The following is a 72,089-nucleotide window of genomic DNA, read 5'->3' on the forward strand; positions in this document are numbered from 1 at the left end:
ATTGTAGAGAGAGAGAGAGAGAGAGAGAGAGAGAGAGAGAGAGAGAGAGAGAGAGAGAGAGAGATTGAGAGAGAGAGAGATTGAGAGAGAGAGAGAGAGAGAGAGAGAGAGAGAGAGAGAGAGAGAGAGAGAGAGATTGAGAGAGAGAGAGAGAGAGAGAGATTGAGAGAGAGAGATTGATATATATATATATATATATATATATATATATATATATATATAATATATATATATATATATATATATATATATATATATATATATATATATATATATATATATATATATATATATATATATATATATATATATATATATATATATATATATATATATATATATATATATATATATATATATATATATATATATATATATATATATATATATATATATATATATATATATATATATATATATATATATATATATATATATATATATATATATATATATATATATATATATATATATATATATATATATATATATATATATATATATATATATATATATATATATATGAGTGTGACAGTTTGTTTGTTGGGGAAAATTCCTGTGTTTATGGCCTTAGTGTAATGTTAATCACGTTTTGGCCTAATATGATAGTTTTCAGTAAAACTTAATTTCTTTTACGTGGAATGATGCCAAATGAAAATCTTACTCGTGCGCTGAAAATCACGTTCTGGCAGAATGTTATAGTTTTCAATAAAGTAACTGTGTACTGAGTAACTGCGAATAAGCTTGGAAGAGCTACTCTGCATATTATCCTCCTCGGTCACAGTCTGCAGAAGTTCCCCATCTCGTGGAAGACTTCCTGTGTGGTTCCAGTTTTTGTCCAACTTTACAACGTCCGCGGTAGCTCCGTCCACTCTTGTTCGTTTTGTCTTTTTGCCGCTTTTATGTTTTAATGATTTGATGATTCCATTTACTTTGATTTGCTTTGTACTTGGTGCTTCTGCTTTGCTGTTCTGTGGGGTTCCAGTTTTTGTCCAACTTTACAACGTCTTTACAACGTCCGATTCAGTTACCATAACCAAAATGGCGCTGTTCAAGCGGCAGCCGGCGGCCGCGGTAGCTCCGTCCACTCTTGTTCGTTTTGTCTTTTTGCCGCTTTTATGTTTTAATGATTTGATGATTCCATTACTTTGATTTGCTTTGTACTTTGGGCTTTTTGCTTTGCAGTTCTGTCTAATCATCCTCTTGCTACTGTCACACACTATACAAAGTAAATTTGTGTCTCTGACATTTCGCTTGTTTTCAGGTGACAATTTCAGTTATTATGGCCTCAAAGTTCTTCTCATGCGCTCAAAAGCACGTTTTGGCTGAGTTTCATAGTTCTATATTAAAACCTAACTTCTATCACTTGGAATGATGCCAAATGAATAACTTATTTGAATTGGACGATTTTACACTATATACATAGTATATTTGTGTCTCTGACAGTTCGTTTGTTTGCCAGGGACAATTTGAATTTTTATTGCCTTAATGTGCTTTTCATGCACTGAAAATCACGTTTGGCCGAGTATGATAGTGTTCATTAAAACTTAATTTTTATCACTTAGAATGATGCCAAATGAATAACTCACTCAAATCTGACGATTTTACTCTATATACGCAGTATAGTTTTTTTTTTTTTGCAGAGGACAATTTCAGTTTATGATAGTTTTCTTTAAAACTTAATTTCTATCACTTGGAATGATGCCAAATGAATAACTGACTCGAATTGGACGATTTTACACAACATACATTGTAGATTTGTGTCTCTGATAGAACATTTAAGTTTTTATGTTGACCTTAATGTGTTTTTCATGTGCTGAACATCGGGTTTTGGGTGAGTATGATAACTTTCATTGAAACTTAATTTCTATCACTTGGAATGATGCCAAATAAAAAGGAGAAAGTTTCCGTTTTATGACCTTTTCTAGGAATTTTGACCATTTTCGTCACTTTTCCAATGATCGTTCGTTTTAAACACTTTTAGACAGCTTTTGGAACACTTTTCTGGGATTTTTGACCATTTTTACAGATTTTCGATAAACGTCTGTATTACGTCTAGACACTGTTCGCGCCCGAGAGTGCCTGGTGGAGGGAAGCTGATACTACCCGCCAGACAACAAAATTAAGCAAGGTTTTTTCGCCTAAGTGCGCACTTGACCTTGGTTGACCTGGATAGTTATAGTTACTCCTGCAGTTGACCAGATTTCTTTATTTTCTTCATTTTGACGCATTTTTGACTTTTTCCAACGATCAATCGTTTTAAACACTTTTACCAAGCTTTAAGAATACTTTTCTGGGCATTTTGACAATTTTTACCCATTCTCCAAAAACGTATGTATATATTGGGGTAGACCTGCTAACTGGCTTAATAATTAGTTGTTCATGTCGAACCAATGTGTCCGAACTGGTTTTACAATTGTTTGTTAGGACAGTGGAATGTAGGATAAGCCTACTAGCTGGCCTTGCAATTGTTTGTTCGCACTAGGAATTGTAAGATAGCTAACTAGCTGGCTTTGCAATTGTTTCCTTGTATTGTGGAATATGGCCAACTCGCTTTAGAACTGTTTGTTCGAAACGCGCAATATAAGATAGGCTGCGGCAGTTTGTGTGAGCTATAAAAATATCGTGTTTGCATACAACTTAAACCTGCTAATGTTTAACTATATTAGCCCGACGTTTTGTTTACATGAACATTGTCCGACATCATTGTCTTAGAAATAATAACCTGAGTTCCTATATAAAGACTAACCTAGTGTACAGTCAGAGAGAATTGCGAGGAAGACAGGCTGTGAGAGGTTCAGAGCTGTCGGAGCATTCTCCAACCATCCTGCAGTCCGGTAATAAACCTATTTCCTATTTAAATTGATCTCACTCTTTCTTAACCTGCTCCTGAAGTTGTATTTTCAGACCTATCATACTTTGGTGCCGAAAGCCAGAGACCCAACAGCCAACAATTGCTGGAGCGACGACGGAGCACGACAGCATCCTCCATCTAAAGGATCAACCCGACAGTTTTTCTCTCGCCGCTCCGGTGATCTGGTGACGGGTCCCTCGAACTGGAGCAGGTTCGGAACGAGAAAGATTGTGAGTTCACCCTTTGATTTCTGTCTCCGTGAAGTGTGATAATTTGTATGAGTATTATCACTGCGGTAGGATTAACAGTTTGCAGGTCAGGGACCAGCTTATGATCTTATGATGAACATAATGTTTTTTGGTCCGGGACCAGCGTGCGTCGAACATAATAGTTTTTTTGGTCCGGGACCAGCGTGCGTCGAACATTATAGTTTTTGGGTAGAACCAACATAATTACACAAGATTGAGTCGGGGACTTATAGTCTTGGTCTGTTAATAGAGTACGGGACTCTCCCAAGACAAAAGTCAGGGACTTTTTGGTTTTGGTGTATTCAGAAATATTGGGTGAATCACAAAGTAGAGATCAATTTCTGCAAATTTAAAATAGAATTGTTGTTTAAATTATTAAGTAAGTGATTAATCCGGAAAGTGACAAGGTAAGTGGGTTTATTATCAGACTGCAGAGTGGACATCGGGGGGGTTGCTACATGTGGGGTATGTGCGGATGCGTAGTGTGGGAAGTTGCCTGTCTGCCGCGGTGGGTGGATAGGAATGGTTTCAGTACCAATTTGAAGGATATGTGAAAGGTTTGATGAGCATAGAAAGGGAATTGTTGAAGAAAAGAGTTTTGTAAGTGAATAGAAAAGAAAGTGTAGCAAAAGCAGCTGAAGGTGTGCAGAGAGTTGACTTGAGGAGAGTAGAGTGAAGTTAATAAATTTTGTGTGCTGTGTTCCTGCAGAAAAAGGCTCTTATCTTAAGTAAACATCGTCTCCTTGGTGGGGGTGAGATGAGTCAATAGGATGTCAGCCAGTAAAAGGTTAGCAATATAGGGGTAATTTGAAAATTAGACCTTAAGTATTAAGAATTATTTGGTTGTTAATGATATACGGATTGCATAAGGATCAGTTGATGTCAATCAAATGATGTCGACCTATTTCCTTTGAGAAATGATTATTGCTGATAGGACCGCAAAAGGTGATTAGCTGCCAAGAAGCACAGACTTGGGATGGCGCTCTTCATCAGTGATGAAAATTTTCAGACCACTGATGTCTGATTATGAGTGTGAGCATGAATGTTTGTCTGTCTTTTTGTGTTTTTGATTGGCTGGCCACCGAGATATAATCAATCAGGTAAGATATCAAGGTGGAAAAGGATTTAGAAATTTGAAATCGAATTCTGTAATCGCCAATAAGCCCCTTTTAAGGGATGGCGGCAAAGGATTTGGAAATTTGCAAATGTATTTCTGAAATTGCCAATAAGCCCTTTTTCAGGGATGACAGCGACAAATTATGGAAAAAAAATCCTGAAGGAAATGCATTGAATTTGGGTTGGCAGATTGTGCTTCTCAACAGGAAACGGACCAACGGTGGTGCCAGGTGATGCCTTAAAGTGGGAACGTCTATACCAAGCATTGCTGACCAACCAACCGACGTGAAAATAGCCAAGAGGGGGATGCGGATCCACCTCTTACACTGTAAGAAGGTTCTCTCAGTTGAAACGTTTGAGGAGACAGGTGAGATAAACTTTCTGACGTAATAAAACAAAACGCCAACCACTCCAGTATAGATTGGAAAGATTATTGCTCAGCAAGCAATGCAATAAAACCATTGGAAACTATTTTTATTGGTCTTATTGTCTCCATATGCAAAAAAGGTGAAAGCATTTCAATTGAGACTAAGCCTTCTTACAAAGGGTTAAAATAAACAACCAGAAAAAGAGAAGCTGCAGTGGGAGGTGGAAGGAGCCACTCAACGCGAGAATGGCCTCTATGCAAACAAACCATGCATCCCACAATCATTGTTTGAAGTAATTGAAAAATTGAGCCATTGGAGGAGCCATGGCTCAACAGGGGGGGAATGATCAGTATAGTACAGGGGTGGCCAACCCGCGGCTCCCGAGCCGCATGCGGCTCTTTGCCCGGTTTCATGCGGCTCTTACGTCCATATCAAAGTTTGTATTTGTGTTTTATTTTTATTTGCGTGTGCGCTTCGCTTGAGTTCAATACGGTATTTTCGTTCAATGCGCATGTGCTTGGGATGAAAATACCTCAAAGTTTCCCATTAGGAGCAAGGTCATTTGAGTAAACGTTTTTAACAGAGTGGGAGAGCTCCCGTGAACCAGAAGCGACAATGAACGGCGTCGCGCACACAAAAAGTATCCCAAAGATCCAGCGTCGGCTGAAAAAGCCACACCCCCTGCGAGGCAGACCAATGGCGAGAGTGCTCAGCCGGGAGCAGCCAATAGGAGAGTGAGGCGTACACCACGTGGTGGGCGCCCTAATTAAAAGCCATTCATAATAAATGACAGCTCACAAGGAGCGAATCTTGCGCAAAAATAGGCTCTGATTTTATGCCAGAAGTCCCACTAAGTAACATGCATAGTAAAAGAAAAACGCTATTGTAAATTATTATATTTTTGTTTGTGGACTTGGTTGAACTGAGAGTTTGTCTGTGTGAGACAGTGCACACAATGTTCATTGTTGATAATGACTGGCCTGTGCTGTTAGTACTGTAGGAGTCAATTTATGTCGTTACTATGCTGGTGTGTGACATTTACAATAAATCTGGCTGAGCAAAGGTATGTGTGTGATGTGGCTCTTTGCGGTAACACAGTAAAAAATGCGGCTCTTGGTCTCTGACTGGTTGGCCACCCCTGGTATAGTACAACAAACAATGCATGTTCCCAGAAGTCACCAAACCTACTTTTAAAAAAACATTTGCAGAAACGGTCTCACCTGCTGTAGACACAACTCTCAAGGCAATGAACGACACAAGCGAGGAACAAGGCAGACATGGACATATCCCTTCAAGGTTCTGAACGTGGATTTCATCAAGCTGAACCAAAGTGGCATAAACAGGTACTGTCTGGTGGTCATTGACCAAGTGGGTTGAGATATATCCAACCAAGAAAACGGACGCCACAGCAGTCGCAAAAGCCATATGCAAAAGGATAATTCCAAACCATGGAATACCACGAGTCATTTGAAGTGATGGTGGTGCTCGCTTCGTGACGGCATCGTGGAATCGACCTGAGATATCATTGTGCCTGCCGCCCCCAAAGTGTTGGACTCATTGAAAGAACAAATGGAACAGTAAGACTCAGAGTGGTGGTGGAGGAGAATGGAGAAACAGATTCTAACACTCAGTGGTTAACTGTTCCAAGAAAGAACAGTGATGAATGAAAATAATTTGCCGACATCTTCTCGGTCTCTCACACAGGAGAACCTGTCCCCAGGCGACCTGGTACTCGTCAAGGTGATAAAAAGAACGTGCTGGTTATCTCCACTGGGGACGGACCTCACCGTGTGATTTTGACCGCAAACTTCCCCAAGTTGGCCACCACCGTCAACGCAGATGAACTAGTGTCGGAGCTCATGACCGGGATCCAGTGTGGGGCTCGGATGTGCCCTTCAAACACTAACACTGGTCAGTCTCCTCCAAAAAAACCCCTAATGGGTCTGTTCCCCTGGGTGCGTGTGGCAAGGAACGCCCCGCGTCTGGAGACTGCATTGACTGCAGGTTCCGGGCCTGTGACGGCGCATCAGTCTGGCTGCGGCAAGGCCAGGCCCAGGTAGCCGCCACGGCCCAGGTGATTTTCCAGGGCCACCCTGCTCTTGACGGAGTGGCCACCCAGCGGGGAGGTGTGTGTGTGCCATTATGGGACACTCGTGATGCGCTTTCATCCCTGCCGGCGCATCCTACTGAGTTTATGATGCCCTACAAACTATGAAGAACATACAGGACGCTATAACCTAAGATCCGATTCCACAACAACGATGGCTTGACTGGTTCTTCTTGGGCGCATGGACACGACTACCGCTCGTGACTGTCATTGATCTTATGCTTGTGATCCTAACCTGTTGTTTGCCCTGCTTCTCAGCTTCTCAACATACCATGATTGTTGAAACTCAGCTAATGCTAACTCGTATTCACATGCAACAATCCATATCCCAATCCGACCCTGATGTTGTGCTACTGTCTGACACTGATTAATATGTCTTTCCTATTCTGAGACACCAGGTACCCCTCCTGGTCGGTCTAAACTCTAGTTTGAAGTAATTTGTGAAGAATTTCGTTCAAAAGTAGCGTCTCTAACAAACTAGTTTCCGATGTGTTTATACTCACAAACAGGAGGGATATGTAAGATAAGAAAAAGTCTCTTTGCAATTACTTGTTGATAGTGTATTAGTTTTTGTGAGTATAACAGCATCGTAGTCATCCTTATGGCTGACACAAACATCCAACTGTCTGACTGAATAATCAATTCTAGTCTTGAGATTGGGTTGACATGTCAGCACAAATACTCAATTGTCCGACACTGATCAATACCTTTTGCCCTGCAAATGACTGAAACGTATCTGTCCAAAGTCCTAGTGACAACTGTCAGTTTTGCCTGCATTTAGGACACACTCACCAGCCACACCGGATCCAAATACGGTGTTACTTCGCTTATCGCGGTTAATGGGGACCGGGACCACCCGCGATAAGTGCATTTCCGCGAAGTAGGGATTCCCCTTCAAAAATGCTTAATGTTAATTTAATTCCAAATGTTTTATTATTTTTTTTATTTTTTTACCCCCCTGTATACAGTACACCATATAGAATACTGGTAGAGAGAGTGAAATTCATGTTATAACAAAAAAAAAACGTGTAAAATATGTTGTTTCAATGTAATATTTGTATTTTTTTTTTCCCCAAAAAAATCTGCAAACTCTGAGTCCGCGATAGCCGAACCGCGAAGTAGCGCGGGAACACTGTACACGATCCACATGCCGAAAATTGGGTCTCTAGGATTTTTCAAAGGGGTGATTTCCCTGGTTAAATACCGCTCACGGCCACACCACCATGAAAACGCCCGACCTCGGAAGCTAGGCGTGGTTCGGGCCTGGTTAGTACCTGGATGGGAGACCGCTTGGGAACACCAGGTGCTGTGAGCATCATGTCAAGGTCTTTTTCGACATTTCATGGGTGTCCATCTCCTTTCGACCTTCTAAAGCCTGAAAGACTTCCCTCCTCTACACATCTGGCGACATTTTATTGAAGCGATCCTTCTGACAAACTACATTCACCTAGTTGTAGAAGGAATTAAAGCAAAAGAATAACGAGTGGCAACCAAGTAAGTAAACAGTAAGACCCAGAGTGGTGGTGGAGAAGACTGGAGAAACAGATTCTCACACTCCGTGGTTAAATGTTCCAAGAAAGAACTGTGATGAATGCAAATAATCTGCCGACATCTCTTCGGTCTCCCACACAGGAGGGCCTGTCCACAGGCGACCTGGTACTCATCAAGGTGATAAAAAGAAAGTGCTGGTTATATCCACTAGGGACGGACCTCACCGTGTGATTTTGACCGCTAACTTCACCAAGTTGGCCACCACCGTCAACGCTGATGAATTAGTGTCGGAGTTCACGACCAGGATCCAGTGTGGGGCTCGGATGTGCCCCTCAAACACTGGTCAGTTTCTTCCAAAAACCTAATGGGTCTGTTCCCCTGGGTGCGTGTGGCAAGGAATGTAAATGTAAATAAGGACAAAAAAATGTTGGATTAATTATTATAACATCAGCCAACCTTAATATTACAGGCGACAAAGTTTTAAATGAGAAGATTTTCAGATAATGGTGTGTCTTGAGTTTTTTTGATGCAAAAGGTGTGCAGTAGTTAAAAAAGGGTTGGGAAACATTGTTTTAAGGCACCGGGATCCTTAGATGTCGGATCTTCAAAGTAACACATTTGTACTCCCGATTAAAACCATGAACCGTGTGACGAGTCAGAATACGAAATTGTTTCCCATGTTCTGTTGAAATTGGCAACACATCATCTGGCACTTGGCGAATGTGGTCTTAAGGAAGATGTTTTGATCAAAACGATAGAACTTCCCGACTGATTCATTTTCAACGCTTTGTCGGACAGAAATAAATCGAAGTTTGTATTGGCAGAGTTTATGCTGGCAAATAATATTGATTTTTTTTGGGTGGTAATGAAATGTATGCTTTTATTCCAGACAAAATATTTCGTACCTTTAATATTTATTTGTTTGTCCCCAAAACTTGCCGTCTTTGCTGTACTAAGAATGAAGATGTATATTACGTTTCTAACTGTTGTCTTCGCATCAGAGGAATGAAGCTGTGGGGCAAGATCCTGTGGGTGAACTGGGCCAAGCCCAATGACAGAAAAGAGGCTGAAATTCCACAAGCCAACGTTGGCCAAGTAAGTCAAATCTTGCTGAATTGGAAAGATTTATTCAGAAAGAATGAAGAACGTGTGTAAATTCCATAATTATCAGTGTCCAAAAGTTGTTGTCAACATGAGAAACATTGTGCTAAAAGTAGCAGATGCAGCAAAATTCTTTGATCGTGAAAGTCGAGTGGGCTTTTCAGGCACTTTACAACCCGTCGCCAAGCTCAACAGCGGAAACGCTGCAGCGGGAGGAGATGGAGCCCGTCGGAGCAGGTGCGGTGGGGGGCAACTATGGCACTACCATTGGCGGGCACATCGTAGAAGGTGTGGATTCCACCAATCCACCTTCTTTCCAGTGGACCTTTCGTCCTATTTCAGGACCAGGTGAACAATCCGACAAAGTATCTCTTCAGTACTTTTGGTTTCAGCGTAGTTCTATTTCTGTAAAGCATACGGCAACCTGCCTGTGACATCGGTACTTCCGGTCATGACCAAGTCCTACACCTGGCTGGCGCAACTCCAGCCTGATCAGATCACCTCTGCTGTCAGCCTGCTGGAGTTGTACTGTGGTCTGCACAGCTTACCACCCCCACAATACAACTTTTACTCTTTGCCGGATCAGGGCGGGAAGTTGTGGCTGGTCTACGCGGTAACCACTTTAAGTTATTATTCATTCGTTAATTTTCGAAGTCTCTGTAATCCTGGGTTCAAATCTCGGTCGGTCCACCTGTGTGGAGTTTGCATGTTCTCCCCCGGCCTGTGTGGGTTTCCACCGGGTACTTCGGTTTCCTCCCACATTTCAAAAACATGCACGGTAGGCTGATTAGAACCTCTAAATTGCCCCTCGCCATGAGTAAGTCAAGGTATTACTCTATTCGGTTTTTTTTTCTTTTAATGTAGTGATTACTGTAATTGACTTTTGTGTGTCTGTTTGTTTGTGTTTGCGAGCAGGTGGTGATGTCACTAACACACAGCAGCTTTTTGCCTCGCTGCTTATGTGCAAGGCTGGATGATGCCAAAAAGATGGCTGCGCTCAACGCATTGTGGAATCGAGGTAAACGCCTCGGCACACGCATATCAGTGCGGTCACTCCAATTAGTGTTTGTGCTTCCCCATCACCGGACTCAGTCTTCGCGCGTGAATGGGCCCACATCACGTCTCTTGGTTGACTGTTCGATTCCTGAGATGATCTGGCCTAGCCCGCTCTCGGCCTCCCTGTGCTTATTGGCTACTTTTATTTAGTAGCTCGTTTTGTGGCCTGTTTAAGTCAAGAAGTAATATGAAGTTCAATGGTAAATATGTCCTACAGTTCATGTTGTCTAGGTTCATATGTTTCATCTCCTAGTATTTTGTTGAATAAAAGTCAAATCTGTCAAAATCATGTTTGCATATACCATCATATAGATAGATACAATAATCCATTGAATATCGTGGATAATGTAGACCAGACATGGCCGCGATCATGGAAAAATCACGGAGCAGGTTCACCCCTATTATTACTACCATACGACATGTTTTGGCGCCTATTCAGAAATACAAGTACTACACAAGTCCAATTATCAATGATCCACCAGCCTCTTGGAGGTCTAGCACGACATCAGTCGTCACCGCGAGAAGGAGAACCATCAATCATGTTGCATGTTTTGGGACCTTCACCGTTCAACTGATAGCCGGCCGCTTTTTAGGTTGGTGCGTCAATTTTTACCTCTGGCGATCAATATGTCTGCCAGAGCACTCGACAGCGGCAACAAGGACGACTTCAGCTGGTCTCTCCAATTCCTCACTTTACCTCTGAATCAACACAGCATGCGATAAAGGCGGGGAAATTCACTTTATATTTGTGTATTTATAAACTTCACTGCACCATGTGCTTATGGACATTTAAAAAAGTATCTTGCCGGCTGGACTTTACAATTCATTTTTGTGTCTGTAAGTGTTAACCATGTTGGCTTCATCCCCATCAGGAGACATCTCTTCCTCCAACATCTTCTGCTCCTCCTGAAGGTGCAGAAGTTCTTGATATTGAGTTCAACACGGTGTGAGGTCCAAAACAAACAAATTAACAAACAAACAAAAAACGTCTGCCCGCTGGGACCGCTTCTGACAGCAGACTACAAAATTCACGTTTTAATGAGACCTACTCTACTATTTCACAAATAGTATTTATTAGTGTAAAAGAAGCGCTATGTAAGAAGCCACGTTTGATGACTGCGTGTCTTTCGGACTGATCGGGCATCCACGAACCACGTGATCAGCCGAACACTCTTTCCTCGCTCGCTCTCTTTCTCACTTTCCTTTTCCTGAGCCGATCGGTAAGTCACGTCGTCCGCGGCAACTGCAAAAAACGTACTAAAAAAAGTTGTTATACGGCGTACCATGCATGTTTTTGGAATGTGCGAGGAAACCTGAGTACCCGGGGAAAACCCATGAGAACATGCAAACTCCTCGATTTGAACCCAGGATCCCAGAGCTGTGAGGCAGACGTGCTAACCAATCGCAATTGAGGCCACTAAGGTAATGTCTTGAATATAATACAAATTTAACTAGGATGGAAAAAAGGCACATATTAGGCTGTCTGGCATCAAGTTGTAGTCAGTGCCTTAATGGTTGTCATTTTGTGATTTTGAACAACTAACCATATATGCTTCATTGCTGTCGTCTTCAGACCCAGAAGACTGGCGACGCTTGCCCAAAATATGCCGCGCCCGCAGGGCCGCCCTTCTCCTGTGTTTCCAACGGTCCGTTTGCCATCAACAGTACTAAGGATTGCCTAATGACACTAGAGGAGATCTACGAGTGGTTCCAGAACCACTTTGACTTCTTCAGGGATGGAAATAAGCGCAGATGGCAGGTGGTTACCGTGTGTGTCGATGAGGGGTCATGAGGTTAAATAATGAGCAAATTATTGTGGAAATAAGACTAATGGCCGTTTTTTGTTACCGCTTAAAATCCGGATTGGTCCACCTGTGTGGAATTTTGCATGTTCTCCCTGGGCCTGCGTGGGTTTTTTCCTGGATACTCCGGGTTCCTTTCCTCCCACATTCCAAAGACATGCCTGATAGGCTGGTTGAACTCTCTTAATTGCCCCTCGCTACGGTTGGTTTGCTGGTCGTTTGTCGGTTCTGGTTGGTGGTTTTAATCGGGGGTTTTTACCTCATGTAGGTGAATGTGTTTCAATCATTCTGTGTAAAAATAAAGATCCAGGGCCGTTCTGGGGCTATTTGCCATTATAAAATGTGTCCAAAATATGCTTATTTGCGATAAAAATAAAGGTTGCATTATAACCGGTCCATTTCGGTTCTGGATGGTGTATTGCCCCAATAATGGTGTCCAATGATAAAGTAGATGTGTTTTCCGATATAATTTAAAGTTATCATCCGGGCATGTTCTGGGGCTTTGTTATACCATAATCAATGACCTCCAACTTTGTACTTTATTTTGCACGTTTCTTGTATTAGAACCGAGCCCACTCGGTTCTGGTTGTTGCTGTTAACCAGGATTTTTTATATTGTGTAGATAGATGTATTTTAATCATTCTCTGCAAAAATAAACCTCCAGAGACGTTCTGGGGCTATTTATCACCACAAATAGTGTCAAAAAGTGTATATTTGCGATAAAAATGGTGCCTGTATTAGAACCGGTCCATTTCGGTTCTGGTGGGTGTATTCAATTAATCATGGTGTCCAATGATGACATGGATCTATTTCTGAAGATTTTTTATAAAAATTATTATCCAGTGATGTTCTGGGGCTTTGTTATACCATAAAAAATGACCTCCAATTGAGCACTTTATTTTGCCATTTTCTTGTATTAGAACCGAGCCCACTCGGTTCTGATTGGTGTTTTTACTCCGTGTAGGTGAATGTATTTTTCTTATTCTGTGCAAAAATAAAGATCCTGAATGCTTCTGGGGCCATTTGCCATCAATAATAGTGTCAAAAAAAGTATATTTGCGATAAAAATAGTGCCTGTATTAGAACCAGTCCATTTCGGTTCTGGTTAGTGTATTTACTCAAACCTTTTTTTCCAATGATGATGGGAATGTATTATTGACTATTCATGTATAAAAATTATCATCCAGGCATGTTCTGAAGCTTTGTTATACTATAATGAATGACCTCTATTTGAGCACTATATTTTGCCTTTTTCTTGTATTAGAACTGGTCCATGTCGGTTCTTGATGGTGCTATTGACCAGAAATTGTGTCTATTATGTTTGTGGAGGTATTTACGTTTTTTTTGTGTAAAAATAATCATCCTGGCTGGTTCTGGGACAATTTCCCACCATAAATAGTGTCAAAAAGATATCTATTTGCAATAAAAAATAGTGCCTGTATTTGAACCAAGCTCATTTGGTTCTGATGGGTGTATTTAGTTATAAATGGTGTCCAATGATGATAAGGATGTATTTTTTATTTTTCTGTATAAAAATTATCTTCCAGGCATGTTCTGGGGTTGTGTTATACCATAATGAATGACCTCCATATGACATGCTGGCATGCTGGTTATATTTGAACTGGTCCATATAAGTTCTGGATGGTCATCTTAACAAAGAATGTGGTCAAATCAGTGCATATTGCCTATATTAAAATCGGTCCAGTTCGGTTCTGGAGGGTTATTTTTTCATTATTATGTATTCTGAATGAATTGTGGATGTATTTATGACTAAATAGTTTAAAAATATTCATCCATCTACATTCTGGGGCTATTTTATAGCATAAATAGTGTGTCAAATGGTGTTATTATTAGTAGTGAGAATACAACCATAAATAGCAGTCCTATTTTTTTCCTGAATGCCCTATAGACCCCAAATTTGTTTCTAAAATAAGAAGACATTAATTAGAATTGATTGAGTCCAAAAGAAGCGAATGGCTAGGTCCAGTGGTTGCTTAAAACGTCCATACGGCGCGCTTTAGGGTGTAATGACAAAAAGTGTCCGCCAGAGAGAAGAATTTCTCCCTTTTCCAAACAGCGTGCAATGCGTACGGTAGTGTATAAATGCCGGCCCAGACGGTTCTGGTGGGTCAATTTACACGGGGTAAAGTGTTTAAAATATGGTCGAGTCATTGGGGAACATTTTAATATAAAAAGAACCGGTTCTGGGTTGATATATACATGGTAAAAACGTCTAGAATTAGGGGAGATTGATTAAATATGAGTGAAAGAGTGTAGTAAAACCGGTCCATGTCGGTTCTGGAGGGTCATATTAGCCAAATATGATGTCCTATCTATGGGTGGATGTAGTTATGACTATTTAGTGAAAAAAAATAAAGATCCAGGATGATTCTGGGGCTATTTCCATCCATAAATAGTGTTCAAAACATGCCTCTATGCAATAAACACATTGACAGTATTAAAATCGACCCATTTCGGTTCTGGAGGGTTAATAGATCCATGAATATGGTCTGAATGAATTTTGGATGTATTTATGACTAAATGATGTAAAAATTATCATCCAGTCATGTTCTGGGGCTATTTTATACAAGAAATAGTGTCTAAAACGGGGTTATTATTAGTAGTGAAGAATACAACCATAAATAGTAGTCCTATTTTTTCCTGAATGTCCTATACACCCCAAATTTGTTTCTAAAATAAGAGTACATTTATTAGAATAGATTGAGTCCAAAAGAAGCGAATCGCTAGGTCCAGCGGTTGCTTAAAACGTCCAAAAGTTCGATACCTTACGGCGGGCTTTAGGGAGTAATGACAAAAGGTGTCCGCCAGAGGAAGAGTTTCTCCCTTTTCCAAACAGCGTCCATTTTTTTACGGTAGTGTATAAAAACGGGTCCAGGCGGTTCTGTTGGGTCAATTTACACGGGGAAAAGTATTTAAAATACGGGTGGGTCATTGGGGGACATTTTGATATATAAAGAACCGGTTCTGGGTTAAATTTTACCTGTAAAAATTGTCTCAAAAGAGGAGAGATTGATTAAATAAGAGTGAAAGAGTGTATTAAAACCGGCCCAATTCGGTTCTGGAGGGTCATTTCAACTAAGAATGTGGTCAAATCACTTGGTGGATGTATTTCTTACTAATTTGTATAAAAATAATCATCCAGGGATATACTGGGGCTATTTCCATCCATCAATAGTGTACAAAACATGCATATTGTTTGTATTAAAATCGGTCCAATTCGGTTCTTGAGGATCATTTCAACTAGGAATGTGTTCAAATCACTTGGTGGATGTATTTATTACTAATATGTGTAAAAATAATCATCCAGGGATATTCTGGGGCTATTTCTATCCATAAATAGTGTACAAAACATGTATAATGCCTGTATTAAAATCGGTCCAATTCGGTTCTGGAGGGTCATTTTAACTAAGAATGTGGTCAAATCACTTGGTGGGTGTATTTTTTACTAATTTGTATAAAAATAATCATCCAGGGATATTCTGGGGCGATTTCCATCCATAAATAGTGTCAAATACAGGTATATTTGTGAATAAAACAGTGGCTGTATTATAACAGGTCGGGTTCGGTTCTGGAAGGTTATTTTACCTTTGGAGGTGGTCAGATATCTGGGTGGATCTATTTTTGATCATTTTGTGTAAAAATTATCATCCTGGCTGGTTCTGGGCCTATGTCCGACCACTAACGGTGTTCAAATTAGTCCTTTTGTCATTCAAATAGTGGGTGCATTATAACAGGTCCATTTCGGTTCTGGAGGGTTATTTTACCCATGGATGTGGTCATATCACTTGATGGATGTATTTTCCACAATTCTGTGTAAAAACTATGCTTCCATGCCGGTCCTGGGGCTATTTCCATCCATAAATAGTGTCCAAAACAGACATATTCAATAATAGAAAGCCCTTAAAACCAATAAAATGGAATAAATTCCCGACTAAAACGTAAATAAATAATGAAATACAATTACTAGAGTTTAAATAACTATACTCTGCATTTTTATACACTTTAACTAAGCCCAGGGAACGTAATTTAGCCATAAAAAGGTTATTTTAACTAGTTGTAATGACAAAAATTGTCCGCCAAACAGCAGAGTTTCTCCTGTTTTCAAACAGCGTCCAGCGTCCATTTCTTACGGTAGTGTATAAAAACGGGTCCAAAAGGGTTCTGGTGGGTCAATTTACACGGGGTAAAGTGCCTGAATATTTCCTAGGTCGATATTACATCGTTTTATATCAAAAGAATCAGTGCTGGGTGGATATTCAAAAATGGATGACTGAATTGTAGGTGCCTTTATTAAAAACGGTCAATTTCGGTTCTGGAGGGGTATTTTCATTCGGGACTTTTTCTTACATATATTTGGATGTATTATTGACTGATTGGTGAAAGAATTAACTTCCAGCAACATTCTGGTGATTTTTTACAACCATAATTAGTAGCATAAATCATGCCTATTTGCGATAAAATGATGATTGCATTATAACAAGGTCCAGTCGGTTCTGGTTGTTTCTATTAAACAGAAATTGTTTTCATTGCGTAAAGGAATGTGTTTTACTTATTCTGTGTAAAAATAAAGATCCAAGAATATTCTGGGACTATTTTATACCTTAAATAGTGTCATAAACATGGGCACTTGGTATAGTATAGTACCTGTATTAGAAACGGTCCATTTCGGTTCTCGAGGGTCATTTTGATGCAGAACTTTGTCTTATATCTGGGTGGATGTATTAATGACTGATTTGTGAAGAAATAAACTTTCAGGGACGTTCTGGGACTATTTCTTACCATAAATAGTGTCAAAAACATGCTTATTTCCGATAAAATGTTGCCTGTATTTGAACCAAGTCCAGTTGGTTCTGGTTGGTGGTTTGACCCAGAAATGGTTTCCAATGATGATAAGAATGTCTTATTGACTAATTTGTGTAAAAACTATCATCCAGGGATGTTCTGTTGCTTTATAATTCCATAATCAATTACCTCCATTCTGGTACTGTATTTTTGCAATGGTGGTTGCATTATAACCGGTCCATTTCGGTTCTGGAGGGTTGTTTTAAACCAGGATTTTTTCCATTGTGTTTGGTGATGTATTTTGCTTATTCTGTGTAAAAATAAAGATCCAAGATGGTTCTGGGGCTAGTTGGCATCATAAATAATTTCCAAAACATGCTTACTTGCAATAAAAATAGTGCCTGCATTATAACCGGTCCATATCGGTTCAGGCGGGTTTATTTGCCTGGATCTTGTGTCCAATGATGATGTGGATCTATTTTCTTATATTTTGATTAAAATTAATCATCCAGGCATGTTCTGGGGCTTTGTGATACCATAATCAACAACCTCTAATTTTGTACTTTATTTTTCACGTTTCTTGTATTAGAACCGGGCCCAATCGGTTCTGGTTGGTGCTGTTAACCCAGGTTTTTTTCCCAGTGTAGGTGAATGTATTACGATCATTCTGTGTAAAGATAAAGATCCAGGATAGTTCTGGGGCTATTTGCCACTAAAAAATGTGTCCAAAACGGTTCGGTTCGGGTTATGGTTTGGGTCAAAGGTCAAAGGTCAGGGGTTAGGGTTGTGTTATGGTTTGGGTTGGGGTTGGGGTTGTGGTTGTGGTTGTGGTTGTGGTTATGGTTTGGGTTAGGGTTGGGGTTGGGGTTGTGGTTATGGTTTGTGTTATTGGTTAGGGTTGGGTTATGGTTTGGGGGTTAGGGTTGGGGTTATGTTTGGGGTTATGGTTTTTGTTGGGATTATTGTTAGGGGTTGGGGTTATGGTTATCGTTAGGGTTGGGGTTGTTATTATGGTTTGGGTTAGGGTTGGGGTTGTTATATGGTTTGGGTTAGGGTTGGGGTTGTGGTTATGGTTTTGATAGGTCTGAAAATACAACTTCAAGTGCAGGTTAAGAAACGAGTGAGATCAATTTAAATAGGAAATAGGTTTATGACTGGACTGCAGGATGGTTGGAGAATGCTCCGACAGCTGTGAACCTCTCACAGCCTGCCTTCCTCGCAATTCTCTCTGAATGAACAGAGCTCAGTCTTTTTATAGGAACTAAAGGGTAATATGTCTAAGACAGTGATGTAGGACAGAGCTTATGTAAACAAAACTTTGGGCTAATATGGTTAGACATTAGCAGGTTTAAGTTGTATGCAAACACGATATTTTTATAGCAAACACAAACTGCCGCAGCCTATCTTATATTGCGCGTCGAACAAACAGTTCCAAAGTGAGTTGGCCATATTCCACAATACAAGGAAACAATTGCAAGGCCAGCTAGTTAGCTATCTTACAATTCGTAGTGCGAACAAACAATTACAAGGCCAGCTAGTTGGCTCATCCTACATTCCACTGTCCTAACAAACCATTGTAAAACCAGTTTGGACACATTGGCTCGACATGAATAAACAATTATTAAACCAGTTGGCAGGTCTACCCCAATATTCCCCTCCTTTGTGACTATAACAACATCAAAACTTCATTCATCACGACGCTACTTTTAAATGAAATTTTTCACAAATCACTTCAATCATGGTTGTTCGACAATGGCATTAATGGTACGTTTGTTCAAAGCTGAGAAGCAGGGTAAATAACAGGTTAGAATGATAAGCACGCGGTCAATAACAGTTTCAAATAGTATTAGGGATTTCAAAAGTGTGTGTTCATGAGCCTGAGAAGAACCAGTCAAACCACCCCCCTTATGGAAGTGGATCTCCGGTCACAGCGCTCCGCATGTTCCCTATAGCCTGCAGGGCATCATGGACTGAGCAGGACACGTCGACAGGGATGAAGGCGCAGCACGATTGTCCCACAATGGCACACACACGCCTCCCCAATGGGTGGCGACTGCGTCAAGAGCAGGGCGGCCCTGGAAAATCACCAGGGCCATGGCGGCTACCTGGGCCTCTCGGCCTTGCCGCAGCCAGACTGATGCGCTCACACAGGCCCGGAACCTGCAGTCAGTGATCTCCAGACGCAAGGCGTTCCTTGTCACATGCACCCAGGGGAACAGAGTCATTAGAATTTTGGAGGAGACTGACCAGTGTTTGTGTTTGAGGGGCACATCCAAGCCCCACACTGGATCCTGGTCATGAGCTCCGACACTCGTTCATCAGCTTTGACGGTGGTGGCCAACTTGGTTGATTGCAAGATGCCGTCCCATAGCTTGGATCACGCGGCTCACAAAGCGAGCACCACCATCACTCCAAATGACTTGTGGTATTCCATGGCTTGGAATGATCCTTTTGCATATGGCTTACACGACTGCCATGGCGTCTGCATTCTTGGATGGACATATCTCAACCCACTTGATTAATGAACACCAGACAGTACCTGTATATGCCACTTTGGTTCAGCTCGATGAAATCCATATTCAGAACCTCGAAAGGATATGTCCATGTCTGCCTTGTTCCTCGCTTGTGTTGTTTATTGCCTTGAGAGTTGTGTCTAGAGCAGGTGACAGTTTCTGCAAATGTTTTTTAAAAGTAGGTTTGGTGACCTCTGGGAACATGCATTGTTTGTTGTACTATACTGATCCCCCCCCCCCCTGTTGAGACATGGCTCCTCCCATGGCTCAATTTTGCAATTACTTCAGGCAATGATTGTGGGATGCATGGTTTGTTTGGATAGAGGCCGCTCTCGCGTTGAGTGGCTCCTTCCACCTCCCACTGCAGCTTCTCTTTTTCTGGTCGTTTATTTTAACCCTTTGTAAGAAGGTTTAGTCTCAATTGAAACGCTTTCACCTTTTTTGCATATGGAGACAATAAGACCAATAAAAATAGTTTCCAATGGTTGCATGGTATTGCTTGCTGAGCAATAATCTTTCCAATCTATGCTGGAGTGGTTGGCGTTTCATTTTATTACGTCAGAAAGTTATTCTCACCTGTCTCCACAAACGTTTCAACTGAGAGAACCTTCTTACAGTGTAAAAGGTGGCTCCACATCCCCGTCTCGGCTATTTTCACATCGGTTGGTTGGTCAGCAATGCTTGGTTTGGACATTCCCACTTTAAGGCACCACCTGGCACCACTGTTGGTCCGTTTCCTGTTGAGAAGCACAGTCTCCCTCTGCCAACCCAAATGCAATGAAGCTCCTTAAAGATTTTACTTTTTTTTTCTTTTTCTAATCTCTCTCTCTTGCTCTCGCTCTCTCGCCTCTCTCTCTCTCACTCTCTCTCTCTCTCTCTCTCTCTTTTTCTCTCTCTCTCTCTCTCTCTCTCTCTCTCTGTCGGGACACCGACGGACACCGACGGACACCGACGGACACCGACGGACACCGACGGACACCGACGGAAACCGACGGACACCGACGGACACCGACGGAAACCGATGGACACCGACAGACACCGACGGACACCGACGGACAACGACGGACACCGACTGACACCGACGGACACCGTGATATCAATGTGCTGGGGCCGGAGAAACAAATGTTCCGCACCGCCGAGGCCGGACGGATGTGTATAGTCACGCAAAGGGGTGGACGTTGCCCGTCTCTGATGCGATGAAGGTTCGGGAAGATCGATCGATGGACGGCGGTCGGGCCCAGATCCCTACGGGCGACCGTCACGTGACAAGGTAACAGGTTCCGCTTTTGCTCGTTTGGCGCTTGCCAACAAAACAGGGGTATATGGGTTGCCACCCGGCCCGGTAGAGTGCTACGCTTGGATGTATCTGGGGTTCGGGAGCCGTGGGAAAAGCCTCAGAGCCGCTTACTTTGAGGAACCGCGGGGGACTCACGGTGCTACGTCACAGCATTTCTCCAAGGACTGAGATACGCCGGATCACCGGTCCCATTACCTGGCCTTCGGCGACACACCATCGCACACCCCTTGTACCCCACTTTACCCAAGTCGGGATAAACCTAGGATGGGGGAGCTCTTGGTCGACCTTAGGCCCCACCGCCTAACCCAGCCAAAAAAGGGGTGGAAAAACCGTGCCCGTCTTACAAGCAATAGACCTTCCGATGCTTTGCCAACCTTAGGACTGGGCCTTCCGAAATCATGAACCAATGCCGGTGTCTCAAAATCAAATCTCCACATAAAAAAGGTGGTGGGGTAGCGGGGGGCTTACCCAGGCGTGCACCTGGAGATTCGGAGGCACCTAGACAACTCTCAGCGGGGGATCACTCGGCTCGTGCGTCGATGAAGAACGCAGCTAGCGGCGAGAACTAATGTGAATTGCAGGACACATTGATCATCGACACTTTGAACGCAACTCGCAGCCCCGGGTCCCTCCCGGGGCCACATCTGTCTGACCGTCACTTGACATTCAATCGGGGACGCGCGCAGCGGTGAGGGGTGGCACCGTTCCGCGGCGTCGCCCGCGACTGGGGAAATAAGATCAGGGGTGTTTCCAGCACACGTCCCGACCCCCTAAGTGAAGACTGAGACGGGGCTCGTCCACGCCCGTACTGAGAAGTGGTCGAGAGAGCGAGATTTCGGGGAACATGTTATGAGAGAGACATGTCGTTGAGATCCACAAAGACCTCACAGTCCGCGGTCACGTATTGGGGTAGACCTGCCAACTGGTTTAATAATTGTTTGTTCATGTCCAACCAATGTGGCCAAACTGGTTTTACAATTGTTTGTTAGGACAGTGGAATGTAGGAAAAGCCAACTAGCTGGCCTTGCAATTGTTTGTTCGCACTACGAATTGTAAGATAGCTAACTAGCTGGCCTTGCAATTGTTTCCTTGTATTGTGGAATATGGTCAACTCAATTTGGAACTGTTTGTTCGAAACGTGCAATATAAGATAGGCTGCGGCAGTTTGTATGTGCTATAAAAACATCATGTTTGCATACAACTTAAACCTGCTAATGTCTAACCATATTAGCCCAAAGTTTTGTTTACATAAGCTCTGTCCTACATCACTGTCTTAGAAATATTACCCTATAGTTCCTATAAAAAGACTGAGCTCTGTTCATTCAGAGAGAATTGCGAGGAAGGGAGGCTGTGAGAGGTTCACAGCTGTCGGAGCATTCTCCAACCATCCTGCAGTCCGGTAATAAACCTATTTCCTATTTAAATTGATCTCACTCGTTCTTAACCTGCTCCTGAAGTTGTATTTTCAGACCTATCATACTTTGGTGCCGAAACCCGGGACCCAACAGCCAACAATTGCCGGAGCGACGATGGAGCACGATGACAGCATCCTCGATTGGAAGGATCAAGGACCGGTGGACGTTCCCTCGCCGCTCCGGTGATCTGGTGACGGGTTCCCGAACTAGGGCAGGTTCGGAACGAGAAAGATTGTGAGTTCACCCTTTGATTTTTGTCTCCGTGAAGTGTGATAATTTGAATGAGTATTATCACTGCGGTATTGTTGAGTCAGGGACTCCACTGGGGATGTTGAGTCAGGGTCTCCATGAGAGTGTTGAGTTAGGGACTCCATTGAGAGTGTTGAGTTAGGGACTCCATTGAGTGTTGAGTTAGGGACTCCATTGAGAGTGTTGAGTTAGGGACTCCGCTTGGTGTGATCAGAAATATTGGGTAGAATCACGAAGAATTGAGAACAATTTTGGTAAATTTAGAATATAATTGTTGTTTAAACTATTAAGTAAGTGATTAATCCGGAAAGTGACAAGGTAAATGGGTTTGTTGCTAGACTGCAGGATGGAGATCGGAGGGTTACCGGGTGTGGGGTATGTGCGGATGCGTAGTGTGGGGGGTTGCCTGTGTCTGCCGCGATGGGTGGAGCGGCATGGTTTATGACCCAATTTGAAGGACATGGAAGGTTTGATGAGAATAGAAAAGATTTTGGTAAGTGAAGAGAAAGGATTTTGGTAAGTGAATAGAAAGGATTTCGGGAAGTGAATAGAAAAGATTTTGGTAAGTGAACAGAAAAGATTTTGGTAAGTGAATAGAAAAGAAAGTGTAGGAAAGGCAGGTGAAGGAGTGGGAGAGAGGCGAGAAAGCAAGACAGAGATAAAGAGAGCAAGACAGAGATAGAGAGAGCGAGACAGAGAGAGAGAGCCAGAGAGCAAGAGAGAGATTAGAAAAAGAAAAAAAAAAGTAAAATCTTTAAGGAAATTCATTGCATTTGTGTTGGCAGAGGGAGACTGTGCTTCTCAACAGGAAACGGACCAACGGTGGTTCCAGGTGGTGCCTTAAAGTGGGAACGTCCATACCAAGCATTGCTGACCAACCAACCAATGTGAAAATAGCCAAGACGGGGATGTGGAGCAACCTTTTACACTGTAAGAAGGTTCTCTCAGTTGAAACGTTTGAGGAGACAGGTGAGATAAACTTTCTGACGTGATAAAATGAAATGCCAACCACTCCAGTATAGATTGGAAAGATTATTGCTCAGCAAGCAATACCATACAACCATTGGAAACTATTTTTATTGGTCTTATTGTCTCCATATGCGAAAAAGGTGAAAGCGTTTCACTTGAGACTAAACCTTCTTACAAAGGGTTAAAATAAACGGCCAGAAAAAGAGAAGCTGCAGTGGGAGGTGGAAGGAGCCACTCAACGCGAGAGCGGCCTCTTTGCAAACAAACCATGCATCCCACAATCATTGTCTGAAGTAATTGCAAAATTGAGCCATGGGAGGAGCCATGTCTCAACAGGGGGGGATGATCAGTATAGTACAACAAACAATGCATGTTCCCAGAGGTCACCAAACCTACTTTTAAAAAACATTTGCAGAAACTGTCTCACCTGCTCTAGACACAACTCTCAAGGCAATAAACGACACAAGCAAGGAACAAGGCAGACATGGACATTTCCCTTCGAGGTTCTGAATATGGATTTCATCGAGCTGAACCAAAGTGGCATATACAGGTACTGTCTGGTGTTCATTAACCAAGTGGGTTGAGATATGTCCATCCAAGAAAGCAGACGCCACGGCAGTCGCATAAGGCATATGCAAAAGGATCATTCCAAGCCATGGAATACCACGAGTCATTTGGAGTGATGGTGGTACTCGCTTCGTGAGCCGCGTGATCCAAGCTACGGGACGGCATCTTGCAATCAACCAAGCTGATGAACGAGTGTCGGAGCTCACGACCAGGATCCAGTGTGGGGCTTGGATGTGCCCCTCAAACACAAACACTGGTCAGTCTCCTCCAAAATTCTAACGACTCTGTTCCCCTGGGTGCGTGTGGCAAGGAACGCCCTGCGTCTGGAGACCATTTACTGCAGGTTCCGGGCCTGTGTCAGCGCATCAGTCTGGCTGCGGCAAGGCTGAGAGGCCCAGGCCGCCATGGCCCTGGTGATTTTCCAGGGCCGCCCTGCTCTTGACGGAGTCGCCACCCATTGGGGAGGTGTGTGTGCCATTTGGGGGACACTCGTGCTGCGCCTTCATACCTGTCGACGCGTCCTACTCGATCCATGATGCCATGGAAGCTATGGGAAACATGCGGAGCGCTGTGACCGGAGATCCACTTCCATCCACTCCCATAAGGCGGGTGGTTTGACTGGTTCCTCTCAGGCTCATGAACACACACTTTTGAAATCCCTAATACTATTTGTAACTGTTATTGACCTTGTGCTTATCATCCTAACCTGTTATTTACCCTGCTTCTCAGGTTTGAACAAACGTACCATTAATGCCATTGTTGAACTACCATGATTGAAGTGATTTGTGAAGAATTTCATTTAAAAGTAGCGTCGTGATGAATGAAGTTTTGATATTTTTATAGTCACAAAGGAGGGAATATTGGGGTAGACCTGCCAACTGGTTTAATAATTGTTTGTTCATGTCCAGCCAATGTGGCCAAACTGGTTTTACAATTGTTTGTTAGGACAGTGGAATGTAGGAAAAGCCAACTAGCTGGCCTTGCAATTGTTTGTTCGCACTACGAATTGTAAGATAGCTAACTAGCTGGCCTTGCAATTGTTTCCTTGTATTGTGGAATATGGTCAACTCAATTTGGAACTGTTTGTTCGAAACGTGCAATATAAGATAGGCTGCGGCAGTTTGTATGTGCTATAAAAACATCATGTTTGCATACAACTTAAACCTGCTAATGTCTAACCATATTAGCCCAAAGTTTTGTTTACATAAGCTCTGTCCTACATCACTGTCTTAGAAATATTACCCTATAGTTCCTATAAAAAGACTGAGCTCTCTTCATTCAGAGAGAATTGCGAGGAAGGCAGGCTGTGAGAGGTTCACAGCTGTCGGAGCATTCTCCAACCATCCTGCAGTCCGGTAATAAACCTATTTCCTATTTAAATTGATCTCACTCGTTCTTAACCTGCTCCTGAAGTTGTATTTTCAGACCTATCACACGGGCGGTCATTTGGATAGAAACCACCGCCCCGTGAATGTCCCTCCGCACTGAATGGACTGGTTCCAAGGCAAAAACAACACGGACCGAAGGCGCGGGCGCGAGGTGTGTGGACGCCCGCGTCGGCAGGGCGATAACCGAAACATAAATAAAAAGGATCTCCTCCCCAAATCTCAATCGATCGAACCGCGGCTTTTTCTGGTTCCGACCTCAGATCAGACCGGGCAACCCGCTGAATTTAAGCATATTACTAAGCGGAGGAAAAGAAACTAACAAGGATTCCCCCAGTAGCGGCGAGCGAAGAGGGAAAAGCCCAGCGCTGAATCCGCGGCCCCTGGCAGGTCGGGGACATGTCGCGTAAGAAAGGTACCACTCAGTTATGTCCAAATCAATGACCTCCAATTGACCACTTTATTTACAAGGAATGCTTGTATTAGAACTGGGCCCGGTCGGTTCTGGTTGGTGCATTTACTTGTTGGTAGATGTATTTTTGTTAATCTGTGAAAAAATTATCATCCTAACTGGTTCTGGGGCTATAGCCGACAACAAATAGTGTCAAAAACTTGCAAAACTGCGATAAAATCAGTGCCTGTATTATAACCGGTCGATGTCGGTTCTGGTTGGTCTATTGACACGGGGATGGTGTCCAATGATGAAAGGGATCTATAATTGATTATTCTGTATAAAAATTATCATCCATGTATGTTCTGGGGCTTAGTTATGTCCAAATCAATGACATCCAATTGTTCACTTTATTTACAAGGAATGCTTGTATCAGAACTGGACCAAATCGGTTCTGGTTGTTGCTTTTACTCAGGAATAGTCTCATATTTTGGGTGAATGTATTTATGACTATTCTGTGTTAAAATAATTATCCTAGCATGTTCTGGGGTTATTTGCCAACCAAACCCTAACCCTAAATAGTGTCAAAAACATGCTAATTTGCGATAAAAATTGTACCTGTATTATAACCGGTCGGTGTTGGTTCTGGTTGGTCTATTGACACGGGGATGGTGTCCAATGATGAAAGGGATCTATTGTTGAATATTCTGGATAGTATTAGAAAATTATCATCCAGGGATGTTCAGAAGTTCTGTTATGCCCGAATAAATGACCTCCATTTGGGCACTCTATTTACAAGTGGTGGTTTCGAACCAGGCCCAGTCCTGAAGGTCTTCCCTCCTCTACACATCTGCAGGCCTGGTTAGTACCTGGGTGGGAGACCACTAGGGAATACGTGGTGCTGTGAGCATCATGTCCCGGATCTTTTTCGACATTTCATGGGTGTCCATCTGCTGGCGCGCTACCGCTCACGGCCATACCACCCTCAAAAGGCCCGATCTCGTCCGATCTCGGAAGCCAAACATGGTTCGGGCCTGGTTAGTACCTGGGTGGGAGACCGCTTGGGAATACCAGGTGCTGTGAGCATCGTGTCCCAGATCTTTTTCGACATTTCATGGGTGTCCATCTGCTAGCGGAATACAGCTCACGGCCATACCACCCTCGAAAGGCCCGATCTCGTTCGATCTCGAAAGCCAAACATGGTTCAGGCCTGGTTAGTACCTGGTTAGGAGACCGCTTGGGAATACCAGATGCTGTGAGCATCATGCCCCGGATGTTTTTCGACATTTCATGGGTGTCCATCTCCTTTCGGCCTTCTAAGGCCTGAAGGACTTCCCTCCTCTACACGTCTGGGCGACATTTCATTGAAGCGATCCTTTCTGACAAATTGCATTCACCTAGTAGTCGAAGTAATTAAAGCAAGAAAATAACGAGCGGCAATAGAGTCGACTACATTAACCCAGCCAGTAACCCTAACCATAACCCCAACCAGAACCATAACCATAACCATAACCATAACCCCAACCATAACCCCAACCATAACCCAAACCATAACCCTAACCATAACCCTAACCATAACCCCAACCAAAACCCTAACCATAACCCCAACCATAACCCTAACCCATAACCCTAACCATAACCCTAACCATAACCCTAACCATAACCCTAACCATAACCCTAACCATAACCCCAACCATAACCCCAACCATAACCATAACCCCAACCATAACCATAACCCCAACCATAACCAAAACACCTAACCATAACCATAACCCCAACCATAACCCTAACCCCAACCCCAACCCTAACCCAAGCCCTAACCCCTGACCGTTGACCTTTGACCTTTGAAATTTGACCTTTAACCCAAACCATAACCCTAACCCTAACCGTAACCCCAACCCCTGACCTTTGACCCATAACCCATAAACTCATAAATCCAGGAGATCCAGACATTGAGAGAGCCAGAGACCCAGAGCTCCAGAGAGCCAGAGACCCAGAGAGCCAGAGAACGAGAGCTCCAGAGCTCCAGAGACACAGAGTTCCAGAGCTCCAAAGAGCCAGAGCTTCAGAGCTTCAGAGCTTCAGAGCTCCAGAGCTCCAGATCTCCAGAGCTCCAGAGAGTCAGAGCTCCAGAAAACCAGAGATACAGACATCCATAACTTCCAGGCATCCAAAAATTACTTCCATGGATGTCACTAAAAAGCCCCAAATGTACAAAAATGTTTTAAATTACAAGATAAAACATCATTTATGGATGAATTGCCATTCCTGGAACCTATATACAAATTTAGGAGCTTATCCGACACTCAGGGGGACCAAGAGAGCAATTTTCCCGGTAAAAGACAGCCCTGGCCGTCAATGCCGGAATACCCCCAAATGCCCCAAAATGTGCAAAAATTACGGGGGAAACGTCATTTAATGAGTAAATTCAATTTCTGGAACTCCCCACACACTCAAATTTAGCCCCGGGGACTATTTTCCACCGTAAATACAACCACGGAGGGAAATACGTCCAAATACACATGCGAAAAGAAAAGAAAAAAATCAGACATCATAGGCATTGTCGCCATCATTGACTTGACAACAAGCCTAGTAGTCATCATACCCTCAGCAGTGTATGACGAAATTGTATAGTGCTTCTCCACAAGTTCGTCTTCCCAGGCAAGACCCATTAAATTAGATCCTGGCGACTGTAGGAAAACGAACGAACTGGAGAGCAGTGAGCCGCTGCACCCGTGCGCGCCGCCATCTTGTCCTCATATATATCAGGGAATACAACAGCAAACAGCCCATCGATGGTGAACGTGAGGGTGGAGGCAGCCAAACAATGCCAGGAGAAGGGCCCCAAAATGTACAAAAATGGATTTAATTATTGGATAAAAACTGCATTTGTGTATGAAATACAATTCCTGGAGCATTTCAGACAATCGAACCAGAACCAGGTACTTTTAAACACAGCCATGGAAGCAAATACTTCCATGGAAGTGGTGAAAATGCCCAAAAATGTACAAAAATGTATTTAATTCGTGGATAAAACATAATTTATGGATGGATTACAATTCCTGGAACCTATATACAAATTTTGGAGCTTTTCGGGCAATCAGAGGGACCGGGAGAGCGATTTTAAAAGACAACCCTGGCCGTCAATGGCGACATACCCCAAAATGCGCTAAAATGTGCAAAAATCAAAGGGAAAACATCTTTTAATGAGTAAATTCAATATCTGGTACTCTCCACACACTCAAATTTAGCCCAGGGGACTGTTTCCGACCATAAACATACCCATGAAGGGAAATACGTCCAAATAACCATTTCTATCACTTAGAATGAAAACAAATGAAAAACTTACTTGAATTGGACGATTTTACGCTATATACACTGTAACTATGTGTCTCTGACAGTTTGTTTCGCAGCAGGGGAACATTTCAGTTTTTATTGCTTTCATGCGCTGAAAATCACGTTTTGGCCAAGTATCATAGTTTTCATTGTAACTTAAATTCTATCACTTTGAACGATGCCAAATAAAAAACTTACTTGAATTGGACAATTTTACACTATATACACAGTAACTGTGTCTCTGACAGTTTGTTTGGCAGCAGGGGAACTTTTCAGTTTTTATTGCCTTAATGTACTTTTCATGCCCTGAAAATCACGTTTTGGCTAAGTATGATTGTTTTCATTATAACTTAATTTCTAGCCATGAGAATGATGCCAAATGGACAACTTACTTGAATTGGACGATTTTACACTATATACACAGTAACTATGTGTCTCTGAAAGTTTGTTTGGCAGCAGGGGAACATGTAAGATTAGACAAAGTATCTTTGCAAATGCTTGTTCATATTGTATAACAGCATCGTAGTCATCCTTATGGCTTACATGTCAGCATAAACACCCAACTGTCTGACTGAATAAACAATCTTAGTCTTGTGATTTGGGTGACATGTCAGCACAAATACTCAACTGTCCGACACTGATCAATTACTTTTTGCCCTGCAAATGACTGAAATGTATCTCTCCAAAGTCCTAGTGACAACTGTCAGTTTTTCCTGTATTTAAGACACACACACCGGTCATTCGACTAGAGTTGCAGTAACATCGCGTTGAACAGGACCCTACTGTAGGAACTCTCACTGTCCACTTTGCAGTCTGGTAATAAACCAATTGGTCCGGGACCAATGAAAGTAGAACAAGAATTAGCAAGGGCTTTATAGTCTTGGTCTGTTAATAGAGTCAGGGACTTAACGAAGACAAAGTCAGGGACTTTTGGTCTTTGTGTGTTCAGAGATATTGGGTAAATCACAAAGTAGGGATCAATTTCGGGTAATTTAGAAAATAATTGTTGTTTAAACTATTAAGTAGGTGATTAATATGGGTCAGAAAGCAACAAAAGGGATGGGTTTATTGTCAGACTGCAAAATGAAAATCGGAGAGTTACCGGGACGAGATATCAAGGTCCAGCTTGGGCTAAGCCTAGTGGCCACACAAAATGGACTCCGACCCAGGGAATTACAGACCAAAAATATCTTCCACACCACCACATCTAACAGCTTCTACTCTCTCGACATTGTCGGGAATGATTCTGCCAAGGTAGCTAAAAGTCTAAGACAACAGTCTGGAGATATCTGCCCAGCAGCACCAGGACAGGAACAACAAACATGGCCATTACATGTCACCCTGAAGTTCATGGGAGACCGGACGACAAGTGGTTAAACCAATTCTCACAGTTGCCCACTCAACGAATCATAATTAACCACGTATATGCAACTGACCTAATGGACAACCCATTGCCCCCCGGACACATTGCCTATGGGGATGGATCATCATCAAAAACCCTGGATGGAGAAAAACACAACGTATATGCCGTGGTGACTCAAAAAGACAACCTCAAGACAGGACGACTCCCCGGCGACTGATCTGCACAAGCCGCAGAAATAATGGCACTGACAGAGGCATGTAGACTATTCCTAGAACAAGACGTGACGGTGGAAAGACACAGCCCAAACCCTGCTGAATTACTAAGAGAAATGCAAAATCATGCCCCAGAAAAAGAGAAACTGCAATGGGAAACAGAAGGAGCCACTCAACACAAGAACGGACTCTATGCAGTAGAAAACAAGCCATGCGTGACACGATCATTGTTTGAAGTAATTGCCAAATTGAGCCATGGGAGGAGCCATGTCTCAACAGGAGGGATGATCAGTACAGTACAACAAACAATGCATGTTCCCAGAGGTCTCGAAACTTACTTCAATTGTTTTGGCAGAAACTGTCTGAACTGCTGTAGACACAACTCTCAAGGCAACGAACGACCCAAGCATGGAACAAGGCAAACAGGAACATATCCCTTCGAGCTTCTGAACATAGATTTCATCAAACTGAACCAAAGTGCTGGACTCGTCGAACAAACCATTAGAACAGTAAAACTCAGACTCGGAAAAACCATGGAAGACACAGGAAAACCATGGCAAGAATGCACGAGCCTGGTAGAAACGTACATGAGAATCATTCCAACAGCACAGGGATTCACACCATTTGAGGCAGTGAACGACAGACCCTTCCACTTAACAATGTGGGAAAAAGATCTGGTGGTAGAAGAGAAAGGAGAAACAGATTCCCTCACTAAGTGGTTATGCAAAATGTTCCAAGAAAAAACTGTGATGAATGCAAAATAATCTGCCGACATCTTCTCTGTCTCCCACAGAGGAGATCCTGTCCCCAGGAGACCTGGTAATCGTCAAGGTGATAAATAGAAAGTGCTGGTCTTCTCCACGTTGGGATGGACCTCACCGTGTGATTTTGCCTACACCCACCGCCATCAAAATCGAAAGAAGAGACACCTGGATACATCATTCCCACAGTAAACAAAGTACAAGAATGAAGTGGCTACTCATCATCATCACCGCTCTGTGTTCAACCACATGGAGGGAACGTACCAGAACCTTGGTACACTCCCACTGGAGGAGAATGCCCCACTAGCTGGTTCAGGAAACGATCAGGGGCCCCCAGATCTGCATCCTATTAACCAAGACACCAATCGTTGTTCAAGTCCCTTTGCTCAGCCTACAGTTTACTCACTTGGGATTACACAGGACTGACTCCAGTTGTTTTTATTGGTACCTACAAGCTCCCAGAGTCTGAGTGGTCTGGCCAGACACCTGGGACCAGGTCCTCCTCCATACAGGCTACAAAACCATCACATGGCCCCTTTCCAAAGAAGCTACCACCATGACCGCTAACTTCACCAAGTTAGCCACCACCATCAAAGATGGTAAACATATGCTAGAGCTCACGACCAATATCCAACAAAAAGGCTGCATCAACCTATGCCTCCGACCGGACCGACCAGGAAAAGGGCCCCTCTTTACTATCACCATCCGCACTACTAGTCCAGCCATGGTCCCCAAAGTGATTGGTGTGAACCCCTTCGTACAACCATCCGCCACACGCCTACTCAAAATCCGTCCGGCAGGAACACCTAAGCCTGAGTAGATACACCTTATTCTCGCCCATGTCCAAACACAGGAAGAAAACGACTACAACCCGATGATGAGGAACAGTTGGTACAGATACACCGCACTCACAGCCCGCGCCACAACCAATGCGTTGTTATGTCTGTTCCCTCATGCCTACTGCCGTAGCCCAACCACAGCTATGGTCCAACCGACAGAACGAAGAACTCGCCAACCTCACCTACAACTGTATCCTGGGTAATCTGAGAGAATCCTTCCAGCAAAGCTCGACCGCCTACATACCATGGTCGCAGTACCATTAGCAGCTACAGTCAATACCGCAACGTATGTCCAGTGCAACAACCGAACAGACTGTTATCCATCCTGTTTCAACTTCAGCGGACCGGATCCGAAGACCCCTTTGGACCAAGTTCACGTCACCAGGTGCGCCGAGATCAGACACATTCCTTCCCAATCATGGACAGTACTGGACCAAATATGGTGGCTCTGCGAATGGCAAGTGTATATGATCATCCCCACCAATACAACTGGGCTCTGTGTCCCTACATCTGCATCCGACCACACGTACGTTCTAACAGCAGACTCGATTCCAACTGTCCACGCCAACCCACATCTACCCACCAGGCGTCAACGACGGAGCTTTGATTTATTCCCCCATGATTCAGTTTGGGGCTCGGATGTCCCCCTCTAATACAAACACTGGTCAGTCTCCTCTTAAATCATGATGGAGGTGTTCCCCAGGGTAGGAACAGCGAAGAACACCCTACGTCTGGAAACCATTGACTACAGATTCCAGGCACGACACTAATCAATTACTTGTTGCCCTGCAAATGACTGAAACGTATCTGTCCAAAGTCTTAGGGACAACTGTCAGTTTTGCCTGTATTTAAGACACACTCACTGGTCATTCGACTAGAGTTGCAGTAACATCGCAGTGAACAGGACCCCACTGTAGGAACTCTCACTGTCCACTTTGCAGTCTGGTAATACATATTTTCTATTTAAATTTATCTCACTCTTTCTTAGCCTGCTCCTGAAGTTGTATTTTCAGACCTAACAAACATTTCAGATTTTTTGCCCTAATGTGCGTTTCATGCGCTGAAAATCACGTTTTGGCAAAGTATCATAGTTTTCACTATAACTTAACCTAACCCTGACCCTAACCCTAACCCTAACCCTTACCCTAACTTCCATCACTTAGAATGATATCAAATGAAAAACCTACTTAATTTGGACGATTATACACTATATACACAGTAACTATGTGTCACTGACGTTTGTTTCGCAGCGGGGGAACATTTCAGTTTTTATTGCCCTAATGTGCATTTCATGCGCTGAAAATCACGTTTTGGCCAAGTATCATAGTTTTCACTATAACTTAATTTCTATCAATCAGAATGATGTCAAATGAAAAACTAACTTGAATTGGATAATTATACACTATATACAAAGTAACAATGTGTCTCTGACAGTTTGTTTCGCAGCAGGGGAACATTTCAGTTTTTATTGCCTTAACGTGCGTTTCATGCGCTGAAAATCACGTTTTGGCCAAGTATCATAATTTTCACTATAACTTAATTTCTATCACTAAGAATGATGCCAAATGAAAAAAATATTTGAATTGGACAATTATACACTATATACACAGTAACTATGTGCCTCTGACAGTTTGTTTCGCAGCAGGGGAACATTTCAGTTTTTATTGCCTTAACGTGCGTTTCATGCGCTGAAAATCACGTTTTGGCCAAGTATCATAGTTTTCACTATAACTTAATTTCTAGCACTTAGAATGATGTAAATGCAATACTTACTTGAATTGGATGATTTTACACTATATACACAGTAGCTATGTGCCTCTGGCAGTTTGTTTCGCAGCAGGGGAACATTTCAGTTTTTATTGCCTTAACGTGCGTTTCATGCGCTGAAAATCACGTTTTGGCCAAGTATCATACTTTTAACTATAACTTAATTTTTATCAATTAGAATGATGCAAAATGAAAAACTTACTTGAATTGGACAATTATACACTATATACACAGTAACTATGTGCCTCTGACAGTTTGTTTCGCAGCAGGGGAACATTTCAGTTTTAATGCCTTAACGTGCGTTTCATGCGCTGAAAATCACGTTTTGGCCAAGTATAATAATTTTCACTATAACTTAATTTCTATCACTTTTAATGATGCTAAATGCAAAACTTACTTGAATTGGACGATTTTACACTATATACACAGTAACAATGTGCCTCTGACAGTTTGTTTCGCAGCAGGGGAACATTTCAGTTTTTATTGCCTTAACGTGCGTTTCATGCGCTGAAAATCACGTTTTGGCCAAGTATCATAATTTTCACTATAACTTAATTTCTATCACTAAGAATGATGCCAAATGAAAAAATATTTGAATTGGACAATTATACACTATATACACAGTAACTATGTGTCTCTGACAGTTTGTTTCGCAGCAGGGGAACATTTCAGTTTTTATTGCCTTAACGTGCGTTTCATGCGCTGAAAATCACGTTTTGGCCAAGTATCATAGTTTTCACTATAACTTAATTTCTAGCACTTAGAATGATGTAAATGCAATACTTACTTGAATTGGATGATTTTACACTATATACACAGTAGCTATGTGCCTCTGGCAGTTTGTTTCGCAGCAGGGGAACATTTCAGTTTTTATTGCCTTAACGTGCGTTTCATGCGCTGAAAATCACGTTTTGGCCAAGTATCATACTTTTAACTATAACTTAATTTTTATCACTTAGAATGATGCTAAATGCAAAACTTACTTGAATTGGACGATTTTACACTATTCACACAGTAACTATGTGCCTCTGACAGTTTGTTTCGCTGCAGGGGAACATTTCAGTTTTTATTGCCTTAACGTGCGTTTCATGCGCTGAAAATAACGTTTTGGCCAAGTATCATAATTTTCACTATAACTTAATTTCCATCACTTAGAATGATGCCAAATGAAAAACTTACTTGAATTGGACGATAATACACTATATACATAGTAACTATGTGTCTCTGACAGTTTGTTTCGCAGCAGGGGAACATTTAAGTTTTTATTGCCTTAACGTGCGTTTCATGCGCTGAAAATCACGTTTTGGCCAAGTATCATAATTTTCACTATAACTTAATTTCTATCACTTAAAATGATGCCAAATGAAAAACTTACTTGAATTGGATGATTTTACACTATATACACAGAAACTATGTGCCTCTGGCAGTTTGTTTCGCAGCAGGGGAACATTTCAGTTTTTATTGCCTTAACGTGCGTTTCATGCGCTGAAAATCACGTTTTGGCCAAGTATCATAGTTTTCACTATAACTTAATTTCTAGCACTTAGAATGATGCCAAATGCAAAACTTACTTGAATTGGATGATTTTACACTATATACACAGAAACTATGTGCCTCTGGCAGTTTGTTTCGCAGCAGGGGAATATTTCAGTTTTTATTGCCTTAACGTGCGTTTCATGCGCTGAAAATCACGTTTTGGCCAAGTATCATAATTTTCACAATAACTTAATTTCTATCACTTAGAATGATGCCAAATGAAAAACTTACTTGAATTGGACGATTTTACACTATATACACAGTAACTATGTGTCTCTGACAGTTTGTTTCGCAGCAGGGGAACATTTCACTTTTTATTGCCTTAACGTGCGTTTCATGTGCTGAAAATCACGTTTTGGCCAAGTATCATAGTTTTCACTATAACTTAATTTCTATCACTTAGAATGATGCTAAATGCAAAACTTACTTGACTTGGACGATTTTACACTATATACACAGTAACTATGTGCCTCTGACAGTTTGTTTCGCAGCAGGGGAACATTTCAGTTTTTATTGCCTTAACGTGCGTTTCATGCGCTGAAAATCACGTTTTGGCCAAGTATCATAGTTTTCACTATAACTTAATTTCTAGCACTTAGAATGATGCCAAATGCAAAACTTACTTGAATTGGACGATTTTACACTATATACACAGTAACTATGTGCCTCTGACAGTTTGTTTCGCAGCAGGGGAACATTTCAGTTTTTATTGCCTTAACGTGCGTTTCATGCGCTGAAAATCACGTTTTGGCCAAGTATCATAGTTTTCACTATAACTTATTTTTTATCACTAAGAATGATGCTAAATGAAAAACTTACTTGAATTGGACGATAATACACTATATACACAGTAACTATGTGTCTCTGACAGTTTGTTTCGCAGCAGGGGAACATTTCAGTTTTTATTGCCCTAATGTTCGTTTCATGCGCTGAAAATCACGTTTTGGGCAAGTATGATAGTTTTCACTATAACTTAATTTCTAGCACTTAGAATGATGCCAAATGCAAAACTTACTTGAATTGGACGATTTTACACTATATACACAGTAACTATGTGCCTCTGACAGTTTGTTTCGCAGCCGGGGAACATTTCAGTTTTTATTGCCTTAACGTGCGTTTCATGTGCTGAAAATCACGTTTTGGCCAAGTATCACAATTTTCACTATGAAGAATATGACATATTTTACTCATTCTTTTTAGTATAGCTGTTTCATTTTTATATCATATTTTACTCATTCTTTTTAGTATAGCTGTTTCATTTTGATATGACATATTTTACTCATTCTTTTTAGTATAGCTGTTTCATTTTGATATCACATTTTACTCATTCCTTTTGTTGTGGCGGCCTTGTTTTAGAGTCGCCACTGGTTCCCAACTCAATTACAATATGAACAGAAGGATCGGTCTGAGACTCCTCAGCTACAATGTTAACAAAAGGCTCTTCCTGAGATTCTTATTTCAAGGTGGGATCCACACTGATAAGAGACCAGATGGAGGACTTCAAAGGGCAGAGGAACAAAGAGCAGGGCAGAGGGTCGGGACTTTATAGGACCAGCGGAGACAGAGGTCTGGATGATGTGGATTCAAGGCTGGAAGATGTGGAGCCCAGAGAAACCCCCCCTCACAGCAGCCCTGGACCAGCCCACATCTCATTATTAATCAGCGAATGAATATGCATTTTTGTTGGACTATAACTGGGCAAACGCGGGTTTGGACAATGTCTTTTCCATCCTCCGCTTTGGGACATCAACACTCAGCGGGCTTATTCTATGGGAGGGAGACCCGGAGCTCTGTATGAATCAATTTGAATGGAATAAACCATCTGTGGATAAACTCGCTCAACCCTGGTTTGTCTCCTCCGATGCTGAACACGCTCCATTGTTAGACTGGAGACTACAGAGTTAAGGAATTGGAGTCAGGTGAAATAGTTTAGTCTAACAGTTTTGGTGACCCTGACGTGATTCGGTTGCGTAAACAGTTTAGGGGTTAAGGCCGATAACTCCGTCCGTGAACCAGGGAGAAAACTGCGTAGATATATGGGTTAAGGCCAGCCGCGGACTCTAAAACACGTCGGCGAACGTGGAGTCGCGGTTATCGAAGCACGTCAGCGAACGTGAGAATAAGGAAAAGTTAAACACGTCAGCGAACGTGAGAATAAGGAAAAGTTAACCACGTCAGCGAACGTGAGGGCACGCCGGCGAGCGTGAGACCTTTCTCTTGGGACTTCTCCAACAGGCGCCTGATCAACTGAAAGGTAAGCAGAATACCTATTACTGAAACGTTAAAATTCTGCTATTGGATTTTTAAATTATGGAGAAGTGACTATAGAAAGGGGGTTTGGGAATAGGAGATTTCGAAAAGGTTGTAATATACCTAGAGTCGGTATTGATGACGATCCCAGAACGGTCGTTTTGAAATAGAGAAAACGTCGTATGAAACAAAGGAACAAGAGATTCCGGAAAGAGTTGTATGCAGGAGTTATTTTAAAGTCTTCAGCAGGGAAACAACTGGGTCCACAGATGTTTGATTCCTAGAATTGATTCTAAAAAAAAAAAAATAATAATAAAAAAAAAAAGTAACAATAATTCCTAGAATTGAACATACTAAAATTCTAAATTTATCCGGAGACTTGATCTAGATTGAATTGGTGGAAATGGAAGGATGTGAGAGTGCGGGAGAATGTGGAGAATGGAATGAATTGACAATTTTGTATGCAGATGTGGAAGCACAGGTTCTGAGTGGTGTTCAAGTTAAAAAACAACCAAAAATAAGACGCGAGTTGGTGAAACAATTTAGTACTTTAAAAGAAAATGTACGTTTTGTAGGTCAAAAGCATGAATGGAATATGAATAACTTGTCCATTGCTTTGCGGAAAGTAGAGCGTGTCGTCACAGCTAAGGAGGTGGAACTCCGAAGGAGAAAAGAGGAGGTGTGGAGGTGGAGGCGGGGGTCGATACTGAGAAAGGAGGAGGAGTTGGAACAGCATAGATTGGCAATACACAACCTGGTAATTGCGTCAACAGCTTTGGCGGCGGTGAGGGCCCCCACCCAGATCGAACCAACTTTGACTCTTGTACCTTCAGCGCCTCCACTGAATAATAAAACTCCATTAAAACCTCACAGTATACCCATACAAGCACCAATAGTGACTTTAGGTGGACGATTGATCCTTGACGATGAGAATGAGGAGGAAGCTATGTCCTCCGAGGCAAAAGGCCTCATAGGAAAAGCATGTAATCTCGAACACGAGAAAGATAAGACAGAACGATCCAGAGTTGACTTGACTGACCGAGAGGACAATGATGAAAAAGAAATGACCAAAGGGACTCGACAGAAAAATGAAATAAAGAAAGGTAGGAAAAAAGGAAAAGATGACTTGACTGACAATCTTATACTGTTTGAGGACGCAAATCGACAATCAGACTATAACTCAGATAATGATTCAGACATTGCAGGTGAACAGGAGAATGAGAGTGTGGACATGTATAAACAGGCTCTACCAGATTTGGGATCTCATTACGCCCTTCGCCCACGTAACAATGGGGCAAAAGAGACACCAGACAAGACTGCCGCGCCAAAACCAAAGCCCAGCGCAAAGCGGGTACAAGCTACATCTGGAGGTATGTATCCCCTCCGCCCTCAGGGAGCAGAAATGATATTTGAACCTCTTGGTCTTAGAGATGTGGCGACATTGGCTGACCAACTCCCTCCAATGGCGAATGGAGGAAGTACATGGCTGATGAAGTTTTTGGCCCTAATGAGCGGACAGAATTGTGCGCTTGGTGACATGAGACAGGCCATATCAGCTTCCTGCTCTCATCATCAATTACAAATGATAGAGGAGGAAGCAGAAACTATCAGGTACCCACACGAAACCCCATTGTCCCAGGTATCGGGCGCCTTATTTACGGCAATTAAAAATACCTTCCCAAGATCCCATGACATGGCTCCAACCGTGTTTCCATACATCGATGGAGTGGGAGGGCCGGTACACTATGAAAAGTGCATTAATGCCTGGATAGATAGTACCGGCCGACACCCATCGGGCAGATTAGATAATATCCTCTTATTCCGAACAGCTGTTGTCGAGGGTCTTCCAGAACCTGTGAAAAAGGAGTTGAGAAAGGACCCTGACTTGTTGACTGGTGATGAACCAAGGTTTAAACGTCACCTGTCTCACCATTGTAAGATGTATGATAACGAGAAGGTAAAAGAAAAAGCCGAGTCGCTAAATATGAATTCTGCTCTGGTAAAATTACAACTTTCCAAATTTTATAGTGAATCCAAAAAATCTAAACAGGAAAAGACAAACCAATCTGCCCAGATGTTCCAGGGCCATGGTCGGGCTCGAGATGGTGGTCAGTTCCATGATGGATATGGTGGTCGCAGGGGTGGTTTCTCTGGTGGCCGGGGAAAAGGGTACTCGAGACCGGGCCAACAAGACTATAACTGTTTTACATGTGGCCGTCCTGGACACTGGAGACATGAGTGTCCCGGTCAGCGACAGTACCCGCGGCAACCCCCAACACAACAGGGGGGGCCACCACATCAACAGCGGCCCACGCGCGGAGGAGCAAGAGGCACTGGCAGACCATGGCGGTCACAGCAGCCAGCGCAGTCAACTGGACAATATTACCAGGGTGGAGATGATCCTCACAGTCCATGGGATCCTCCACACTCCGAATAGGGGTGCCCGAGAGGCTCGGTAAGCAGGGGAACGGCAGACCCAATGCTTCATATGAGAATCAACGGCGTCCAAACATCAGCTTTGGTGGACACGGGAGCAACATACTCATCTTTGAACATGCCGCTCACAGCCGGTTGTCTCTCCTCTTCAACCATAACTTTGGTCGGCTTCTCGGGATCTCCTCAAGCTCTGCCTATTACCAGACCGCTGCAAACGGAAATACCCCACCTAAAACAGACTCTATTTCATTCCTACGTCCATTCACCCCAAACACCTGTGAATTTAATGGGAAGAGACTTGTTGATGTCTATTGGAGCTACCATCTTATGTGGGCCGGATGGCCTCACAGTAACTTTACCAAATGGTGCAAAGATTCCGTGTTCGCAACCAGTACGAACATGTGGACAATGGTTGATGTGTCCCTTGCAACAAGACACCGAGGTAGCAACAATCTATTGGTCATGTCTTGAGCCTGAAACTCCGGCCACTGGGGGACTGTTGTTTGTTTATCACCAGTGGAAATCATTCATTGATTCACTCCGGCCTTACCATCCGCCCAAGGATGACTTTCATTGTACTTTGTTTTATGACACAGAAGATGACTTAGTCTATCGAGACCGTTTTCAGAAGGTTCTTGGAACACCCTGGCAATTGAAATCCACCAAAATATTTGTGGGTCCAGAAGGCGTAGCTTCATATGTTGATTTGGACGAATCGCAAAAAGTGTGGTACAAAATGTCGGATACAGCCGACCCCCACATTTCTTTGGCTCTGTCTCATGGTCACGAAGCTCGTCAACTCGGTCCCATGGCCAAGAAACTTCTTAAAGTCACGGACTGGCAGTCCACTGACCTACCAGGGCTGACTTATTCCAAATTGCATGACTCTTATCAGATTGATCCACATGCCCCATTGATAAACTCCTCCATTTTGGAGGAACAAATCTTGACTCGAGAACATGGTAGGGAATTGACTGATCACCACCAGACAGAGGATTTACTGAAAACTATTCCGGACACATTGTGGTCATCAGGACCATTTGATGTAGGACATTGTGTTAAAATTCCACCTGTAATGTTAAAAATAGATGAGAGTGCCATCATCCACAGGCCACAATATAGATGGACTCCAGATGCGGACAAAGGTATGGAAGACACTAGGTGGACTGTGGGACGCAGGTGTGATAGAACTTTCTAACTCACGATGGAACACGGCATTGCGACCAGTACTTAAGGCGGACGGACAGAGTTACTGTATGGCACATGACCTTAGACCTGTGAACGACGCAACGCTGACTCCGATCCTACCAGTACCCGACCCCCATAGAATGTTGACTTCGCTCAGTCCAGTGTATCAATGGTTTACTTGTATTGATCTAGCTAACGCCTTTTTCTGTGTACCTTTGCATCCTTCAGCCAGACAGTACTTTGCGTTCACCTATCGTGGTGTCCACATGCAGTATCAGCGCCTGCCACAAGGGTTTAAAAACTCGCCTGGTATTTTTAATCAGTGTCTGAAGGACCTGTTACAAGACCTAACGTTACCTGAAAACTCTGTTCTTTTACAGTATGTGGATGACCTTTGCATTGCGACAACCACTTCTGAAATCTGCCTGGCGGTCACTAGGATGGTCCTGCTAAAACTTCATAATATTGGTTTCAAAGTGTCAAAGAAGAAGCTTCAGGGTTGTCGAAGAGAAGTAACTTTTCTAGGCCGTGTTGTGTCAGCCAAAGGACTGTCCATGTCACCTGAACATCGAAAAACCATTTTGTCTCATTCCAGGCCCCAAACCGTCAAAGACATGTTGTCATTTCTGGGCCTCTGTGGCTACAGTAGGACCTATATACCATGTTATGTGGACAAGACACATACACTTCGCGTTCTGGTAAAAGACAAAGGTGTTAAGAATCTTAGAGCACAACTTGATTGGACGAAAGAAGCAGACGAAACCTTTGTGTCTCTGGTTCAAGAACTGGCCTCTGCGGCTGCCCTGGCCAACCCTGATTTCAACAAACCTTTTCATCTTGATGTGTCTAACTCGGCGACTACAGTAAATGCTGTTTTATTTCAGAAGGTTTCGACGACTAGGCGGGTATTGATGTATTGTAGCGTAACACTAGATGGTGTTGAGCTTCGTCAACCAGAGTGTACTCGTTATGCAGCAGGGCTCGCTAAAGTGCTTCTTAAAACAGCTCATACAGTGATGGGACATCCCATATATGTTCTGACTGATCATGGGGTATCGGCGTATGTGGCTTCATCAGCATTTACCTTATCATCGCTTCGACAGTCTAGACTTTTACGTATTCTCACAGCTCCAAACATCAATTACGTTCACACAGGTATCAATATGGCGGATAACATTCAGCTAGGACCACATGAATGTGCTATGAGGGTTAATCACCAAAGGTACGTTCGGCCTGATCTCAATACTAAACCGCTTACATTTGGTCGTGTGACAGGGTGAAGTAGGTGATGTTATACATGAGTGCAGGTGTTAAGTTAAAAAGGGACTCATGCCGCTTAGCATGCGTTGAACACGCGGCGATGACGTAATGGGCACGCGCAAGTCACGCAGTGATTACCCAATGGTCATAGACCTTGGTATAGTATAAAAACGGGCTATTCAGACATTTCTCTAAGTTGGTTTGAAATACAACAAAGGACCTGTCTGATTATTTCACCCGTCTTTTAAAGACGAAATACTGCTACCCCGTGGAAAATCACGGGTACAACATTTTTGGAGGCACCGCTGGGATTGCTGCTTAGATGACCAGTATTCACAACCTGACTACTGAATGATGAGCCAGCAAAACCAACCACCTCCAGAAACAAGACAGTGAGGAGAGGCGTTGTGGTGAAAAGCGACGTGAAGTTGGCAGAGTACTCGTCATCTGAGGCCAGTAGAGATCATCAGAGAGACGGTAAAAACGTGCCAGTTCAGTGCTCACACTTTTGCATCATAAACCAAACTCCTACTGTGTTGAGAAAATGGAAATGGAACGGAAGCAGTTACGCCTAGAGGTTTACGAAATGTTGGACAAGCTAACAGTTAATGACCTGTTAGAAATATGTGATTTTCTGAACATAGAGAGTCCGGAATGCACATCACGAGTGCCATTGTTCTGGCACATCCATGACCACCTGGAAAGGAGCAAACTCAAGGACGAAGAGGATCAAGGTATGGCTGAGTTGTTAGAATTAAAAGAGGGGATAAGGATGTTGTATGAAGACAGAAGACTGGGGTGGCAGAGACTTTTTGGGGCAAAGCAGGCAATAAATAGTGAACACTTGGCCTCTCTTGAGCGCGAAAAAATTCTCAAGAGGGACCTTGAAGCCATGAAACAAGAACAAGCTAGGCATAATGAAGAGAGCGATAAGCAAAGAAGAGATTTGTTTGAGCAGCTCTCTGCGAAAAATGAAGCTGTAGAAAACTACAAAGCTGAGAGAGAAAATCTGCGGTGCGAAAATGTAGAGCTGAAGAACCAGCTTGACAAAACAGTTGGCTGTTTAGCAAAGGCAGCAACAGATGTGGAGGCAAAAGAATTGAAACTTTTATCTTATGAAGAGGAAATAGCCCAACAGAAAAAACTTTTGGCGCTAGAAAACTTGCATACTGATGAAATCGTTCAATCTAAAGATCACATCATCAAAAGACTGGAAGCGGACATATCGCAACAGAGAGAAGCCTTTCAGAAAAAGATTGACCATCTTGAACTTCAGTTTGAACAAGCTGAGCAGCAGAAAACTGATGAGATTAGCGTACTGCAAGAAGAGAAAATTGCTCTGGAGAAACAGGTGGACATGCTTGTTGTGGAGAAGGAGAAACTTTTTCAGACCAAGCAAGCAACAGAAAGAGAGAATATGGCATCTCTCCAGAGGGAGGAAGTACTGAAAGAGGAGCTTGAATTACTGAAGCTGGAAAAAGTTACATTCTTGAAAGTAAGGGAACAAGAACAGGCGAATATGAGGTTAAAGATAAAATCAACAAGAGCTTTGACCCAATATGGTAGAGATACTGACAAGTCTCCCCTTGAATGTCAAAAATCTAGTGAACTAATTCCTACTCAACAGACCAAGACGAGTAGATTCCCAGAGGTCAAACCAAAACCAGACATTCGGACATCAAGAAACGTACAAGCTAAACCTCTGAACGCAAAAGAAATGAGCTCCTCTTCAAATCTTGAATCCGCTGGCAACAGGACAAATGAAACTGAACCAGAACCGACGGAGATACAGAAATCGAATTGGAAGGAGCCTTCGAATAAACTTGTGCATGTTTACAACTGTACCCGTTGTGATGTGACAGGTTATTCACCATTTTATCTACTGTTCGGGAGATCGCCGAGGCTCCCAGTGGACATGCTCTTTGGACTGTGCAACAGGTCCGATGCAGATGGACAGCAGGACTATGTGGAGAAATGGAGACAAGGGATGGAGGAGGCGTACACCATTGCCACCGAGAACGCACGGAAAGCGGCAGAAAAAGGTAAAAAGCACTATGACACTAAAGTAAGGAGTTCTGTGCTACAACCAGGAGAACGCGTCCTGATAAAAAACCTGACACCAAGAGGAGGACCTGGGAAACTCCGTGACTTCTGGGAAGATACAGTTCACACGGTGGTGAAGCAAATGGGATCTGACCTACCAATTTATGAAGTTAGGCCAGAAAGAGGTAAAGATCGTTCCAGAATTCTGCACAGAAATCTACTAATGTCTTGTGACCATTTGCCCGTTGAGATAACACCAGAAGAAGGGAAAATCGGCACGAGGACGCCGAGAAAGAAACAGCAGCCGGCATCTCATCAGGAGTCAGACAAAGAAAGCGATGACGAAGATGACTTCCACTATGAGCTACGCCAGCTAAATGAGAGAGGTACCCAAGAGATGGAGCCGGAGCACAGGCCACTGCCTGTGGACCAGACACACGAAGTGAGGGGCCCTGCTTCCGGACCAGTACAAGTAGAAGAGGACCATCTGCTGGAGGACCTGCCTGGTGAGGGAGCAAACCCTCCTCTTGAAGGTCCTAGTGATGAGCAGTTGTCAGAGACTTCCCCGCCAAACGCCGTGACGGAACCTGAGGCGCTGACTGATGAACGGCCGAGAAGGGAGAGACACCCACCACGACGTACGACCTATGACCATCTTGGAATCCCCTCCTGTTATAGTACACAGTCACCTCAGGAGCGGCTAACTGTTTACCCTGCACCAGGAGTGGCCCCTTGGTTAGTACACCTGCATCCATATTACTTGCAGCCACCTTTTTTGTTTGGACTCCAACAAGCTTGAACCTACAAGGACGACGTGCATGATGCGGTCATGGACTGTTATGGACTGTGATTACTGTGCCATCCAGTAAAACGTGGACCGTACGAGTTGTGGATTATATTTGAACTGTGGCCCGTGCCGCCTGGACTTTTATGAGCATCGGCTCACCAAAGTGGAAATGTTTGGGAGCATATTAATGTCGGGACGACATTTGTTTATGTGGGGGAGAGTGTGACAGGGTGAAGTAGGTGATGTTATACATGAGTGCAGGTGTTAAGTTAAAAAGGGACTCATGCCGCTTAGCATGCGTTAAACACGCGGCGATGACGTAATGGGCACGCGCAAGTCACGCAGTGATTACCCAATGGTCATAGACCTTGGTATAGTATAAAAACGGGCTATTCAGACATTTCTCTAAGTTGGTTTGAAATACAACAAAGGACCTGTCTGATTATTTCACCCGTCTTTTAAAGGTATGTTGCTTTGTTTTGAATATCGATTGAGTGTGAGATGTGCAAGAGGCAATAAGTAGCATGTGAGAAAGAACGTAATGCTTAGTGATGCTTGTTTACTTTTTTTATGTGTGCGCGTAAATGTGCGAGTCTCGGGTATTGTTTACAGCAAGCTACCTTCGGCCGCTGGTTATTTACTTTTTCATGTGTGCGCGTAAATGTGCGAGTCTCGGGTATTGTTTAAAACAAGCTACCTTCGGCCGCTGGTTGTTTACTTTTTTGTGTGCGTGAATGTGCGAGTCTCGGGTGCATTGTTTACAGCAGGCTACTTTCGGCCGCCGTTATAACGGTAGCATAATAGTTATGCAGTATATGACGGCCGGAACAAAAGGTAACAAGTTTCTATACTCATAAGTTATAATCGTTTATGCAGCAAGTACATTGCTTTGGATTATAACGGGTTGTTAATATGTTACTATGTATATATTTGAGTGTTATTGTATATTATGTTTTGTGTGAATTGCTTTGATATAACTAAAGTTGGTTTGAAATACAACAAAGGACCTGTCTGATTATTTCACCCGTCTTTTAAAGGCGAAATACTGCTACCCCGTGGAAAATCACGGGTACAACAGTCGCATCATGTTTACAGATGGTTGTTGTTGGAGAGACCATTCAGGACGTCTCCGTGCGGCGGCTGCCGTAGTGGAGAGCAAGGGGGATGACTTCGTGCCTTGTGCATCTTCTATACAAACCACTAACCAGTCTGCCCAAGCGGCTGAACTGTTGGCACTCTGTTTGGCCTTGGAGACCGCAACAGGTCATCCAGTTACTATTTATAGTGACTCGGCTTATGCCGTTTCGGCCGCTGTCATTGACCTCCCTGAATGGGAACGCAATGCTTACACCACGGCCAAAGGTCGAATCATAATGTACAACACCAAAATGTCTTGGCACACAAAGATATCATTTTGCGTTTGCTCGAAGCCATGTTACTTCCGTCTCAATTGGCGATTGTTAAAGTTCCTGGTCACTCCAAATCTACATCGTTTGCATCTAGGGGTAATCATGCGGCTGATCAATTAGCAAAATCAATAGCGGGGTACGGGGTAGATAGTCCTTCTAATATGGTTGTATTGACATCGGACCACCACCACTCAGAGCCGGTGCAAGAGAGTTTGTCTGTGGATGTGATTCTGGAAGCCCAGCAGTCTGCTTCTCCGGAGGAACGGACTGTGTGGGCGCATGCGGGTGCTGTGAAAAGTGTGGATGGTGTATGGGTGGGTCCCACGGGATGTCCGGTAATTCCCATGGGACCATTATCTGTGTCTGTCTTGACGGAGGCCCACTCACCTGCTCATGTGGGCCCCCAGGCGATGATGACTAAATTGACTAACTGGTGGCACCCACACTTGTCTTCCCTTGTGTGGCGGCACGTTAACGACTGTAAGACATGTATGTTTTTTAACGCCAAACCGACCCTTAAACCCAGACCTAGTGATTTTCATCCAGCCCTCTGGCCAGGGGCTGAGATCACCATTGACTTTACGGACATGACTCAACGAGTAAACGGGAAAAAATATCTTCTGGTCATTGTAGACTCATTCTCTCATTGGCCAGAGGCGTACCCGTGTGCTAAAGAGGACTCAACAGCAGTCATTAAGGCTTTAGTGACTCATTATATTCCTTCACATGGTTTTCCTGGACTCATTAGATCGGATAATGGTACTCACTTTAACAATAAGGCCCTACAGAAGGTTGAAAGCATGCTGGGCCTTAAACATCGTTTCGGTTGTGTTTACCACCCACAACGCCAAGGTAAAGTTGAACGAATGAACCGTACATTGAAAGAGAAATTGGCGAAAATAATGTACAACACCAAAATGTCTTGGCTTCAAGCCCTCCCATTGGCTTTACTCTCTATCCGTCAAACCAACAAAACCACAAATTTTGCCCCATTCGAATTGCTTACGGGCCGGTTGATGCCCGGTCCCAGTTCCTCACTCACCCCGTATGAAGAAGTACCGTTACCCGATCTCTCACACGCAGCATATTGGTCTCAATTGCATTCTCTGGTATCTAGTATTTCTGCACAGGTGGAGGGGACTACTGCGGCTGCACGGGATCACCCACAGGAGGAACCCACAATTTCAACCCACGTTCTTCTCAAAGTTCTATCCCGGAAGTGGTCTGAGCCCAAGTGGACAGGTCCCTTCAAAGTGACTGCACGTACATCAAAGGCGGTTCAACTTGAACATAAGGGAAAGAAGTGGTTTCATTATTCCCAGACTAGACCTGTGGATCCACCTAACCCATAACTACACACTCCACCACAGGATCCAAAGGGGACTTTTGATTCTCCCGGGACCTGGACACACATATATCTAAGCATGAAACCTAGTTCCTGCTCTGGACTGGGCTTAACCCAGTCCAAGAGAGGGAAGTGTTGTATAGTATGTGTTTGCTTAGTGATTATTGTTTTAATCTTTCTCTTGTTATTTTTTGAAGGAGCACTTCATATGTGTGTCATACACCTGTTGGGCAATCTACAATCAGACGGATGCGGCTCCAATGACATTGACATCTCCAACGAAAGGGACACCATTGGTACACAAGCGATTTAAAAGACCTGCAACCTCAGTACGGGATGGAGGTCTTAGAAGACGCCCATCCAAAGTAGTGTTTGGGAATTTTTCGCTGGTAAGCTATGATCCGTGTGCCCCGGGTCGGACAAGATACTGGACGGACACAGTAAATCAAAGGATATTATATGACAATAGGCTATGGTTTTGTTACAACGGTACGTTCGAAATTCGCATGTTTATTCAATTTGCAGCGTTATACTCAACAAATAATGGAAGAGGTTCGGATTGGGGAAACAGATACCAATGGTATATTGATGCTAGGCCGTACCAGGACACAGGGGGTAATTGGGCACACACCTTTGTAATGGATCAGTCGACCCGCTGGTCACCTGGTACTTATGGCTGGTCAAAAATAGCTAAAGAATGGCGAAAGAGGGTTTCAAATTTTTCTGTTGATAATTCTGGTTTGTATCTCAGGATAAATGAGTCGGAAGGCACTTTACCTCTGTGTAGGGAGGGGGACTGGACTTCATCGTCCACAAAGTGTAGCTTCCTGAACCTGTGTGTATGGTGTTCGGACAACGATCCATGCTGGTCAGTGGGGATATGTAAAAACCCCAATATTACTCAGGCGACAACCGGCAAGGTGATTCCGTCATTTGTATCCCCTAGATCGAGTAAAGTCCAGATAATTCATGGCAAACCATCAGTGGACGAGTGGTTTAGAATGACTACAGGTGTTTCAGCGTTAACTAACAATTGGCTGTTAATGGCGGAACAAGCTGCCAGCGAAACCCGAAATGATTGTCTCGTATGTATGGGTGCCCGACCCGTACTCCGTATCATTTCGGCCCCAATTGATAAAGAATGTATTGTGGACCTCCTAAAAAACACCAATCCAACCTTTAAGTGCTCTAAATACGATTCGATATTCCCACTCACCCGAGAGAACAAAGAAAAAACAATTTTTGATAAATCAGTAGCACGCCAAAATTTTACCTGCCTCAAATTACAAGGGACTGGAACATCATTGGGAAGCATTCCGTCTGACTGGTGTGTATCAAACATGTTCTTTCCGGTACCATACCCCTTATCCCGAGCTGACATCTGGTTATGGTGTGGAAGTGATAAGTTGTATGATAGATTGCCCACAAATGCTGCGGGTGTGTGTTCTGTGGTGTCTCTGTTACTTCCTGTTTCTGTTTCCTCAGTGAATCTCACAGCTGAAATAAGGTTACCTCCAAACCTGAAGGAGGTCTTGCATCGGCAAAAGAGAGCACCACACACCTGGATGGGTAACTCCGATCCCACCTATATTGACGCCATAGGCGTCCCCCGTGGCGTTCCTAATGAGTATAAACTTGCTAATCAGGTTTCAGCGGGATTCGAAAGTATTCTAATTTGGGTAACTCCCAACAAAAATGTTGATCGCATCAATTATATTCATTACAATGTCCAGCGACTTGGCAATTACACGGTTGAGTCGTTAGAGGCGGTACGTGACCAGCTAGCGGCAACATCCCTCATGGCCTTCCAAAATCGTATAGCATTAGACATGTTATTGGCTGAGAAGGGTGGTGTGTGTGCTATCTTTGGTGATGCCTGTTGTACTTTCATTCCTAATAACACTGCTCCAAATGGACGTCTCACCAAAGCTTTAGAAGGCCTCCGAACCCTGACTAATAAGATGGCCGATCAGTCAGGTGTGGACACCTCAATCTGGGACCAATGGATGGATTATTTTGGTGCCTGGAAAGGTTTGATAGGCAACATCCTCATATCTGCTGGAGTGCTCATTACTCTGCTTATTCTCTTAGCTCGTACTCTAGTCACTCGACTGATCGATAAAGCAGTGGGACCAGGCCCTAGAGGTCAGTATGTCCAGTTGCGCCAAACTGACCCCTCTGAACCCCCCGCTGGGCACGTGTTCATGGATATACTAATCTAGTGCTTCTTTGTTTTTATACTAATATAGTTTTACATTTCATTTGACACTAACCTGTGTGGTGTTGTTGATGTGGTCTCTTGAGGAGACCAAGAGAGGGAATGAAGAATATGACATATTTTACTCATTCTTTTTAGTATAGCTGTTTCATTTTTATATCATATTTTACTCATTCTTTTTAGTATAGCTGTTTCATTTTGATATGACATATTTTACTCATTCTTTTTAGTATAGCTGTTTCATTTTGATATCACATTTTACTCATTCCTTTTGTTGTGGCGGCCTTGTTTTAGAGTCACCACTGGTTCCCAACTCAATTACAATATGAACAGAAGGATGGGTCTAAGACTCCTCAGCTACAATGTTAACAAAAGGCTCTTCCTGAGATTCTTATTTCAAGGTGGGATCCACACTGATATGAGACCAGATGGAGGACTTCAAAGGGCAGAGGAACAAAGAGCAGGGCAGAGGGTCGGGACTTTATAGGACCAGCGGAGACAGAGGTCTGGATGATGTGGATTCAAGGCTGGAAGATGTGGAGCCCAGAGAAACCCCCCCTCACAGCAGCCCTGGACCAGCCCACATCTCATTATTAATCAGCGAATGAATATGCATATTTGTTGGACTATAACTGGGCAAACGCGGGTTTGGACAATGTCTTTTCCATCCTCCGCTTTGGAACATCAACACTCAGCGGGCTTATTCTATGGGAGGGAGACCCGGAGCTCTGTATAAATCAATTTGAATGGAATAAACCATCTGTGGATAAACTCGCTCAACCCTGGTTTGTCTCCTCCGATGCTGAACACGCTCCATTGTTAGACTGGAGACTACAGAGTTAAGGAATTGGAGTCAGGTGAAATAGTTTAGTCTAACAACTATAACTTAATTTCTATCACTTAGAATGATGCTAAATGAAAAACTTACTTAAATTGGACGATAATACACTATATACACAGTAACTATGTGTCTCTGACAGTTTGTTTCGCAGCAGGGGAACATTTCAGTTTTTATTGCCCTAATGTCCGTTTCATGCGCTGAAAATCACGTTTTGGCCAAGTATCATAGTTTTCACTATAACTTAATTTCCATCACTTAGAATGATGCTAAATGCAAAACTTACTTGAATTGGACGATGTTACACTATATACACAGTAACTATGTGCCTCTGACAGTTTGTTTCGCAGCAGGGGAACATTTCAGTTTTTATTGCCTTAACGTGCGTTTCATGCGTCGAAAATCACGTTTTGGCCAAGTATCATAGTTTTCACTATAACTTAATTTCTATCACTCAGAATGATGCCAAATGAAAAACCTACTTGAATTGGACGGTTTTACACTATATACACAGTAACTATGTGTCTCTGACAGTTTGTTTGGCAGCAGGGGAACATGTAAGATTAGACAAAGTATCTTTGCAAATGCTTTTCATATTGTATACATTTTTGTGAGTATAACAGCTTCGTAGTCATCCTTATGGCTGACATGTCAGCATAAACACCCAACTGTCTGACTGAATAAACAATCTTAGTCTTGTGATTGGGGTGACATGTCAGCACAAATACTCAACTGTCTGACACTGATTAATTACTTTTTGCCCTGCAAATGACTGAAATGTATCTGTCCAAAGTCTTAGTGACAACTGTCAGTTTTTCCTGTATTTAAGACACGCACACCGGTCATTCGACTAGAGTTGCAGGAACATCGCGTTGAGCAGGACCCTACTGTAGGAACTCTCACTGTCCACTTTGCAGTCTGGTAATAAATCAATTGGTCCGGGACCAATGAAAGTAGAACAAGAATTAGCAAGGGCTTTATAGTCTTGGTCTGTTAATAGAGTCCGGGACTTAACTAAGACAAAGTCAGGGACTTTTGGTCTTTGTGTGTTCAGAGATATTGGGTTAATCACAAAGTAGAGATCAATTTCGGGTAATTTAGAAAATAATTGTTGTTTAAACTATTAAGTAGGTGATTAATATGGGTCAGAAAGCAACAAAAGGGATGGGTTTATTGTCAGATTGCAAAATGAAAATCGGAGAGTTACCAGGACGAGATATCATGGTCCAGCTTGGGCTAAGCCTAGTGGCCACCCAAAATGGACTCCGACCCAGGGAATTACAGACCAAAAATATCTTCCACACCACCACATCTAACAGCTTCTACTCTCTCGACATTGTCGGGAAAGATTCTGCCAAGGTAGCTGAAAGTCTAAGAGAACAGTCTGAAGATATCTGCCCAGCAGCACCAGGACAGGAACAACAAACATGGCCATTACATGTCACCCTGAAGTTCATGGGAGACCGGACGACAAGTGGTTAAACCAATTCTCACAGTTGCCCACTCAACGAATCATAATTAACCACGTATATGCAACTGACCTAATGGACAACCCATTGCCCCCGGACACATTGCCTATGGGGATGGATCATCATCAAAAACCCTGGATGGAGAAAAACACAACGTATATGCCGTGGTGACTCAAAAAGACAACCTCAAGACAGGACGACTCCCTGGCGACTGGTCTGCACAAGCCGCAGAAATAGTGGCACTGACAGAGGCATGTAGACTATTCCTAGAACAAGACGTGACGGTGGAAAGACACAGCCCAATCCCTCCTGAATTCCTAAGAGAAATGCAAAATCATTCCCCAGAAAAAGAGAAACTGCAATGGGAAACAGAAGGAGCCACTCAACACAAGAACGGACTCTATGCAGTAGAAAACAAGCCATGCGTGACACGATCATTGTTTGAAGTAATTGCCAAATTGAGCCATGGGAGGAGCCATGTCTCAACAGGAGGGATGATCAGTACAGTACAACAAACAATGCATGTTCCCAGAGGTCTCCAAACTTCATTTTTTTTGGCAGAAACTGTCTGAACTGCTGTAGACACAACTCTCAAGGCAACGAACGACCCAAGCATGGAACAAGGTAAACAGGAACATATCCCTTCGAGCTTCTGAACATGGATTTTATCAAACTGAACCAAAGTGCTGGACTCGTCGAACAAACCATTAGAACAGTAAAACTCAGACTCAGAAAAACCATGGAAGACACAGGAAAACCATGGCAAGAATGCCTGAGCCTGGTAGAAACGTACATGAGAATCATTCCAACAGCACAGGGATGCACAACATTTGAGGCAGTGAACGACAGACCCTTCCACTTAACATTGTGGGAAAAAGATCTGGTGGTAGAAGAGAAAGGAGAAACAGATTTCCTCACTAAGTGGTTATGCAAAATGTTCGAAGAAAGAACTGTGATGAATGCAAAATAATCTGCCGACATCTTCTCTGTCTCCCACAGAGGAGGTCCTGTCCCCAGGAGACCTGGTACTCTTCAAGGTGATAAAAAGAAAGTGCTGGTCTTCTCAACGTTGGAACGGACCTCACCATGTGATTTTGGCCATCATCATCACCGCTCTGTGTTCAACCACATGGGGGGAACGTACCAGAACCTTGGTACACTCCCACTGGAGGAGAATGCCCCACTAGCTGGTTCAGGAAACGATCAGGGGCCCCCAGATCTGCATCCCATTAACCAAGACACCAATCGTCGTTCAAGTCCCTTTGCTCAGCCTACAGCTTACTCACTTGGGATTACACAGGACTGACTCCAGTTATTTTTATTGGTACCTACAAGCTCCCAGAGTCTGAGTGGTCTGGCCAGACACCTTGGACCAGTTCCTCCTCCATATAGGCTACAAAACCATCACATGGCCCCTTTCCAAAGAAGCTACCACCATGACCGCTAACTTCACCAAGTTAGCCACCACCATCAAAGATGGTAAACATATGCTAGAGCTCACGACCAATATCCAACAAAAAGGCTGCATCAACCTATGCCTCCGACCGGACCGACCAGGAAAAGGCCCCCTCTTTACTATCACCATCCGCACTACTAGTCCAGCCATGGTCCCCAAAGTGATTGGTGTGAACCCCTTCGTACAACCATCCGCCACACGCCTACTCAAAATCCGTCCGGCAGGAACACCTAAGCCGGAGTAGATACACCTTATTCTCGCCCATGTCCAAACACAGGAAGAAAACGACTACAACCCGATGATGAGGAACAGTTGGTACAGATACACCGCACTCACAGCCCGCGCTACAACCAATGAGTTGTTATGTCTGTTCCCTCATGCCTACTGCCGTAGCCCAACCACAGCTATGGTCCAACCGACAGAACGAAGAACTCGCCAACCTCACCTACAACTGTATCCTCGGTAATCTGAGAGAATCCTTCCAGCAAAGCTTGACCGCCTACATACCATGGTCGCAGTACCATTAGCAGCTACAGTCAATACCGCAACATATGTCCAGTGCAACAACCGAACAGACTGTTATCCATCCTGTTTCAACTTCAGCGGACCGGATCCGAAAACCCCTTTGGACCAAGTTCACGTCACCAGGTGCGCCGAGATTAGACACAATTCTTCCCAATCATGGACAGTACTGGACCAAATATGGTGGCTCTGCGAATGGCAAGTGATCATCCCCACCAATACAACTGGGCTCTGTGTCCCTACATCTGCATCCGACCACACGTACGTTCTAACAGCAGACTCCATTCCAACTGTCGACGCCAACCCACATCTACCCACCAGGCGTCAACGACGGAGCTTTGATTTCATCCCCAATGATTCAGTTTGGGGCTCGGATGTCCCCCTCTAATACAAACACTGGTCAGTCTCCTCCAAAATCATGATGGAGGTGTTCCCCAGGGTAGGAACAGCGAAGAACACCCTACGTCTGGAAACCATTGACTACAGATTCCAGGCACGACACTAATCAATTACTTGTTGCCCTGCAAATGACTGAAACGTATCTGTCCAAAGTCTTAGGGACAACTGTCAGTTTTGCCTGTATTTAAGACACACTCACTGGTCATTCGACTAGAGTTGCAGTAACATCGCAGTGAACAGGACCCCACTGTAGGAACTCTCACTGTCCACTTTGCAGTCTGGTAATACATATTTTCTATTTAAATTTATCTCACTCTTTCTTAGCCTGCTCCTGAAGTTGTATTTTCAGACCTAACAAACATTTCAGTTTTTTTGCCCTAATGTGCGTTTCATGCGCTGAAAATCACGTTTTGGCAAAGTATCATAGTTTTCACTATAACTTAACCTAACCCTGACCCTAACCCTAACCCTAACTTCCATGACTTAGAATGATATCAAATGAAAAACCTACTTAATTTGGACGATTATACACTATATACACAGTAACTATGTGTCACTGACAGTTTGTTTCGCAGCGGGGGAACATTTTAGTTTTTATTGCCTTAATGTGCATTTCATGCGCTGAAAATCACCTTTTGGCCAAGTATCATAGTTTTCACTATAACTCAATTTCATTCACTTAGAATGATGCTAAATGCAAAACTTACTTGAATTGGACGATTTTACACTATATACACAGTAACTATGTGCCTCTGACAGTTTGTTTTGCAGCAGGGGAACATTTCAGTTTTTATTGCCTTAATGTGCGTTTCATGCGCTGAAAATCACGTTTTGGCCAAGTATCATAGTTTTCACTATAACTTAATTTCTATCACTTAGAATGATGCTAAATGCAAAACTTACTTGAATTGGACGATTTTACACTATATACACAGTAACTATGTGTCTCTGACAGTTTGTTTCGCAGCAGGGGAACATTTCAGTTTTTATTGCCTTAACGTGCGTTTCATGCGCTGAAAATCACGTTTTGGCCAAGTATCATAGTTTTCACTATAACTTAATTTCTATCACTTAGAATGATGCTAAATGCAAAACTTACTTGAATTGGACGATTTTACACTATATATACAGTAACTATGTGCCTCTGACAGTTTGTTTCGCAGCAGGGGAACATTTCAGTTTTTTTTGCCTTAACGTGCGTTTCATGCGCTGAAAATCACGTTTTGGCCAAGTATCATAGTTTTCACTATAACTTAATTTCTATCACTTAGAATGATGCCAAATGAAAAACTTACTGGAATTGGACAATTATACACTATATACACAGTAACTATGTGCCTCTGACAGTTTGTTTCGCAGCAGGGGAACATTTCAGTTTTTATTGCCCTAATGTGCGTTTCATGTGCTTAAAATCACGTTTTGGCCAAGTATCATAGTTTTCACTATAACTTAATTTCTAGCACTTAGAATGATGCCAAATGAAAAACTTACTTGAATTGGACAATTGTACACTACATACACAGTAACTATGTGTCTCTGACAGTTTGTTTCGCAGCAGGGGAACATTTCAGTTTTTATTGCCTTAACGTGCGTTTCATGCGCTGAAAATCACGTTTTGGGCAAGTATCATAATTTTCAATATAACTTAACCTAACCCTAACCCTAACCCTAACCCTAACCCTAACCCAAACCCTAACCCTAACCCTAACCCTAACCCTAACCCTAACCCTAACCCTAACCCTAACCCTAACCCTAACCCTAACCCTAACCCTAACCCTAACCCAAACCCAAACCCTAACCCTAACTTCCATCACTTAGAATGATATCAAATGAAAAGCCTACTTAATTTGGACGATTATACACTATATACACAGTAACTATGTGTCACTGACAGTTTGTTTCGCAGCGGGGGAACATTTCAGTTTTTATTGCCTTAATGTGTGCATTTCATGCGCTGAAAATCACGTTTTGGCCAAGTATCATAGTTTTCACTATAACTTAATTTCTATCACTTAGAATGATGCCAAATGAAAAACCTACTTGAATTGGACGATTATACACTATATACACAGTAACTATGTGTCTCTGACAGTTTGTTTGGCAGCAGGGGAACATTTCAGTTTTTATTGCCTGAAAGTGCTTTTCATGCGCTGAAAATCATGTTTAGGCCAAGTATCATGGTTTTCATTATAACTTAATATCTAGCCATTAGAATGATGCCAAATTTAAAACTTATTAAATTATAAAATTTGATGATATCACACTATATATAGAGAGACATTTAAGTCTCTGACAGTTTTACACAGTTTTACAAGTTATGACTCCAAACTCTTAATTTACAATTCTGCCTTTATGGATACATTGCATCACCACCCCCTGAGTGGATCACTTACCTCTCACTGTCTTTCACTTACCTTCATTCAGCATGTAGGTGTCAGATCACCTTGTACCTAATGTCTATTCATATTACCTCACCCGAAGTTATTACACAGAAGGGATTTGTTGTGTTACCCCAAGTTTAAAGTCCCAACGGATGTGGGAAACTTACAGCGTCTGTCTGCCAGAGAGCAGCAGCTGGAACCGATTGTGACCAGGGTGGCATGGGTTCCTGATCATGTCCCTGGCTCTGCTGAGGTAACGAGGGCTGGCAATGTCTTCCAGTGAGGGCAGAGTAGCCGACGATCTTCTCCGTAGTGGTGATACCTTTTTAAATAGCCCTTTTTGTCTGCTGCCGTTCTTTCCGCGTACCACCAAATGTGCTTTTTATGTGCTGATAAGCACGTTTTGGTCGAATATGAAAGTTTTCAAGTGTGCACTTGACCCTGGATGACCTGGAGAGTGACAGTTGCTCCTGAAGTTGAACCTTTTTTCATCGCACAATTCAAGGAAACAATTGCAAACCCTGTTAGCCAGCCTTTCTTTTATTTCGCGAGAAGAACAAACAATTGCAAGGCCAACTAGTTAGTCTTTCTTACATTCCACGATCTTTTTAATCAATTGTAAAACCAGTTTGACTAGTCTACCTTGCATTCTACGATCTTAACAAACAAAGGTAAAACCAGTATGACCACATGGTGCGACAAGAATAAACAATTATTAAGCCAGTTAGCCAGTCCATCCCACAATTCCCTCCTTTTGTGTCTGTGAAAATATCGAAATATTGAAGTGGCTGTTTCCATGAGCCAGAGAAGAACCAGTCAAGCCATCCTCGTTGTGGAACCGAATCTCCGGTCACAGCTCTCTGCATGTTCCTAATATCCTGCAGGGCGTCATGGACCGAGCAGCACATGCCGGCAGGGATGATGGGGCAGCACGAGTCTCCCACCATGGCACACACACAGCCCCGCTGGGTGGCCACTCCGTCAAGAGCATGGCAGCCCTGGAAAATCACCTGGGCCATGGCGGCTACCCAGCCTGACTGATGCGCTGACACAGGCCCGGAACCTGCCTTCAATGGTCTTCAAATGCAGGGCGTTCCTTGCCGCTCCCACTCAAGGGAACTGAGCCATTAGGATTTTGGATGAGACTGACCAGTATTTGTGTTTGAGGGACACATCCGAGCCACACACTGGATCATGGTCGTGAGCTCCGTCAATAATGTGCCCAAATGGAGGTCATTGATTCGGGAATAACAGAACTTCCGAAGATCCCTAGATGATTATTTTTATACATAATAATCAAAAATACATCCCCATCGTCAATGAATACAATTTTTCGGGTAAATTCACTAACCAGAACAGACTGGGCCTGGTTCTAATACAACCACTATTTTAATCGCAGAATGCCTGTTTTTGACACTGTTTATGGTGGGAAAATAGCTCCAGAACCATCCTGGATCATTATTTTTACACAGAATAGTGAAAATACATCCATCTACACATTCAAAACTAATTATGGGTAGAAGCACCAACCAGAACCGACTGGGCCTGGTTCTAATACGACCACTATTTTAATAGCAAAATGCCTGTTTTGGACAATGTTTATGGTGGGAAACATTATTTTTATAGGAAATAGTGAAACTACATCCACCTACTCAATCAACACAAATTCTGGGTAAATACACCAACCAGAACCGATTGGGCCTTGTTCTAATACAACCACTAATTTTATCGCAAAATGTTTTGGACACTATTGACGGTGGGAAATATTCCCAGAACATCCCTGCATCTTTAATTTTACACATAATAGTGAAAATGCATCCATCCACACAATTGACACTAAATCTGGGTAAAAGCGGCAACCAGAACCGACTGGGCCCGGTTCTAATTCAACCACCATGCAAAATTAAGATCCATTGGAGGTTTTTGATTCTTGTGTAAAAAAAGCCCCAAAACATCCCTGCATGATTATTTTTAAACAGAATAGTAAAATATACATCCCCATCATCTTTGGACACAAGTTTCGGATATAAGCAGCAACCAGAACCGAGACTACCCAGTTATAATGCAATTATCCATCGTTCCTGCCTGCCTAAAATCTGCCACCATCATTCCTGTCCCCAAAAAGGCCAACCATCGGCAGCTTGAACGATTACAGGCCTGTTGCTCTCACGCCTGTGATCATGAAGTGCTTTGAAAAGTTGGTGGCCCGATACATCAGAAGGACAATCCCCCCCCTCAGTTGACCCTCACCAGTTTGCTTATAGAGAAAACAGGTCCACTGAGGATGCTATCGCTGTGGCTCTTCACACAGCACTGAGCCACCTGGAGCACCGGGGGAACTATGTGACGATGCTTTTTATAGACTATAGCTCAGCCTTTAACACCATCAAGCCTGACATCCTGAAGGACAAACTCTACCACCTTGGACTATCCTCTTCAATCTGCTGCTGGGTAAAGAACTTCTTGACTGGTCGACCACAAACTGTCAGAATGGGTCCACACCTCTCTTCCGCCATTACACTGAACACTGGCTCACCACAAGGCTGTGTACTGAGTCCTGTCCTGTACTCCTTGTACACATACGACTGCACACCAGCCCACCAGTCAAACTCTATCATCAAATTCGCCGATGACACCACTGTGATCGGACTCATCTCAGGCGGGGATGAGTCAGCTCACAGAGACGAGGTCGACAAACTGTCTTCTTGGTGCTCGGCGAACAATCTTACACTAAATACCGCAAAGACTAAAGAAATAATCCTGGACTTTCGCAAGCGCAGCACAGACCTGGCCCCACTCCTCATTAACGGAGTATGTGTAGAGAGGGTCCAATCCTTCAAATTTCTGGGAGTCCACGTCACGGATAGGCTCTCCTGGTCAACAAACACCACAGTGTTAGAAAAAAAGGCCCAGAAACGATTCCACTTTCTCAGGGTACTGAGAAGGGACAAATTGGACACCAAGCTTCTGGCAACCTTCTACAGAGCCACTGTGGAGAGCATCCTGACTTACGGCATTACAGTGTGGTATACCGGAAGCACGGCAGCAGACAAAAAAGCCATACAGAGGGTGATAAACACTGCCCAGAAGATCGTCGGCTGCTCTCTGCCATCACTAGAAGACATTGCCAACCCCCGATACCTTAGAAGAGCCGGGTCCATTATTGTAGACCCATACCACCCTGGAAACGGCCTGTTCCAGTTGCTTCCATCTGGCAGACGCTACAGGTCCTACAAAGCACGGACAAACAGGCTCAAGGACAGCTTTTTCCCAACAGCCATCAGGTCTCTGAACCTGCAGCAACACGTGACGTGACGACTACACATATCCCTACTATGAAATTAAGTCAAGTCGAAATGAAGTAACAGGAAGGTCGTTTGGCGCAGATCTGCCTTCCAAAGGCTGACTGAGGGAGGGTAAGTATAAAGACTGAGAGGTAAGTGATCCACCTTATTCTTGTTGGCATCGGTGAGGCAACTTGCAGTCGCCGCAAAATGGCGCTCAAGGCGGAGAGCTAACAAGTATGAATATGTCATAAATAAATGTCATAAATGTGTCTGGCCTGGGAAGACGAACTTGTGGAGAAGCACTATACAATTTTGTCATACGCTGCTGAGGGTATGATGACTACTAGGCTTTTTGTCAAGTCAATGATGACGACAATGACTATGTCTGATTTTCATTTTTTCATCTTTTCAACTACTATTTTTTATCGCAAAATGCATGTTTTGGAGACTATTTATGGTGGTAAATACCCCTAGAACCATCCTGGATCTTTATTTTTAGACAGAATAGTGAAAATACATCCACCTACACAAACAACACTAACTCTGGGTAAAAGCACCAACCAGAACCGACTGGGCTTGGTTCTACTACAACCAACATGCAAAATAAAGTGCCCAAATGGAGGTCATTTATTCGGGCATAGAAGAACTTCTGAACATCCCTAGATGATAATTTTTATACAGAATAGTCAAAAATACAACCCCATTCCTATTGGACACACGTTACCGGTGTATACACAAACCAGAACCGACTGGGCCTGGTTCTAATACAACCACTATTTTTGTCGCAAAATGCATGTTTTTGACACTATTTCTGGTGGGAAATAGTCTCAGAACATCCCTGGATCTTTATTCTTACAGAGAATAGTGAAAATACATCCACCCACACAATCAACACTAATTGTGGGTAAAGCACCAACCAGAACTGACTGGGCCTGGTTCTAAACAACCACTTGTAAATAAAGTGCCCAAATTGAGGTCATTGATTAGGGCATAACAGAACTTCTGAACATCCCTAGAATATTATTTTTATGAAGAATAATCAAAAATACATCCCCATAATCATTGGACACAATTTCTGGGTAAAAAACACGAACCAGAACCGACTGGGCCAGGTTCTAATACAACCACTACTTTAACCGCAAAATGCCTGTTTTGGACACTGTTTGTGGTGGGAAATAGCTCCAGAATCATCCTGGATCATTATTGTTATACAAAATAGTGAAAATACATCCACTCACACAATAAACACAAATTCTGGGTAAAAGCACCAACCAAAACCTACTGGGCCTGTTTCTAAACCACCACTTGTAAATAAAGTGACCAAATGAAAGTAATTCATTCGGGCATAACAGAACTTCTGAACATCGCTAGATGATTACTTCTATACAGAATAGTCAAGTATACATCCCCATCATAATTGGACACAAGTTTCGTATACAAACACCCACCAGAACCGACTGGACCCTGTTATAATGCAGCCACTATTTTGTATCGCAAAATGCATGTTTTGGACACTATTTATGGTGGGAAATAGCCCCGGAACTGTCCTGGATCTTTATTTTTAGACAGAATAGTGAAAATACATCTACCCACACAATGGATACTATATCTGGGTAAAAGCACCAACCAGAAACAACTGGGCCTGGTTCTTAAAAACCACCACTTGTAAATAAAGTGACCAAATTGAGGTCATTGATTCGGGCATAACAGAACTTCTGAACATCCCTAGATGATTATTTTTATACAGAATAATCAAAAATACATCCTTATCATCATTGGACACAATTTCTGGGTAAAAACACCAACCAGAATCGCCTTGGCCTGGTTCTAATACAACCACTATTTTAATCGCAAAATGCCTGTTTTGGACACTTTTTATGGTGGGAAATAGCTCCAGAATCACCTAGAATGATGCCAATGAAAGACCTACATGGATAGGACGATTTTACACTGTATACACAGGAACTATGTGTCTCTGACAGTGCGTTGGCAGCAGGGGAACGTTTCAGTTTTTATTGCCTTAATGTGCTTTTCATGGCCTGATAATCACGTTTTGGCCAAGTATGATAGATTTCATTGTAATATTGGGTTATTCACAAAGTGGAGATCAATTTCGGGTAATTTAGAAAATAAATGTTGTTTAAACTATTAAGTAAGTGATTAATATGGGTCAGAAAGCAACAAAAGGGATGGGTTTATTGTCAGACTGCAAAATGAAAATTGGAGAGTTACCGGGACGAGATATCATGGTCCAGCTTGGGCTAAGCCTAGTGGCCACCCAAAATGGCCTCCGACCCAGGGAATTACAGACCAAAAATATCTTCCACACCACCACATCTAACAGCTTCTACTCTCTCGACATTGTCGGGAATGATTCTGCCAAGGTAGCTGAAAGTCTAAGAGAACAGTCTGAAGATATCTGCCCAGCAGCCCCAGGACAGGAACAACAAACATGGCCATTACATGTCACCCTTAAGTTCATGGGAGACCGGACGACAAGTGGTTAAACCAATTCTCACAGTTGCCCACTCAACGAATCATAATTAACCACGTATATGCAACTGACCTAATGGACAACCCATTGCCCCCCAGACACATTGCCTATGGGGATGGATCATCATCAAAAACCCTGGATGGAGAAAAACACAACGTACATGCCGTGGTGACTCAAAAAGACAACCTCAAGACAGGACGACTCCCCGGCGACTGGTCTGCACAAGCCGCAGAAATAGTGGCACTGACAGAGGCATGTAGACTATTCCTAGAACAAGACGTGACGGTGGAAAGACACAGCCCAATCGCTGCTGAATTCCTAAGAGAAATGCAAAATCATGCCCCAGAAAAAGAGAAACTGCAATGGGAAACAGAAGGAGCCACTCAACACAAGAACGGACTCTATGCAGTAGAAAACAAGCCATGCGTCCCACGATCATTGTTTGAAGTAATTGCCAAATTGAGCCATGGGAGGAGCCATGTCTCAACAGAAGGGATGATCAGTACAGTACAACAAACAATGCATGTTCCCAGAGGTCTCCAAACTTACTTCAATTTTTTTTGCAGAAACTGTCTAAACTGCTGTAGACACAACACTCAAGGCAATGAACGACCCAAGCATGGAACAAGGCAAACAGGAACATATCCCTTCGAGCTTCTGAACATGGATTTCATCAAACTGAACCAAAGTGCTGGACTCGTCGAACAAACCATTAGAACAGTAAAACTCAGACTCAGAAAAACCATGGAAGATACAGGAAAACCATGGCAAGAATGTCTGAGCCTGGTAGAAACGTACATGAGAATCATTCCAACAGCACAGGGATGCACACCATTTGAGGCAGTGAAAGACAGACCCTTCCACTTAGCAATGTGGGAAAAAGATCTGGTGGTAGAAGAGAAAGGAGAAACAGAATCCCTCACTAAGTGGTTATGCAAAATGTTCCAAGAAAGAACTGTGATGAATGCAAAATAATCTGCCGACATCTTCTCTGTCTCCCACAGAGGAGGTCCTGTCCCCAGGAGACCTGGTACTCGTCAAGGTGATAAAAAGAAAGTGCTGGTCTTCTCCACGTTGGGACCGACCTCACCGTGTGATTTTGGCCATCTTCATCACCGCTCTGTGTTCAACCACATGGGGGGAACGTACCAGAACCTTGGTACACTCCCACTGGAGGAGAATGCCCCACTAGCTGGTTCAGGAAACGATCAGGGGCCCCCAGATCTGCATCCCATTAACCAAGACACCAATCGTCTTTCAAGTCCCTTTGCTCAGCCTACAGCTTACTCACTTGGGATTACACAGGACTGACTCCAGTTATTTTTATTGGTACCTACAAGCTCCCAGAGTCTGAGTGGTCTGGCCAGACACCTTGGACCAGGTCCTCCTCCATACAGGCTACAAAACCATCACATGGCCCCTTTCCAAAGAAGCTACCACCATGACCGCTAACTTCACCAAGTTAGCCACCACCATCAAAGATGGTAAACATATGCTAGAGCTCACGACCAATATCCAACAAAAAGGCTGCATCAACCTATGCCTCCGACCGGACCGACCAGGAAAAGGCCCCCTCTTTACTATCACCATCCGCACTACTAGTCCAGCCATGGTCCCTAAAGTGATTGGTGTGAACCCCTTCGTACAACCATCCGCCACACGCCTACTCAAAATCCGCCTGGCAGGAACACCTAAGCCTGAGTAGATACACCTTATTCTCGCCCATGTCCAAACACAGGAAGAAAACGATTACAACCCGATGATGAGGAACAGTTGGTACAGATACACCGCACTCACAGCCCGCGCCACAACCAATGAGTTGTTATGTCTGTTCCCTCATGCCTACTGCCGTAGCCCAACCACAGCTATGGTCCAACCGACAGAACGAAGAACTCGCCAACCTCACCTACAACTGTATCCTGGGTAATCTGAAAGAATCCTTCCAGCAAAGCTCGACCGCCTACATACCATGGTCGCAGTACCATTAGCAGCTACAGTCAATACCGCAACGTATGTCCAGTGCAACAACCGAACAGACTGTTATCCATCCTGTTTCAACTTCAGCGGACCGGATCCGAAGACCCCTTTGGACCAAGTTCACGTCACCAGGTGCGCCAAGATCAGACACATTCCTTCCCAATCATGGACAGTACTGGACCAAATATGCTGGCTCTGCGAATGGCAAGTGTATATGATCATCCCCACCAATACAACTGGGCTCTGTGTCCCTACATCTGCATCCGACCACACGTACGTTGTAACAGCAGACTCGATTCCAACTGTCGACGCCAACCCACCTCTACCCACCAGGCGTCAACGACGGAGCTTTGATTTCTTCCCCCATGATTCAGTTTGGGGCTCGGATGTCCCCCTCTAATACAAACACTGGTCAGTCTCCTCCAAAATCATGATGGCGGTGTTCCCCAGGGTAGGAACAGCGAAGAATACCCTACGTCTGGAAACCATTGACTACAGATTCCAGGCCCGACACTAATCAATTACTTGTTGTCCTGCAAATGACTGAAACGTATCTGTCCAAAGTCTTAGGGACAACTGTCAGTTTTGGCTGTATTTAAGACACACTCACTGGTCATTCGACTAGAGTTGCAGTAACATCGCAGTGAACAGGACCCCACTGTAGGAACTCTCACTGTCCACTTTGCAGTCTGGTAATACATATTTTCTATTTAAATTTATCTCACACTTTCTTTACCTGCTCCTGAAGTTGTATTTTCAGACCAGTTTTTTTGCCCTAATGTGCGTTTCATGCGCTGAAAATCACGTTTTGGCCAAGTATCATAGTTTTCACTATAACTTAACCTAACCCTAACCCTAACCCTAACCCTAACCCTAACCCTAACCCTAACCCTAACCCTAACCCTAACCCTAACCCTAACCCTAACCCTAACCCTAACCCTAACCCAAACCCTAACCCTAACTTCCATCACTTAGAATGATATCAAATGAAAAACCTACTTAATTTGGACGATTATACACTATATACAGAGTAACTATGTGCCTCTGACAGTTTGTTTCGCAGCAGGGGAACATTTCAGTTTTTATTGCCTTAACGTGCGTTTCATGCGCTGAAAATCACGTTTTGGCTAAGTATCATAATTTTCACTATAACTTAATTTCTATCACTTAGAATGATGCCAAATGAAAAACTTACTTGAATTGGATAATTATACACTATATACACAGTAACTATGTGTCTCTGACAGTTTGTTTCGCAGCAGGGGAACATTTCAGTTTTTATTGCCTTAACGTGCGTTTCATGCGCTGAAAATCACGTTTTGGCCAAGTATCATAATTTTCACTATAACTTAATTTCTATCACTCAGAATGATGCCAAATGAAAAACCTACTTGAATTGGACGATTATACACTATATACACAGTAACTATGTGTCTCTGACAGTTTGTTTCGCAGCAGGGGAACATTTCAGTTTTTATTGCCCTAATGTGCGTTTCATGCGCTGAAAATCACGTTTTGGCCAAGTATCATAGTTTTCACTATAACTTAGATTCTAGCACTTAGAATGATGCCAAATGAAAAACTTACTTGAATTGGACAATTGTACACTACATACACAGTAACTATGTGTCTCTGACAGTTTGTTTCGCAGCAGGGGAACATTTCAGTTTTTATTGCCTTAACGTGCGTTTCATGCGCTGAAAATCACGTTTTGGCCAAGTATCATAATTTTCACTATAACTTAATTTCTTTCACTTAGAATGATGCTAAATGCAAAACTTACATGAATTGGACGATTTTACACTATATACACAGTAACTATGTGCCTCTGACAGTTTGTTTCGCAGCCGGGGAACATTTCAGTTTTTATTGCCTTAACGTGCGTTTCATGTGCTGAAAATCACGTTTTGGCCAAGTATCATAATTTTCACTATAACTTAATTTCTATCACTTAGAATGATGCTAAATGAAAAACTTACTTGGATTGGACGATTTTACACTATATACACAGTAATTATGTGTCTCTGACAGTTTGTTTCGCAGCGGGGGAACATTTCAGTTTTTATTGCCTTAACGTGCGTTTCATGCGCTGAAAATCACGTTTTGGCCAAGTATCATAATTTTCACTATAACTTAATTTCTATCACTTAGAATGATGCCAAATGAAAAACCTACTTGAATCGGACGATTATACACTATATACAGAGTAACTATGTGCCTCTGACAGTTTGTTTCGCAGCAGGGGAACATTTCAGTTTTTATTGCCTTAACGTGCGTTTCATGCGCTGAAAATCACGTTTTGGCCAAGTATCATAATTTTCACTATAACTTAATTTCTATCACTTAGAATGATGCCAAATGAAAATCTTACTTGAATTGGATAATTATACACTATATACACAGTAACTATGTGTCTCTGACAGTTTGTTTCGCAGCAGGGGAACATTTCAGTTTTTATTGCCCTAATGTGCGTTTCATGCGCTGAAAATCACCTTTTGGCCAAGTATCATAGTTTTCACTATAACTTAATTTCCATCACTTAGAATGATGCTAAATGCAAAACTTACTTGAATTGGACGATTTTACACTATATACACAGTAACTATGTGTCTGTGACAGTTTGTTTCGCAGCAGGGGAACATTTCAGTTTTTATTGCCTTAACGTGCGTTTCATGCGCTGAAAATCACGTTTTGGCCAAGTATCATAGTTTTCACTATAATTTAATTTCTATCACTCAGAATGATGCCAAATGAAAAACTTACTTGAATTGGACGATAATACACTATATACACAGTAACTATGTGTCTCTGACAGTTTGTTTCGCAGCGGGGAACATTTCAATTTTTATTGCCTTAATGTGCATTTCATGTGATGAAATTCACGTTTTGGCCAAGTATCATAGTTTTCACTATAACTTAATTTCTATCACTCAGAATGATGCCAAATGAAAAACCTACTTGAATTGGACGATTATACACTATATACACAGTAACTATGTGTCTCTGACAGTTTGTTTGGCAGCAGGGGAACATTTCAGTTTTTATTACCTGAATGTGCTTTTCATGCGCTGAAAATCGTGTTTTGGCCAAGTATCATAGTTTTCATTATAACTTAATATCTAGCCATTAGAATGATGCCAAATTAAAAACTTATTAAATTATAAAATTTGATGATATTACACTATGTATAGAGACATTTGTGTCTCTGGCAGTTTTACACAGTTTTACAAGTTATGACTCCAGACTCTTAATTTACAATTCTGCCTTTATGGATACATTGCATCACCACCCCCTGAGTGGATCACTTACCTCTCACTGTCTTTCACTTACCTTCATTCAGCATGTAGGTGTCAGATCAACTTGTACCTAATGTCTATTCATATTACCTAACCCGAAGTTATTACACAGAAGGGATTGTGTGGTGTTACCCCAAGTTTAGAGTCCCAACGGATGTGGGAAACTTACAGCGTCTGTCTGCCAGAGAGCAGCAGCTGGAACCGATTGTGACCAGGGTGGCATGGGTTCCTGATCATGTCCCTGGCTCTGCTGAGGTAACGCGGGCTGGCAATGCCTTCCAGTGAGGGCAGAGTATCCGACGATCTTCTGCGGAGTGGTGATACCTTTCTAAATAGCCTTTTTGTCTGCTGCCGTTCTTCCCGCGTACCACCAAATGTGCTTTTTATGCGCTGATAAGCACGTTTTGGTTGAATATGAAAGTTTTCAAGTGTGCACTTGACCCTGGATGACCTGGAGAGTGACAGTTGCTCCTGAAGTTGAACCTGTTTTCATCGCACAATTCAAGGAAACAATTGCAAACTCTGATAGCCAGCCTTTCTTATATTTCGCGAGGCGAACAAACAATTGCAAGGCCAACTAGTTAGTCTTTCTCACATTCCACGATCTTTTTAATCAATTGTAAAACCAGTTTGACTACTCTACCTTGCATTCTACGATCTTAACAAACAAGGGTAAAACCAGTATGACCACATGGTGCGACAAGAATAAACAATTATTAAGCCAGTTAGCCAGTCCATCCCACAATTCCCTCCTTTTGTGTCTGTGAAAATATCGAAATATTGAAGTGGCTGTTTCCATGAGCCAGAGAAGAACCAGTCAAGCCATCCTCGCTGTGGAACCGAATCTCCGGTCACAGCTCTCTGCATGTTCCTAATAGCCTGCAGGGCATCATGGACCGAGCAGGACATGCCGGCAGGGATGATGGGGCAGCACGAGTCTCCCACCATGGCACACACACAGCCCCGCTGGGTGGCCACTCCGTCAAAAGCAGGGCAGCCCTGGAAAATCACCTGGGCCATGGCGGCTACCCAGCCTGACTGATGCGCCTTCAATGGTCTTCAAATGCAGGGCGTTCCTTGCCGCTCCCACTCAAGGGAACTGAGCCATTAGGATTTTGGATGAGACTGACCAGTATTTGTGTTTGAGGGACACATCCGAGCCACACACTGGATCATGGTCGTGAGCTCTGTCAATAATGTGCCCAAATGGAGGTCATTGATTCGGGAATAATAGAACTTCTAAAGATCCCTAGATGATTATTTTTATACATAATAATCAAAAATACATCCCCATCGTCAAGGAATACAATTTTTCGGGTAAATTCACTAACCAGAACAGACTGGGCCTGGTTCTAATACAACCACTATTTTAATCGCAGAATGCCTGTTTTGGACACTGTTTATGGTGGGAAATAGTCTCAGAACATCCCTGGATCTTTATTCTTAAAGAGAATAGTGAAAATACATCCACCCACACAATCGACACTAATTGTGGGTAAAGCACCAACCAGAACCGACTGGGCCTGGTTCTAAACAACCACTTGTAAATAAAGTGCCCAAATTGAGGTCATTGATTCGGGCATAACAGAACTTCTGAACATCCCTAGAATATTATTTTTATAAAGAATAATCAAAAATACATCCCCATCATCATTGGACACAATTTCTGGGTAAAAACACGAACCAGAACCGACTGGTCCTGGTTCTAATACAACCACTACTTTAACCGCAAAATGCCTGTTTTGGACACTGTTTGTGGTGGGAAATAGCTCCAGAACCATCCTGGATCATTATTGTTATACAAAATAGTGAAAATACATCCACTCACACAATAAACACAAATTCTGGGTAAAAGCACCAACCAAAACCGACTAGGCATGTTTTTAAACCACCACTTGTAAATAAAGTGACCAAATGAAAGTAATTCATTCGGGCATAACAGAACTTCTGAACATCGCTAGATGATTATTTCTATACAGAATAGTCAAGTATACAGCCCCATCATAATTGGACACAAGTTCCATATACAAACACCCACCAGAACCGACTGGACCCTGTTATAATGCAACCACTATTTTGTATTGCAAAATGCATGTTTTGGACACTATTTATGGTGGGAAATAGCCCCAGAACTGTCCTGGATCTTTATTTTTAGACAGAATAGTGAAAATACATCTACTCACACAATGGATAAAGCACCAACCAGAACCGACTGGGCCTGGTTCTTAAAAACCACCACTTGTAAATAAAGTGCCCAAATTGAGGTCATTGATTCGGGCATAACAGAACTTCTGAACATCCCTAGATGATTATTTTTATACAGAATAATCAAAAATACATCCTTATCATCATTGGACACAATTTCTGGGTAAAAACACCAACCAGAACCGCCTGGGCCTGGTTCTAATACAACCACTATTTTAATCGCAAAATGCCTGCTTTGGACACTGTTTATGGTGGGAAATACCTCCAGAATCACCTGGAATGATGCCAATGAATGACTTACTTGAATTGGACGATTTTACACTATATACACAGGAACTATGTGTCTCTGACAGTGTGTTTGGCAGCAGGGGAACGTTTCAGTTTTTATTGCCTTAATGTGCTTTTCCTGGCCTGATAATCACGTTTTGGCCAAGTATGATAGTTTTCATTGTAACTTAATTTCTATCACTTTGAACGATGCCAAATAAAAAACTTACTTGAATTGGACGATTTTTCACTACATACACAGTAACTATGTGTCTCTGACAGTTTGTTTGGCAGCAGGGGAACTTTTCAGTTTTTATTGCCTTAATGTACTTTTCATGCCCTGAAAATCACGTTTTGGCCAAGTATGATTGTTTTCATTATAACTTAATTTCTAGCTTGAGAATGATGCCAAATGGATAACTTACTTGAATTGGACGATTTTTCACTTTATACACAGTAACTATGTGTCTCTGACAGTTTGTTTGGCAGCAGGGGAACAGGTGAGATTAGACAAAGTATCTTTGCAAATGCTTGTTCATATTGTATAAGTTTTTGTGAGTATAACAGCATCTGAGTCATCCTTATGGCTGACATGTCAGCATAAACACCCAACTGTCTGACTGAATAAACAATCTTAGTCTTGTGATTGGGGTGACATGTCAGCACAAATACTCAACTGTCCGACACTGATCAATTACTTTTTGCCCTGCAAATGACTAAAATGTATCTGTCCAAAGTCCTAGTGACAACTGTCAGTTTTTCCTGTATTTGAGACACACACACTGGTCATTCGACTAGAGTTGCAGGAACATCGCGTTGAACAGGACCCTACTGTAGGAACTCTCACTGTCCACTTTGCAGTCTGGTAATAAACCAATTGGTCCGGGACCAATGAAAGTAGAACAATAATTAGCAAGGGCTTTATAGTCTTGGTCTGTTTATAGAGTCAGGGACTTAACTAAGACAAAGTCAGGGACTTTTGGTCTTTGTGTGTTCAGAGATATTGGGTTAATCAC

General features: G+C 42.9%; 1 protein-coding gene, 1 non-coding gene and 3 pseudogenes across 2 annotated transcripts; all 5 read left to right on the plus strand.

The window, feature by feature from the left end:
• The first annotated feature begins 7,898 nt into the window (after positions 1 to 7,898).
• LOC144192944 (5S ribosomal RNA) lies at positions 7,899 to 8,008 on the plus strand (annotated as a pseudogene).
• Positions 8,009 to 9,340: 1,332 nt separating this feature from the next.
• Positions 9,341 to 12,133, plus strand: LOC144192936 (uncharacterized). The gene is made up of 3 exons (XM_077711780.1): positions 9,341 to 9,633; positions 9,699 to 9,898; positions 11,915 to 12,133. The coding sequence occupies exons 1-3, from the start codon at positions 9,405 to 9,407 to the stop codon at positions 12,131 to 12,133; spliced, it is 648 nt and encodes a 215-aa protein (XP_077567906.1). The 5' UTR covers positions 9,341 to 9,404.
• Positions 12,134 to 21,260: 9,127 nt separating this feature from the next.
• LOC144192947 (5.8S ribosomal RNA) lies at positions 21,261 to 21,414 on the plus strand. The gene has a single exon (XR_013325508.1). It is a non-coding gene; the product is annotated as a 5.8S ribosomal RNA (ribosomal RNA).
• A 5,284-nt stretch (positions 21,415 to 26,698) lies between these two features.
• On the plus strand, positions 26,699 to 26,818 carry LOC144192943 (5S ribosomal RNA; annotated as a pseudogene).
• A 56-nt stretch (positions 26,819 to 26,874) lies between these two features.
• LOC144192945 (5S ribosomal RNA) lies at positions 26,875 to 26,994 on the plus strand (annotated as a pseudogene).
• The last annotated feature ends 45,095 nt before the right edge of the window (positions 26,995 to 72,089 follow it).

Source organism: Stigmatopora nigra, unplaced genomic scaffold (assembly GCF_051989575.1).
Source record: "Stigmatopora nigra isolate UIUO_SnigA unplaced genomic scaffold, RoL_Snig_1.1 HiC_scaffold_30, whole genome shotgun sequence".
NCBI classification, from domain to species: Eukaryota; Metazoa; Chordata; class Actinopteri; order Syngnathiformes; family Syngnathidae; genus Stigmatopora; species Stigmatopora nigra.

Coding starts and splice junctions, on each gene's coding strand:
- LOC144192936 (XM_077711780.1), top strand. CDS start 9,405: ATGCAGCAAAATTCTTTGATCGTGAAAGTCGAGTGGGCTTTTCAGGCA. Junction 9,634..9,698: donor TCGTCCTATTTCAGGACCAG/GTGAACAATCCG, acceptor ATTTCTGTAAAG/CATACGGCAACCTGCCTGTG. Junction 9,899..11,914: donor AGTTGTGGCTGGTCTACGCG/GTAACCACTTTA, acceptor TGTCGTCTTCAG/ACCCAGAAGACTGGCGACGC.